Below are 72,089 nucleotides of genomic sequence, written 5' to 3' on the forward strand. Positions count from 1 at the left end.
AGGTCTATTAGCTATGTTGACTAGGATGTTACTTTAGCTAATATGGTAACAACGATGTAGGCTGTGGGTAGCGGTTACAATTTGAAGGTTTGACTTGGAAAGTTTTTTTTGCCTGGTCACACACAGCTGATGTGTTGTGCATTGAAGTCCACAAGTGAAGGGAAAAGGTGAGAGGAGGAGACAGTGTTGCCAACTCCTCAGTAAGGAAAGTAGCTACTGGCTGTCCTAAAAGTAGCTAGACATCGCTAAATGACGTCATCACCTAATTTGCATAATTGGCCATGTGCATGTAATTGTGATGGATGCTGTATGAGAGAGGAATAACGTCGTGGGAGAGACAAAAAGTGAGTAAAAAACACCCTACATTTACTGAATGTAAGCCAGGGCGGGATCAGCCAGCGGCGGCTTCCCGCATGCGCGATTCATTTGCAGTCTGGACGCAGAGGGGTGAACATCTCCTGCTCTGACTGCAGCTGGGAGGGACTGCTGCGCGAGGACTGGGCCGCCTGTGAGTGCTTTGGGACGGGGGTAGCAAAGCACCCGCTGCTCGTTGAGAAGAGTAAGAACGATACGTGCTTTCACATCAGTCTCCAAAAGTCTCCAATAACACCAGAAAAAGCCGCTAGATTTGTCGCTAGTCGCTTTTTTGAAAATGTGTGGCTAGAGGGGTCTGAAAACTCTCTAAATATAGCGACAAAGTTGCTAAGTTGGCAACACTGGGAGGAGAGTGCATATATGCGAGAAGGAATACAACAAGCTGTTTGTATGTGGCTATTAAAGTGAACTGTTTGTGTGTGACCAGGGGTGTATTCATTCCGCCAATTCTGTTGAAAAACGTTTCTTAAACGGAAGCAAACAGATCAAAACGAGGATAAACATACCTGAATTTATCCAATAGAAACTCTCGTTTGCAACTGTTGGACTAATGATTACACCCTAGATAAGCTAGATGCAGGCAAGAGTGTGCACGGTGGTATTGAATGTGTCTCGGTCTGTCCATGTGCCACTGTCTGTCACCTCAAATCTTTCTCTCGACCTGTGTGCACCTACGTTGTAAACTTTCATTCATAGGCTAGGTTGTAGCAACCTCATGATGCGTATAGAGAAAATGTGAGTATCATGTAGTAGCCTTAACATATCGATGTTACATTAAGCTGGGTGAATGGAATATGAATGACAGTCATCCAATATGCTGTAATAGAAATAAGGCCATGCTCATAAAAAAATAATTGTCCTCCCTTTTCTTAAATGACACCGACCGCCACTGGTCAAAAGGGTATTCACCATTCATCTGTTGACCCATTGTCCATGTATCATACATTAGTTAAGCACTGCACGCGTTGGCTGACTCAAACAAGGTAACATGCTGGAGGCCCCCCTTAAACAAGATGGACATCCCGCAGTGTGGCAGGCCAGCGGGATAAGGCTTATTTGGGTTAAGGGCCAGCAGCCTCAGTGCTAAGTCAAGCCTGATCTGTGTCTCTCTCACCCTCACCATATGACTAAATCAGACGCCCTTCCATGTCTTGCCAGTAATGTGACATTAACAACCCCCAACATGGAGCAATACCAGCCTGGATGATTCGGACACAAGCAGTGTGTGTCTCACGGACCTGCCAATTAGAACAACTCCACAGGCCTGTTCTTGATGTGGGCGGCATATTCAAATGACACTTCACCCAACAGATACATATTCACACACACCCTAACCGTCTCTCCCTGTGTCAGTCCCTGTCTGTCACTGATCTGAACGCCACTTTTAAAGAAACTTTCAAAATGGCGTCGAGGGCCGGCTCTAGCTTTTTGTGGGCCCTAAGCGAGATTTGGTTGTTATTGAACCCCCTCTTGATGGCAGAGAGAAAAATTTACATTTTAAAGTTAGTTTCCTGCAATTCTACACATTTTGCTATGGGGCGTAGAGAACATTTAGCAATTTTCTAACACATTTCATGCAATTGTACTAATATTTTCATAGGGCAGAGAGAAATGTTTGCAGTTTTAAAGCTCATTTCCTGCAATTCTACACATTTTGTCATGACTTATGCTATGTTAATGATATCTGAGTGAAAATGACTAACAAAATCAATGGGGGCGCCCTGGAGGTCAGGACCCCTGGGCACAAGATAACTGGCTAGACTAACTTACCAATCTAAAAATTGTTAGCTGACATGGCTAATTGAGTGACTGTCAGTGACTGACAAAACAAGAGAAAAACTGCTGATGCACAACCAAATTTCGAACTAACACCTTGTGTTCTAACTCTCAACAATAAGTTGAGACCCCGACTGAGTACAAAAAAAGCAACCTCTTATGTCGCTTATGCCTGGACCCAGCCCTGATGGCATCCATTACGTTAAACAATGAGAGTGTAAATGTCACGGTTCTCTAAGACCGAACCCAGAAGCAGACCAGGACAAGGTGAGTTGAACGAATGTGAGTGTTTATTTACAGATAAAAAGATGCAGAATAGTCCAGGAGACGGAGCGGGTGGCGGAGATGAGTAGGTGGTGGTGAAGTGGCAGATGAACTGATGGCACGGCAGGGGTTGGGTGAAGGTTCCGGGAGAATGACTGTAGACAGAAAAAACGGAGGTAAGTACAAGGCAGGTCAACAAGGTGCAAAAAACAACAAAACTAACGCTAGTACTCAGAGGCTGATACGCTGGCAAAACATACTGTTTATGGCTAACGATCCGGCAGGGAATGGATGTCAGGTCAGAGCTTATGAAGGGGTGATGATCAGGACCAGGTGTGCCGAAGCTGATGAGAAGCAGGTGCGGGTAATCGAGAGATCACCCGCCTAGCAACGTCGCCCGGCAACCGGACAGGGTGCGTTCAGGCACCTTCGGGAAACAGGAGATTTAGAGCAGAAAAACGGCAACACAGGCAGGAACAGACTCAGGACGCAGGGTTCATGACAGTAAATATAAATAAAGCAGGTCGTTCATCTATCATGACCAGTCATTTCCTGTCTGTGACTGGATGCTAATAGACCTGGTCAATGGTGCTGTCTGCTTCTGATGTCCCTCTGAGGGAGACAGACAGACAGTGTTGCTGAACTCTCTCTCTCCTCTCCGCTCATTTACTGTCCGTATCCTCCAATCAACCAGACAGACACACACACACACACACACGCACACACGCACACACACGCACACACGACCTGGAGCACACACTGACCCCAGTGCTAATCTCAGCCATGCAGGGCACCTCTGTCCTCTCCAACATCCCTTCCAGTGGCTAGAGAGATCATATCATAAGGGAAAGAGAGAGGAGGGCGGGTGAGGACAGTGAGAGACATGCAGCAGAATGTGTCCTGAGTCACAGCCTGTAGCCCCAGGCACTCCAGATCCCCCCAGTCACCACGACCACATGGCTCTCTGTGCCTGTGAGTGTGTGTAGATATCTGCAGGGCTGTGGTTGTCTGATAACATGTGAACATGAGTGTGCATGTACAGCATGTGTGAGTTTATTGTGCGGTTAGTTCTTCAGGCCACCTACTCAGCTCCTTGATAAGTGCTAGCTAGCACACCATCCTCTGCTTGGCTGAACCACACACTCACACAGATTGATCAACCGTCAACACTCCCCTATTGACGGCAGGGAGATATATGCCAGGACACTTAAAAACAATCACTTTCCTCTCACTCCTTGAGGAGCAGTGAGATAGTGGAGCACATGGCGAGTAGGACTGACCAGCTGTTGGTATGCTGGTGATGCTGGTAGGCTGGTGACCACCATCAAAGTGCTTAATTATTTAATATAGTACATTACATATTTTATGAGGCCTTACTTTGAGGGTGTAGTTTTTCCCTCATACAGTGGCTACATCAGGCCTGCAAGTCACATTATGTTGGCTTGCAAAGTTATGTTTAATTCCTATTGGAATCCAGCTGTAATGAATACTCGATCCCTTACACCAGCCAGAGTGGAGATATCCAACAATTGGACATTTTATACACCCACAATCTGCATTCAGAATGACTGCCAGAGTAAGAAAGATGAATAAACAAGACTATCTAAACCATCTAAACTGGAACAAACATTTCCGTAATGGGTGCAATAAGTCCAACTAACAGATTGGATGAGTTTATCTTTGTGTGGCATAAGATGGTAACACTTTATTTGGATAGTTCATTTGTAGATGCATGGCGCTTGCAACACCAGTGTTGTGGGTTCGATTCCCACGGGGGGCCAGTATGAAAACAAAAATGTATGCACTCACTAACTGTAAGTCGCTCTGGATAAGAGGGTCTGCTAAATGACTAAAATGTAAAAATGTAATGTCAACTGCATGTCTGTTGACTTTTAACAAGAACGTGTCTGTAGTCCATCTACAGATGTTCAACAAACTATCAGTAGACTATCAGTAGCATTTCAACTGCATATCCCCTCACTTGTACAAATGCCAAGCCCATCTATAAATGATCAACAAACAATCAGGAGACTATCAGCAGCATCTCAACTGCAGTAACAACTTATCAGCATATTTGTTGTCATTCTAGTAACTATCTGTAGATATGCTTTGGGACTATCCAAATAAAGTGAAACACAAGTTGAGCTTAGTGGACAGTTGACAGACTATCTACTTAACATTCAAAAATGTATCAACTGATGAGCATGTTCAGTGCATTCACTAACTGATATGATGTTTTTATGGTATAATGATGTCATGCCATAGTGTTGTGAGGACAGAGGAAGAGTTAAGAGATGAGTGGTTTGGGGCCATGAAGTCTACATTCCATTATGTCAAGGTAGATTAGTGATATTTAGGATGGCATGAGTGATGTTTAGGATACTGACTTGGGGTAAAAAGTGATGAACATCAAAGACAGGGAGTGCCCATGGAGACTTGTCAGATGTATGTGAAAGGAAGATGGTAATAAAGGCTATATAAGATAGTGTCTTCTTTGTCAAGTTAGTTCAACTGACGAAGGGCAAAGCCATGTCCGTTTGTTAGATGAACCCACGAGCTCGTGATTCAATAAATACTTGGTATGAAATCTCCACAGAATGTCTAAGTATATCCTTGCATCCTTGATTCTTTGATACCTGAGAAACTCATCATAACACTAACACTCTAGTAACCCTCTATAGATATGCAGAGGATTATCTAAATAAAGTGAAAGACTGTTTAATTAACTTAATGTGCAATAGTCACTCAACAAATCAAAATGTGCAACCGTTGTTGAGATGACTGAAATTACATTTTGACACTGGACACCTGGATAAATAATACATATAATAATAACTCTAATAATAATGAAGCTGCTCACCAGCATACCAGCTCACCAGCATACCAGCATCACCAGCATACCAGCATAAACTGGTCACCAGCATACCAACATCAACAGCATACCAGCATGAGCTGGTCACCAGCATACCAGCATCACCAGCATACCAGCATGAGCTGGTCAACAGCATCACCAGCTTGACTAGCTGGTTGGCCAGCCTAACCAGCTAGACCTTGCAGGAGAGGAGACAGCTGAGTGAAGGTGCTGGTCAGTACCCTGTTGAAAAAAACAGCATAGACCAGCCTAAATTTCAAGCTGGTCCATGCTGGTCTATGCTGGTCCATGCTGAAATTTAGGCTGGTCTATGATGTTTTTTTCAGCAGGGTAGTGACCAGCACCTTCGCTCAGCTGTCTCCTCTCCTGCAAGTACGATAGGCCACAGATTTTTACAAATCACACAAATATAACTGCAGCCAGGCAGTAACTTTATAACTGGAAAATAAACAAGATACATTTTCAACTGCTTGCTATAGATGGGTGGGTTGTTTTGCGTGTACAACTTTGGTGCAAAACAACTGTCAACTGCAAAGAATTATTGACAACATGTGAACTATACTGAACAAAAATATAAACGCAACATGTAAAGTGTGGGTCCCATGTTTCGTGAGCTGAAATAAAAGATCCCAGAAATTTTCCGTACACACAAAAAGCTTATTTCTCTCAAATTCTGTGCAGAAATTTGTTTACATCCATGTAGTGAGCATTTCTCCTTTGCCAAGATAATCCATCCACATGACAGTTGTGACATATCAAGAAGCTGATTAAACAGCATGATCATTAAACAGGTGCACCTTATGCTGGGACAAAAAAAGGTGAAAAATGATGCCACAGATGTCTCAAGTTTTGAGGGAGCGTGCAATTTGCATGCTGACTGCAGGAATGTCCACCAGAGCTGTTGCCAGATAATTTAATGTTAATTTCTCAACCGTAAGCCGCCTCCAACGTCGTTTAAGATAATTTGTCAGTATGTCCAACTGGCCTCACAACCGCAGACCACGTGTAACCACGCCAGCCCATGACCTCCACATCCGGCTTCTTCAGCTGTGGGATCGTCTGAGAACAGCCACCTGGAGTATTTCTGTCTGTAATAAAGCCCTTTTGTGGGGAAAAACTCATTCTGATTGGCTGGGCCTGGCTCCCCTGCCCAGTCATGTGAAATCCATAGATTAGGGTCTAATTAATTTATTTCAATTGACTGATTTCCTTATATGAACTATAACTCAGTAAAATCATTGAAATTGTTGCATGTTGCATTTATATTTTGTTCAGTATACATCTCTAAATGTTTATTAAAAACATAAATACATTTTCACAATAAGCACTTGTTGTCTCTCGACTACATTGTTACAATTGTTGGTTAGCTAGCTAGCTAATTTTAGCCATATTAGCATAGACGTGACATACGTCAAAACACCTCAAAACAAGACATGGTACCAATAACAAGATACAACTAGCTGAAACAAGCCACCTAGCTCCCACATGGCTGCTTTTTGTCATTGTTGCTAGCCGTCTGACCGTTCAGTATCCTAACAACACATAGCCTTCTGCCCCATCGATGCGTGCGCATCATTTCCGTGACGTATATAGCCATACCAAACTGTATGGGTTTGTTAGGAGATGCCCCCCCCCCCCCCCCCCCCCCCCCCCCCCCCGTCCTGTGGAAGTGAAGTTAGCATGGTTTGTGAAAGATACTGAAGCAGAACAATAATTACACCAGCATATCAATACGTTTCCAGAAGCTCTGTTGCTTGGAACTCTAAAAACGTATATAACTAAAGAAAATCCATTTATGATAACCTATTTCCCCATGAGTTACAATATGTAAAATTAGTTTTTATTCACAAGGGCCAAAAGCTAACGTGTGAAAGAAGGACAATCGTATATTATCAGAAGAGGGTGAGAGTGATTGCTATTCCAAATCAATCAGATATGGTGCGTTACACGAATAGAGTACATTTTGGGTAGTGTAACTTGGTAAGAAAAATGGTAACACTTTACTGTAGGTGTCCTTATGCATGCATTCATAAAGCCTTTATAACAGCTATATATCACATAACAATAGTCATAAACTGTCATAAGTAGTTTGAAATTGTTATGAGTCACGGCATGAGATGTTATAAAACCCATTATAATGGGTGTTAAAAATGGCTGTTCATCCTGTTGTCAGATGCGCTAATGTCAACTGTTAATAACAACTGCTATTACACAGTCTGCATGACAACTTATATAATATGTTATTACATGACACATAAGAGTCAACATACAAGATTTTATAACAGGGTGTTATGTCATTTAAAAACATCTGTGTTACAATATTACATTTATTTAAAAAAGGACACAATAATATACCAACTTGTCAAAAACAAACAAACGTGAAACGAAATTACAACAAAATCAACGTTGCATGGGGTATAACAGGATTTGTGACAGCTGTGAAAACAGGAAGATGTGCAGACTACAGTAACAATTACAGCTATATATATATATATATATATTTTATTTTTTTTATTTTTTAAATGCTAGTTAATAAGGTAACTGAGCAGCTAGTTGATGATGCAATTGCAACATGTCGTTGACCCACTGCTAGTGCTAGCTAACTTCACTAGCTACAGGTGCAATTAAAAAACTTAATCTGTAGCACATTGCACATTAACATCCTCTTTCACTTACAGTGGGGAAAAAAAGTATTTAGTCAGCCACCAATTGTGCAAGTTCTCCCACTTAAAAAGATGAGAGAGGCCTGTAATTTTCATCATAGGTACACGTCAACTATGACAGACAAAATGAGAAGAAAAAATCCAGAAAATCACATTGTAGGATTTTTAATGAATTTATTGGCATATGATGGTGGAAAATAAGTATTTGGTCAATAACAAAAGTTTCTCAATACTTTGTTATATACCCTTTGTTGGCAATGACACAGGTCAAACGTTTTCTGTAAGTCTTCACAAGGTTTTCACACACTGTTGCTGGTATTTTGGCCCATTCCTCCATGCAGATCTCCTCTAGAGCAGTGATGTTTTGGGGCTGTCGCTGGGCAACACAGACTTTCAACTCCCTCCAAAGATTTTCTATGGGGTTGAGATCTGGAGACTGGCTAGGCCACTCCAGGACCTTGAAATGCTTCCTACGAAGCCACTCCTTCGTTGCCCGGGCGGTGTGTTTGGGATCATTGTCATGCTGAAAGACCCAGCCACGTTTCATCTTCAATGCCCTTGCTGATGGAAGGAGGGTTTCACTCAAAATCTCACGATACATGGCCCCATTCATTCTTTCCTTTACACGGATCAGTCGTCCTGGTCCCTTTGCAGAAAAACAGCCCCAAAGCATGATGTTTCCACCCCCATGCTTCACAGTAGGTATGGTGTTCTTTGGATGCAACTCAGCATTCTTTGTCCTCCAAACATGACGAGTTGAGTTTTTACCAAAAAGTTATATTTTGGTTTCATCTGACCATATGACATTTTCCCAATCCTCTTCTGGATCATCCAAATGCACTTCAGACGGGCCTGGACATGTACTGGCTTAAGCAGGGGGACACGTCTCGCACTGCAGGATTTGAGTCCCTGGCGGCGTAGTGTGTTACTGATGGTTGGCTTTGTTACTTTGGTCCCAGCTCTCTGCAGGTCATTCACTAGGTCCCCCCGTGTGGTTCTGGGATTTTTGCTCACCGTTCTTGTGATCATTTTGACCCCACGGGGTGAGATCTTGCGTGGAGCCCCAGATCGAGGGAGATTATCAGTGGTCTTGTATGTCTTCCATTTCCTAATAATTGCTCCCACAGTTGATTTCTTCAAACCAAGCTGCTTACCTATTGCAGATTCAGTCTTCCCAGCCTGGTGCAGGTCTACAATTTTGTTTTTGGTGTCCTTTGACAGCTCTTTGGTCTTGGCCATAGTGGAGTTTGGAGTGTGACTGTTTGAGGTTGTGGACAGGTGTATTTTATACTGATAACAAGTTCAATCAGGTGCCATTAATACAGGTAACGAGTGGAGGACAGAGGAGCCTCTTAAAGAAGAAGTTACAGGTCTGTGAGAGCCAGAAATCTTGCTTGTTTGTAGGTGACCAAATACTTATTTTCCACCATAATTTGCAAATAAATTCATTAAAAATCCTACAATGGGAATTTCTGGAATTTCTTTTCTCAATTTGTCTGTCATAGTTGACGTGTACCTATGATGAAAATTACAGGCCTCTCTCATCTTTTTAAGTGGGAGAACTTGCACAATTGGTGGCTGACTAAATACTTTTTTCCCCCACTGTACACTTTGAATGCAATTACCGTTTCATGTTAATGCACGTTATTTAACTCAAGCTAACTAATGTTATATTCATTCATGTTATTTGCTGTACCTACAGTGGCTTGCGAAAGTATTCACCCCCCTTGGCATTTTTCCTATTTTGTTGCCTTACAACCTGGAATTAAAATTGATTTTTTGGGGGGGGTTGTATCATTTGATTTACACAACATGCCAACCACTTTGAAGATGCAAAATATTTTTGGGGGTGAAACAAACAAGAAATAAAACTCACTGTTCAAAAAAACCTACCATTAAAATTATAGACTGATTATGTCTTTGTCAGTGGGCAAACATACAAAATCAGCAGGGGATCAAATACTTTTTTCCCTCACTGTATATATACTGAGATCATGAGACAGATCTTGTGACACTTAGATTGCACACAGGTGGACTTTATTTAACTAATTATGTGACTTCTGGAGGTAATTGGTTGCACCAGATCTTATTTAGGGGCTTCATAGCAAAGGGGGTGAATACATATGCACATACCACTTTTCCGTTATTTATTTTGTATAATATTTTGAAACAAGTAATTTTTTTCATTTCTCTTCACCAATTTAGACTATTTTGTGTATGTCCATTACATGAAATCCAAATAAAAATACATTTAAGTTACAGGTTGTAATGCAACAAAATAGTAAAAACGCCAAGGGGGATGAATACTTTTGCAAGGCACTGTAGCTAGCTAGGTTTGCCACATAAGTCGATATCTCTTCTTCCATTTATTTTAATCCCATCATTCTTCCATTTTCAGCGATATGATTCGCTGGCACAAGAGCTCTCAATAACATTTCATTGGATCTCCAAACTGTACATAACATTTCAGCTATTTGATTCGCTGACACAAATGGACAGTTTGCAGATCCAATGAAAAGTTACTGAGAGCTTGTGTCAGCTAATCATATCGCTGAAATTGGAAGAAGGGAGGGACTTACCAACATAACAAGTCCAGCTCCGGTCAGCGGCTCCACTCCGGAGTCAGAGCAGTCCGCTCCACCGGTGCCCAGTCCAGTTCCGGTCAGCGGCTCCACTCCGGAGTCAGAGCATTCCGCTCCACCGGTGCCCAGTCCAGCTCCGGTCAGCGGCTCCACTCCGGAGTCAGAGCAGTCCGCTCCACCGGTGCCCAGTCCAGCTCAGGTCAGCGGCTCCACTCCGGAGTCAGAGCAGTCCGCTCCACCGGTGCCCAGTCCAGCTCAGGTCAGCGACTCCACTCCAGAGTCAGAGCAGTCCGCTCCACCGGTGCCGAGTCCAGTTCCGGTCAGCGGCTCCACTCCGGAGTCAGAGCATTCCGCTCCACCGGTGTCCAGTCCAGCTCCGGTCAGCGGCTCCACTCCGGAGCCAGAGTAGTCCGCTCTACCGGGATCCGGTTCAGCTCCGGTCAGCGGCTCCAATCCGGGTCCAGACGTCAGCCCCTCTCCAGGTTCGGGGTCTCCAACACCAGGGTCCAGACAGGGATCGGTGCATCGTGGGAGGACTGAGAGGGGAAGCTCCGCGTTGAGGTCCAGACCGGTCCAGGGGTGCAACACGGAGGCAGTAAGGGAGAAGGCGTCACGCCCGGAGCCGGAGCCGCCACCGAGTCTGGAAGCGCACCCGGTCCCTCCCCTGTTAAGTCAGGTTTGTGCGGCCGGAGTCCGCACCTTTGGGAGGGGGGGTACTGTCAGGCCCTGACCTATAGAACTCTAGTTAGTTTGGTCAGGGTGTGCATGTTTAGTTCTATGTTGTTGTATATCTATGTTTAGAGTCTAGTTGTTATACGTCTATGTTTGGCCGGGTATGATTCCCAATCAGAGGCAGCTGTCGCTCGTTGTCTCTGATTAGGGATCATACTTAGGCAGCCAGTTTTCCTGCCTGGGTTGTGGGATCTTGTTCGTACTCTGGTTTGGCTTGTATGTGTTTTAGCCATAGTGAGTGTCACATTACGTTGCCTTTTGTTGTTTTGGTCGAGTGTTTATCCAGTTTAAATAAACATGTTCGCATACCACGCTGCACCTTGGTCTGACCCGTTCCTCAACGTTCGTGACAAATTCCTAGTTAAAAGGGATGCAAAATGTCCTCTAGACACACACAACATGGCAGCCAACACATCTCAAAGCCAAAAAAAGAACACAGGAAATGTGTCAGTGTATCTGTGAAAATACTTTCCATTTCGGAAAATTGCATTTTTACGACAGGAAAATTTCAATAATGTTCTAAGGACTAAGTGTGGTAATTTGTAACACAGCATAAATTACTTTGTATAATCCATTATCTTTGTATGTCTAATATTGATGAGTGTTTTGGACATTTGTCTGAAAATAATGAGCATATTAAACTGAAGGTTGTCTATTGACTTCCAAATCTCCACGCCTGTATATTACCTTGTACAAATTGTTCAATTGCAAAGAAATAATTAGAAAGGTAATGTACTTTTGAGCTGACCGTCCTACCCACAGATAACTATTCTAGGAGCTATATTTAAGCCCAGCTAATGTTGGGGCTTTTAGCTTTCCAATTCACACTTCAGACTGGTGAGACAGTAAGTTAATAGAAATACAAGCCAGCAGACCTCCATATGACAACCCCAGGTGTGTGGTGTGTAGGTGCATCCGTGCGTGCGTCTGTGCCTGTGTGCGTGTCCAGGGTGCCATCATTGGGAGGATGAAGAGCACGTGGTGTTCGTCCACGCCAATCCAACACCAACATGTCCAGCACACCCTGGAACCTCAGGGACTTCACTCGTCTGTGAAGGAGGTGACACTGTTCTGAAAGAGGTGACACTGAGCCAGAGGAACTGACACTGTCATTGTGCCTAGCTACAGAGGTGCCACAGCTTTAGGCTTTCAGGCCACAGGCTGGGCTGGGCTGGGTTGGGTTGATCAGGGCTGGACTGGGCTGGGTTGGGTTGGTCAGGGCTGGGCTGGGCTTGGCTGGCAGGAGAGGTTGAGCTTGATTGGGCTGGTCTGGACTGGCCTGGGCTGGATTGGGCTGGTCAGGGCTGTGCTGGATTGGGCTGGACTGGGCTGGATTGGGTTAGGCTGGCCTGGGCTGGGATGGGCTGGGTTGGACTGGATTGGACTGAGCTGGGCTGGATTGGGCTAGACTGGCCTGGGCTGGATTGGGCTGGGCAGGGCTGGATTGGGCTAGGCTGGGATGGCCTGGGCTAGGCTACTTGGGCTGGGCTGGCCTAAGATAGTCTGGCTGCAGCTGGCTACAGAGTCTACCCTTAATTAGCAGTTAAAGGTCATTTTAGCACATTTCAGTCAGGCAAGCTGCGGGTCACCCTGAGAGACCATGGGCCATGATATTAAGATGGTGCCAAGTTGCCCGGGTGACTGTTGGCTTGGGAACACTAAGGAGCTGCTCATTAGAACAATAACAGTTAATATTCAAAGCCATGCATGGCAATATTCAACCAATCTGACCAGTGGAAAACTCCACGTCTCTAGGGGGTTATGGGGGAGTTAATGCAAAGAGTGTAATGCAAAGTGTGACCATGTTTTCTTCTTCCTACTGTATTCCTATTCCAGGGCAGTGTACGTACACTCTCAGAAAAATGGTACAGTTACGGTACAGTATTGTTCCCGGGGGTACAATAATATCTAAATACACATAATGTACCTTCAGCGGTGGGCATACACTGAGTATACAAAACATTAGTAACACCTTCCTAACATTGGGTTGCACCTCCCTTTTGCCCTCAGAACAGCCTCAATTCATCGGGGCATGGACTCTACAAGATGTTGAAAGCATTCCACAGGGATGCTGGCCCATGTTGACTCCAATGTTTTCCATAGTTGTGTCAAATTGGCTGGATGTTCTTTGGGCGGTGGACCATTCTTGATAGACACGGGAAACTGCTGTGTGTGAAAAACCCAGCAGCGTTGCAGTTCTTGACACACTCAAACCGGAGCGCCTGACACCTACTGCCATACCCTGTTCAAAGGCACTTCAATCTTTTGTCTTGCCCATTCACCCTCTGAATGGCACACATACACAATCCATGTCTCAATTGTCTGAAGGCTTAAAAATCCTTCTTTAACCTGTCTCCTCCTCTTCATCTACACTGAATGAAGTGGATTTAAAAAGTGACATCAATAAGGGATCATAGCTTTCACCTGGATTCACATGGCAAATCTATGTCATGGAAAAAAGCAGGTGTACCTAATGTTTTGTACACTCAGTGTATAATCTCACATTGCACGGTTCGGTTCCTTTTAGGGTACATGCGCGGATAATCTAGTATAATAGTAAATTTTTGTACCCAATATTTTGAATATAAAGGTACAATCATCACACAATCTCGAAAACCACGCCTGTTATAATCATATTTCCCAGCAGCTAGATTTTTAGAATTGTTTGTTTCAATAGGTGTGTTTTTGCATATTGATTGATTAATTGATCTTATGCTACTCAAAATATAAAAAACATACATTTTTCTAAACTATTCCAATCTGTTAGTAGTGGGACTTACTGCATCCGTTACTGAGATGGTTGTTGACGTTTGAATGGTTTAGATCAGGGATAGGCAACTGGCCCGCGGCCCACCTTATGTAGGCCCGCAGATATTTATAATAACTAGATGTTAATTGTACATGAAGAACAATTGGTGGGACTTGCTTTAACTCTTTAAAAGTATTTTTGTGGTAGTGGTAGAAGATTAAAAAGTTGTACTTTATCATTTAAAGCGAAGCAGTTACATATAGACAAAGTTAAATTTGGTAAAGTAATTGGTCTGATTACTTTGATAGACTACTATATCAACCTTATTACTTTGGATTGTGCAGAAGTTGGATCACAAAAAAATTCTAAACTAAACTGTTGCGTGTGAAAACTAAGAGGAAAGACAAGACAAAGTGATCCTCTGTCAGAAGATGGAATAAAAAGCAGGATCATGTGGACAACACTCTTAGGAAAGCAAAGTAACTCTGAATCATTCATGCTGTGGGTTTCAGATAAATAGATGAATGATTTACTTTTGTAATCTGTTCAGTGTGAATGAAGTTTGATTTTAGTTGAATGATGATGTAATGATTAGAAAGTTTTAGGCTATTATTTGGGGAGAGAAATATGATGGTGCATCTAGCCGGTGACAGCTCTTGAAAATTATTTTTATGGTAGTTGAAAAACTATGTAGAATAGGTTTTTATGTCGACCTATTGATAGCTAGCTGTAGTTCTATCTAATAAATAAACTATTTAGGCCACAGGTGTCAAACTCACTCCACGGAGGGCCGAGTGTCTGCAGGTTTTCGTTCCTCCCTTGTATTTGATTGATGAATTAAGGTCACTAATTAGTAAGGAACTCCCCACACCTGGTTGTCTTAATTGAAGGGAAAAAACTAAAACCTGCAGACACTAGGCCCTCCATGGAATGAGTTGACACCCCTGCTTTAGGCTAACATTGATGACTGAAAAGTACATTTATTGAAGAAAATGTGGTGTGTTTCCTAGTTTATTTTAAAGTATGTATGGTTTTGAAATACGTTATAGTAGTGGTAGTGTCTGCAGTAGTAATGGTGGTGACTGGTTATAGTTGAAAAAGTAGATAGATTAAAAGTTAGGATATACTGAACATGTGAAAGTTGGTTCGATGTCTTTAGCTTACGTGGTTCAAATTAATCTTGGTGACTTATTTTATGCAAATGTGTATAGTTATGGTTGATAAAATGTTGTAAAGAAGATTACATTAGGATAGCCTGAGCATGTGAAAGTTGGTTTGGTGTCTGGCTTAAACGGTTCAAGAGTTACTGTTGGAGGGTTTTTTAATGAAAATGTATGCACATTTACAGTGCATTCAGAAAGTATTCAGATCTCTAGATTTTTTCCACATTTTGTTACGTTACAGCCTTATTCTAAAATTGATAAAATTAATGATTTTCCTCATCAATCTACACACAATATCCCATAATGACAAAGCGAGAACAGGTTTTTAGAAATGTTTGCAAATGTATTAAAAATCAAAAACAGAAATACCTTATTTACATAAGTATTCAGACCCTTTGCTATGAGACTCGAAATTGAGCTCAGGTGCATCCTGTTTCCATTGATACTCCTTGAGATGTTTCTACAACTTGATTGGAGTCCACCTGTGGTAAATTCAATTGATTGGACATTATTTGGAAAGGCACACACCTGTCTACATAAGGTCCCACAGTTGGCAGTGCATGTCAGAGCAAAAACCAAGCCATGAGGTCGAAGGAATTGTCCGTAGAGCTCCACAACAGGATTGTGTCGAGGCACAGATCTGGGGAAGGGTACCAAAACATTTCTGGAGTATTGAAGGTCCCCAAGAACACAGTGAACTCCATCATTCTTAAATGGAAGAAGTTTGGAACCACCAAGACTCTTCCTAGAGCTGACCCCCCGGCCAAACTGAGCAATCGGGGGAGAAGGGCCTTGGTCAGGGAGGTGACCAAGAACCCGATGGTCACTCTGATAGAGCTCCATAGTTCCTCTGTGGAGATGGGAGAACCTTCCAGAAGGACAACTCTCTCTGCAGCACTACATCAATCAGGCCTTTATGGTAGAGTGGCCAGATGGAAGCCACTCCTCAGTAAAAGACACATGAGAGCCCACTTGCAGTTTGCCAAAAGGCAACTACAGTGAGGGAAAAAAGTATTTGATCCCCTGCTGATTTTGTACATTTGCCCACTGACAAAAAAATGATCAGTCTATAATTTTCATGGTAGGTTTATTTGAACAGTGAGAGACAAAATAACAACAACAAAATCTAGAAAAACACATGTCAAAAATGTTAAATTGATTTGCATTTTAATGAGGGAAATAAGTATTTGACCCCCTCTCAATCAGAAAGATTTCTGTCTCCCAGGTGTCTTTTATACAGATAACGAGCTGAGATTAGGAGCACACTCTTAAAGGGAGTGCTCCTAATCTCAGCTTGTTACCTGTATAAAAGACACCTGTCCACAGAAGCAATCAATCAATCAGATTCCAAACTCTCCACCATGGCCAAGACCAAAGAGCTCTCCAAGGATGTCAGGGACAAGATTGTAGACCTACACAAGGTTGGAATGGGCTACAAGACCATCGCCAAGCAGCTTGGTGAGAAGGTGACAACAGTTGGTGTGATTATTCGCAAATGGAAGAAACACAAAATAACAGTCAATCTCCCTCGGCCTGGGGCTCCATGCAAGATCTCACCTCGTGGAGTTGCAATGATCATGAGAACGGTGAGGAATCAGCCCAGAACTACACGGGAGGATCTTGTCAATGATCTCAAGGCAGCTGGGACCATAGTCACCAAGAAAACAATTGGTAACACACTACGCCGTGAAGGACTGAAATCCTGCAGCGCCTGCAAGGTCCCCCTGCTCAAGAAAGCACATATACAGGGCCGTCTGAAGTTTGCCAATGAACATCTGAATGATTCAGAGGATAACTTGGTGAAAGTATTGTGGTCAGATGAGACCAAAATTGAGCTCTTTGGCATCAACTCAACTCGCCGTGTTTGGAGGAGGAGGAATGCTGCCTATGACCCCAAGAACACCATCCCCACCGTCAAACATGGAGGTGGAAACATACTTTGGGGGTGTTTTTCTGCTAAGGGGACAGGACAACTACACCGCATCAAAGGGATGATGGACGGGGCCATGTACCGTTAAATCTTGGGTGAGAACCTCCTTCCCTCAGCCAGGGCATTGAAAATGGGTCGTGGATGGGTATTCCAGCATGACAATGACCCAAAACACACGGCCAAGGCAACAAATGAGTGGCTCAAGAAGAAGCACATTAAGGTCCTGGAGTGGCCTAGCCAGTTTCCAGACCTTAATCCCATAGAAAATCTGGGGAGGGAGCTGAAGGTTTGAGTTTCCAAACGTCAGCCTCGAAACCTTAATGACTTGGAGAAGATCTGCAAAGAGGAGTGGAACAAAATCCCTCCTGAGATGTGTGCAAACCTGGTGGCCAACTACAAGAAACGTCTGACCTCTGTGATTGCCAACAAGGGTTTTGCCACCAAGTACTAAGTCATGTTTTGCAGAGGGGTCAAATACTAATTTCCCTCATTAAAATGCAAATCAATTTATAACATTTTTGACATGCGTTTTTCTGGATTTTTGTTGTTGTTGCTATTCTGTCTCTCACTGTTCAAATAAACCTACCATTAAAATTACAGACTGATCATGTCTTTGTCAGTGGGAAAACGTACAAAATCAGCAGGGGATCAAATAATTTTTTCCCTCACTGTAAAGAACTGGGGTGACGATTCTCTGGTTTGACGAAACCAAGATTGAACTCTTTGGCCTGAATGCCAAGCGTCACGTCTGGAGGAAACCTGGCACCATCCCTACGGTGAAGCATGGTGGTGGCAGCATCATGCTGTGGGGATGTTTTTCAGCGGCAGGGACTGGGAGACTAGTCAGGGTCGAGGGAAAGATGAACAGAGCAAAGTACAAAGAGATCCTGCCCCAGAGCGCTCAGGACCTCAGACTGGGGTGAAGGTGCACCTTCCAAAGGAAAACAACCCTAAGCACAAAGTCAAGACAAAGCAGGAGTTGAATGTATTCTGGAGAGACCTGAAAATAGCTGTGCAGCGACGCTCCCCATCCAACCTGACAGAGCTTAAGAGGATCTGCAGAGAAGAATGGGAAAACTCCTCAAATACAGGTGTGCCAAGCTTGTAGCATCATACCCAAGAAGACTCAAGGCTGTAATCACTGCCAAAGGTGCTTCAACAAAGTACTGAGTAAAGGGTCTGAATACTTATGTAAATATGATATTTCTGTTTTTCATTTTTTATAAATGTGCAAAAATTCTAAAAAATTGTTTTTGCTTTGTCATTATGGGGTATTGTGTGTAGATTGATGAGGGGGGAAAATGATTTAATCCATTTTAGAATAAGGCTGTAACGTAACAAAATGTGGGAAAAGTCAAGGGGTCTGAATACTTTACGAATTTACTGTATATAATTATAGTTGATAAAAGTTTGAAAGAATTTGAAGTTAGGATAGCCTGAACATGTGAAAGTTGGTTTGGTGTATCTAGCTTGAACGGTTCAAGAGTTACTGTTGGTGAGTTATAATATGCTAATTCATAGTTATATATAGTTATAGTCAATAAAAATGGTTAAGAAGTTGAAGTCTATTCGCTCTATTCAATTAGAGCAGCAGGATCAACGTACAGCCCGCCCTTCTATTTAGAGACAGGCAAACTAGCCAGTTGAGTTATCTTGAGCACGGTCCTGAGAAGGACGATGAAGCTAGTGAGCATTAGATATATTCTCTGTATCATTCCAGGTCGTCCAAACCAGGGACGCGTTAGAAATCTTAGCGCTAGCTGTTCAGTCTGAAACAGATTCACAAATCATGGGATTTTTCACGCTATGAAGACGTGTGTCTCCCTCCAAGGCAGGTGTTGCTAGGCAACAGTTTCCTTGACACGCCTGCTCCCTCCATGGCTAAAGCCAGTGTAAGAAATATGCTAACAAAAGTTTTTGCTACGAAACTAAATAAATACTGAACTCCAACAAAACTTCTTTGCTAGATTTATGATAATGATGTTAGCCAAATTTGCAGCTGTAATTAATGAATCTACTAGCTTCTGACATAACTTACTGCATCTATAATGAAAGCACAGTTGATGGGTTACTAAAACAGCTCTATCTATTGATTGGTAGAATATATTCCTAATCTGTTTTCAGATTTGAAAAGCATGGAGTAGAGGAAGATTTCATACACTCTACGTTTTTGTCTGACTTGTTGGGGGAGTGGTCAAAACGGCAGTTGTTTGGAAAAGATTGGAACAAATGTGTTAATGTAGTTACTAAAACATCTGTATTGTTAGATCCATAGCGGATATTTGCTGATTTGAATAGCAGATAAGTAGACGAAGATGTCATACTTTCTACGTTTTTGTCAACTTTTTCGGAAAGTGGTCAAAATTTCAGTTGTGCATAAAGAGTTACAGAAAATATTTTTAATGCGGCTACTAAAACAGTGGTAACTTTTTATTGGAATAAGATATTTTTGTTCCGCGTACAGATTTTAAAAGCAGGGAAGTAGACCAAGATGTCATATCCTCTCACTTTTTGTCTAAGTGTTTGGAAAAGTGGTCAAAGTGTAAGGTTCTGTATTTATTTTCTTAGTTCACCTTATGTTCTTGAACGTAGCCCTGTTTCTTTGTGTTCTTGAATGTAGCCCTGTCTTTCATTTCTGTTCATTGATTTCACCTGTGTTAGTTACTCACCTGGTCTCATCAGCTCCTTATTTAATTCAGTTCATTCTGGTTGTGCCTTGTGAGGTATTGTTCGTCTTGACTCTACTAAGCCTTTTCCTAGCTCGTTTATGTGAACCAGTTATAGCCTTCAGTCCTAGTTTCGATTCACCTTCCTGTTTGCCTACCTGTGTATGACCAGGCGAAATAAACACCTGCCGCGCTCTGTGCGTGAATCTACTCCTTCTTCTCCCTGAGTATTCATTACACAAAGTAGCTGATTTGTGTCAAAAGTTGCATTGTTGCATTTACAGTGAATGGAAGTTGGAAGTGATGATGACACAATGGGGAGCTTTAGAATGTTAATAGTATCAATAATATTAAAAAGTTGTATGCAAGCACACTTCTCCAGACCAGTCTGCACATTTTAAAGTTTGAATGGCGTTTCTAGCTTAAACGATGTAAGAGGAGTATTGTTTTAAAGTCAGGACTTTTACTTCGCAAGTCCCACCTAATCATAATTTTGGAACTGAATCTGGGCTTACTGTTACGAGTTAGAATAGTAGAATACACCAAGTGCAATTTCGAAATTTGGTTGTGCATCCGCAGTTTTTCTCTTGTTATGTCAGTTACTGACAGTCACTCAATTAGCCCATGCTAGCTAAAATAGTTTTGATTGATAAGTTAGTCTTGCGGCCAGCTATCAAAAGCAATAATTATCTCCGCCCCATGGCAAAATGTGTAGAATTGCATGAAATGTGTTATAAAATTGCAACGACTTCTCTCTTCCCCATGGCAAAATGTGTAGAATTGCAGCAAACTTGCTTTAAACTGCAACATTTTCTAAACTGCAACATTTTCCATAAGCCCCATGGAAAAATGTGTAGAATAGAGGGAAATTAACTGTAAAAGTGGGGGGGCCGCTAAAATATTTTGGTTGCAAGGTGGGGGACGTTGTCGCATAGAGATCTCTATACATCTCTATGTCACGAATTCCGCCGAGACTGCTCCTCCTCCTTGCTCGGGCAGGCTTCGGCGTTCGTCGTCCCCGGAGTACTAGCTACTACCGCTTGATGTATCGATGTTTGTTTGGTCTTGTCTTGTTAGTGCACCTGTTTCGTGTTATGTATTGATTAGGTCACCTATAAGTTTCCTTTAGTTTTGTTTGCAGTTGTGTGTGATTGTCCGCCTGTCCTTTGATGTAAGATATTTGTTCTCATGTTGATAGTGTCTTTACGCACTGTATGCGTAATCGCTCACCTCCAGTGTTTGAGGCCCGTTTATTTTGTATTGTATTTGTGGACTAGTAAAGTTTTTTTTGACTGAGCTTCTGTGTCCTGCGCCTGACTCCAACACCGCATCCACATCAGCTTGTGACAGAATCACACACCAATACTATGGAGTCAGCAGGAGCAGCGGCGCCGACTGAGTCGCTGGAGGATCGGGTCAGCTGTTAGGACGCCAGGATCCAGCAACTCGGCTCCGCCATGCAGGAGGTGATGAACACCCTGCGCCGATGGGAAAGGGGAGGCGTCCCCACACCTCCTCCTACATTACCACCACCATCGGCCAGCCCCACCAGACCAGCTCCGGAATCCAGTGGGATTCGGCTCTCGCTCCCGAGGGCGTATGATGGCACCGCAGCCGGGTGTCAGGGGTTCCTCCTTCAGGTGGAACTCTAACTGGCCACCATACACCCGGCGCCCTCGGGATACGAGAGCGTTTCCGCCCTCATCTCCTGTCTCTCCGGCAAGGCGTTGGAGTGGGCCAACGCCGAATGGAGGGGAATAGACACCGCCATCATCAGCTACGCGGAGTTCTCCCGCCGCTTCAGGGCTGTATTCGATCACCCTCCTGAGGGTAAAGCAGTGGGGGAGCATCTGTTCCACCTCCGACAGGGGAAGAGGAGCGCACAGGAGTTCGCCCTGGATTTCCGGACTCTAGCGGCGGATGCGGGGTGGAATGAGAGGGCCCTCATCAACCACTATCGGTGTAGCCTGCGTGAGGACGTTCGTCGAGAGCTGGCCTGCAGGGACACCAATCTGTCCTTCGACCAGCTGGTGGACATGTCCATCCGTCTGGATACCCTGCTGGCCACCCGCGGACGTCCCGAGTTGGGGCCGTCCATTCCATCCCCCAGCACCTCCGAGCCGAGCCCTATGGAGCTCGGGGGTGCTGGCGCTAGAGAGAGAAGGAGAGAGAACCCGAGGGGGCCGTCCCCTGCACCAACTGTGGCCGTGGAGGACACACTGCGGCTAGGTGCTGGGGAGGGTCTCCAAGGAAACGGGGCAACAGGTCGCACACTGGGGAGTCATTTCAGGTGAGTAGGCGCCCCACTCACCCAGAGCTCTCTGTTGTTCAATTGTGTATACCTGTGGTATTTCCTCAGGTTGCATCTCATTCCCAGTATAAGGCGCTAGTCAATTCAGGCGCAGCTGGGAATTTTATTGATCGGAAATGTTGTACTAAGTTAGGGATTCCCCTCCTGCACGTTGATGCACCCTTCCCTGTCCATGCCCTAGATAGCCGCCCGTTGGGATCTGGGTTGATTAGGGAGATCACAGCGCCACTAAAGATGAAGACGCAGGGGGGTCATGAGGAGATCATTCAGTTGTACCTGATTGACTCTCCTGCGTATCCCGTGGTGCTGGGGCTTCCTTGGTTAATCACCCATGACCCCACCATTTCGTGGCAACAGAGGGCTCTCAAGGAATGGTCTGACCAGTGTGTTGGGCGATGTTTAGGTGTTTCCGTTGGGGCGACCACGGTGGAGAGTCCGAACCAAGTGCCCACAATGCACATTCCCCCTGAGTATGAGGATTTGGCACTCGTGTTCAGCAAGACGAGGGTGACGCGATTGCCACCTCATAGACAGGGAGATTGTGCGATAAACATCCAGACAGGTGCGGCACTCCCGCGGAGCCATGTGTATCCTCTGTCTCAAGAGGAGACGGCGACTATGGAGACATACATAGCTGAGTCCCTGAGACAAGGATACATACGGTCCTCCACTTCCCCTGCGTCCTCGAGTTTCTTTTTTGTGAAGAAGAAGGATGGAGGGTTGCGCCCGTGTATTGATTACCGTAGTCTCAATCAGATCACTGTTAAATACAGTTACCCTCTTCCTCTGATTGCGAGTATGACTGAATCATTGCACGGAGCGCGTTTCTTCACAAAACTGGATCTCAGGAGCGCCTATAACTTGGTGCGCATTAGGGAGGGAGATGAATGGAAGACGGCATTTAGTACCACCTCAGGTCATTATGAGTATCTCATCATGCCATACGGGTTAATGAATGCTCCTTCAGTCTTCCAATCATTTGTGGACGAGATCTTCCGGGACCTGCATGGGCAGGGTGTGGTAGTGTACATTGACGACATCCTAGTGTACTCTTCTACACGAGCCGAGCATGTAGCCCTGATGCGCCGAGTGTTGGGTAGGCTGTTGGAGCATGACTTGTATGTCAAGGCAGAGAAATGTCTGTTTTTCCAGGAGTCCATCTCCTTCTTGGGTCATCGGTTGTCCGCGTCAGGGGTGAAGATTGACCGTGTGTCAGCCGTGCGTAACTGGCAAACCCCAACCACTGTTAAAGAGGTGCAGCAGTTTTTGGGGTTTGCCAATTACTACCGGAGGTTTATCCGGGGTTTTGGACAGGTAGCAGCTCCCATTACTTCCCTGCTGAAGGGGGGCCCGGTGCGTTTGCAGTGGTCGGCTGAAGCGGACAGGGCGTTTGGTAAACTGAAGGTCCTGTTCACTTTGGCTCCGGTGCTGGCGCACCCGGACCCCGCTTTAGCGTTCCAGGTAGAGGTGGACGCGTCAGAAGCCGGGCTTGGGGCAGTACTGTCGCAACGCTCAGGCACGCCTCCTAAGCTCCGCCCCTGCGCTTTTTATTCTAAAAAGCTCAGCCCGGCGGAACGTAATTATGACTTAGAGGACAGGGAGCTGTCAGCCGTGGTTCAAGCTCTAAAGGTGTGGGGGGGCTCAACACCCTTTTCTCATTCTGACTGATCACCGTAACCTGGAGTACATCCGGGCAGCTAGGAGATTGAACCCTCGTCAGGCTAGGTGGAACATGTTTCTGACCCGGTTCGTGTTTAAGACAACCTACATCCCAGGGTCCCAGAACGGTAAGGCAGACGCCCTGTCCAGGCGGTATGACACAGAGGAGAGGTCCGTTGAGCCCACTCCCATACTGCCGGAGTCTTGTCTGGTGGCACCGGTGGTATGGGAGGTCGATACGGAAATTGAGCGGGCGTTACGCACCGACCCTACTCCCCCAGAGTGTCCAGTGGGTCGGACGTACGTGCCGCTCGAGGTCCGTGATCGTCTCATTTATTGGGCTCATACGTCACCCTCCTCTGGACATCCAGGTATTGGCCGGACAGTGCACTGCCTTAGTGTGAAGTACTGGTGGCCAACATTGGCTAGGGACGTGAGGGTTTATGTCTCCTCCTGCTCGGTGTGCGCTCAGTGTAAGGCGCCTAGACACCTGCCCAGGGGGAAGTTACAACCCCTGCCCGTTCCACAACGGCCGTGGTCTCACCTCTCGGTAGACTTTGTCACGGACCTTCCCCCCTCCCAGGGGAATACCACCATTCTGGTCGTTGTGGATCGGTTCTCTAAAGCCTGTCGTCTCATCCCAATGCCGGGTCTCCCTACTGCCCTACAGACTGCTGAGGCTTTGTTTACCCACGTCTTCCGGCACTACGGGGTACCCGAGGATATAGTGTCTGATCGGGGTCCCCAATTCACCTCTAGAGTCTGGAGGGCGTTCATGGAACACTTGGGGGTCTCGGTTAGCCTTACCTCGGGGTTCCACCCTGAGAGTAATGGGCAGGTGGAGAGAGTGAACCAGGATGTGGGTAGGTTTCTGAGATCATATTGACAGGGCCGGCAGGAGGAGTGGTCGGGGTATATCCACTGGGCAGAGATAGCTCAGAACTCTCTTCGCCACTCCTTACTAACCTGACCCCTTTCCAGTGTGTGTTAGGGTATCAGCCGGTTCTGGCACCATGGCATCAGAGCCAGATCGAGGCTCCTGCGGTGGATGAGTGGTTTCGGCGCTCGGAGGAGACGTGGAACGCTGCACACGTCCATCTGCAGCGGGCCATCCGTCGGCAGAAGGCGAGCGCCGATCTCCACCGCAGTGAGGGTCCAGTATACGCCCCTGGAGATCGAGTCTGGCTCTCGACTCGAAACCTGCCCCTTCGCCTGCCCTGCCGGAAGCTGGGACGGCGGTTTGTGGGGCCATTCAAAGTCCTGAGGAGATTGAACGAGGTTTGCTACAAGTTACAACTGCCTAATGATTATCACATTAACCCCTCGTTCCATGTGTCTCTCCTCAGGCCGGTGGTAGCTGGTCTACTCCAGGACTATGAGATAAGAGAGACTCCTCCGCCCCCACTGGACATCGAGGGGGCTCCGGCGTACTCGGTCCGGTCCATCGTGGATTCAAGACGTCGGATGGGAGGTCTACAATATCTCGTGGAGTGGGAGGGGTACGGCCCGGAGGAACGGTGCTGGGTGCCTAGGAGGGACATTTTAGATCCATCCCTCCTGACTGAGTTCCACCGTAGTCATTCCACGCGCCCTGCTCCGCGTCCTCCTGGCCGTCCCCGAGCCCGGGGTCAGCGCACGGCTGGAGCCGCGCGTCAAGGGGGGGGTACTGTCACGAATTCCGCCGAGACTGCTCCTCCTCCTTGCTCGGGCAGGCTTCGGCGTTCGTCGTCCCCGGAGTACTAGCTACTACCGCTTGATGTATCAATGTTTTTTTGGTCTTGTCTTGTTAGTGCACCTGTTTCGTGTTATATATTGATTAGGTCACCTATAAGTTTCCTTTAGTTTTGTTTGCAGTTGTGTGTGATTGTCCGCCTGTCCTTTGATGTAAGATATTTGTTCTCATGTTGATAGTGTCTTTACGCAATGTATGCGTAATCGCTCGCCTACAGTGTTTGAGGCCCGTTTATTTTGTATTGTATTTGTGGACTAGTAAAGTATTTTTTGACTGAGCTTCTGTGTCCTGCGCCTGACTCCAACACTGTATCCACATCAGCTTGTGACACTCTATGCAATAACAGGAAAGAGTGGATAGAATCTTGTTTCAATTAAATAATTTCTTAAATATTAATTACTATGTACAGTGAGGGAAAAAGGTATTTGATCCCCTGCTGATTTTGTAAATTTGCCCACTGACAAAGAAGTGATCAGTCTATAATTTTAATGGTAGGTATATTTGAACAGTGAGAGACAGAATAACAACAAAAAAATCCAGAAAAACGCATGTCAGAAATGTTATAAATTGATTTGCATTTTAATGAGGGAAATAAGTATTTGACCCCCTCTCAATCAGAAAGATTTCTGGCTCCCATGTGTCTTTTATACAGGTAACGAGCTGAGATTAGGAGCACACTCTTAAAGGGAGTGCTCATAATCTCAGTTTGTTACCTGTATAAAAGACACCTGTCCACAGAAGCAATCAATCAATCAGATTCCAAACTCTCCACCATGGCCAAGACCAAAGAGCTCTCCAAGGATGTCAGGGACAAGATTGTAGACCTACACAAGGTTGGAATGGGCTACAAGACAATCGCCAAGCAGCTTGGTGAGAAGGTGACAACAGTTGGTGCGATTATTCGCAAATGGAAGAAACACAAAATAACTGTCAATCTCCCTCGGCCTGGGGCTCCATGCAAGATCTCACCTCGTGGAGTTGCAATGATCATGAGAACGGTGAGGAATCAGCCCAGAACTACACAGGAGGATCTTGTCAATGATCTCAAGGTAGCTGGGACCATAGTCACAATTGGTAACACGCTACGCCGTGAAGGACTGAAATCCTGCAGCGCCCCCAAGGTCCCCCTGCTCAAGAAAGCACATATACAGGCCCGTCTGAAGTTTGTCAATGAACATCTGAATGATTCAGAGGAGAACTGGGTGAAAGTGTTGTGGTCAGATGAGACCAAAATTGAGCTCTTTGGCATCAACTCAACTCGTCGTGTTTGGAGGAGGAGGAATGCTGCCTATGATCCCAAGAACACCATCCCCACCGTCAAGCATGGAGGTGGAAACATTATGCTTTGGGGGTGATTTTCTGCAAAGGGGACAGGACAACTACACCGCATCAAAGGGACGATGGACGGGGCCATGTACCATCAAATCTTGGGTGTGAACCTCCTTCCCTCAGCCAGGGCATTGAAAATGGGTTGTGGATGGATATTCCAGCATGACAATGACCGAAAACACACGGCCAAGGCAACAAAAGAGTGGCTCAAGAAGAAGCACATTAAGGTCCTGGTGTGGCCTAGCCAGTCTCCAGACCTTAATCCCATAGAAAATATGTGGAGGGAGCTGAAGGTTCGAGTTGCCAAACATCAGCCTCGAAACCTTAATGACTTGGAGAAGATCTGCAAAGAGGAGTGGGACAAAATCCCTCCTGAGATGTGTGCAAACCTGGTGGCCAACTACAAGAAACGTCTGACCTCTGTGATTGCCAACAAGGGTTTTGCCACCAAGTACTAAATCATGTTTTGCAGAGGGGTCAAATACTTATTTCCCTCATTAAAATGCAAATCAATTTATAACATTTTTGACATGCGTTTTTCTGGATTTTTTTTTTGTTATTCTGTCTCTCACTGTTCAAATAAACCTACCATTAAAATGATAGACTGATCATGTCTTTGTCAGTGGGCAAACGTACAAAATCAGCAGGGGATGAAATACTTTTTTCCCTCACTGTATATCTTTGTAAGACTATAAATGACCAACCACCTAGCTTTGGAGTAGTTAGAAGGTCTATTTCCCTGCTTTTGAGAGGAGCTGGCTAGTAGTTCGTGGAGACTTCCAGCAATTGCACTAAGCTAACGATGTGCTTGCTACCTTCAACTTCCTTTAAACTGCAAGCAGAGACATAAAAATGGTATCCATGAGTTCGTCTGAGTCTGGGTAAGTAGGACAAAAGGCTTAATTCCCCAAATCCCCAAGTATCCCTTTAATAAATGTATTTATATCCAAAATGGTTGCACGGTGGCTTCAAAACAGCGCCCCGTCAGTCATCCAGGATTTATACACATCATTGTTCAGACCACTGTGTGGGGGCAAAACTACACTGTCAATGTATGGCCTTATGATATATGTAATGTATTGTCATTAAGAGTTTAATTTCAATGATAAAATATTTAATTAGGCACTCACTTGGTGAAAGCTACAGGACTGAATGCCACTGAATGCAGCAACCATGTCTCTGTCACTAGCAAACACAGTCATGTGTGGTACTGCTAACTCTAAAATTCACTTGAAAGGCACCTCGGGAAATATGCAAATAACACCCTACAGTGTTAAAACAACATTTGATGTGTATGTTTTAATGTACTATGAGATAAAACTGGGTTAATCATGAACATAGAGTTAGAATTTTGTGTTACTGGGCCAGGAATTTCATTGGGTAATTTCATTGGGTGTGTGGGGGTAAAGAGGCAATCTGACCTAGGGTCAAATTGCTCGCTTTTACTTAAATCCATGGCTGTCCTATCTTATCAAAGACTGGAACTAGCCTGTGGCATTTTGTCTCTCTCGGCGCCAGAGATGAACAGAGTTTGGGCTAAACCTTGATAGATTATAGCATGTAGGGGGGTTTGTGTAGGTTTCAAGGATTTAGGGACCTGTCATGTCCAACAATCAGTCTTCAGGTCAAGCCCGGGAGAGCCGGGGTTGAACAGAGTTTAAACTAAACATGAGTGTTTTTGCAAGATAAGGGATTGATTGAGTGTATTACTATTGATTCTGAACTGAATGAAAGTCGAATGTAGCCGCCACCATAGACAAAGGGAGTGGGCGGAGCAATAAAAGAGCGGGAAACTGAGAAGGGAGGGATTTAAAACTAGGGTGTGTGGAGGCGACTATATAAGATGGAGGGAGAGAAGAACAGGGGGTGCCACTGTGCAGACTGGCATCGGCTTTGTTGAAACTCTAATAAAATCATATCTTGATGCAACAAAAACTCTGTAAGAACTTTGATTGTTAATAAAGTATAGTGATTTTCCACAACATAATTGGTGACCCCGACGTGATCTGTTTATAGAGATCCTTGAGTGCTTTGCCATCGGAGGAGGTTTTGACGAATCACACAGAATCAGTTGCAACTGTTTAAACAAAGGTAAGCGACGTTCTTACTTAAACTGTGTGTTTCGATCAAGCTGAATCTGAGGGTAGGGTACGGAAGTGTTCTCTCCAGAATTTAAGGACCAAATTTAGCAGAAGAACAGAGTTTTTGTTGGAATTAGAAATAAGCATGCATGCAATGTTATGGTTGATAAGTGTAAATAAGTTAAATCCTGTGGTAATGCTGTGGAGAGCTAGGATTAGCACTCCAGAGGGCTGAACGGGCAGGTGGCTAGCCAAAAGTTGTACATAAGACTGAGAGGGCCTACGGTACCGCTCTAACGTGGAGTTCATCGTTAGAGGACTGCTCGGGTAGGTATGCATTATCCTGGTTGAGGTGATGCACAAATTAGACAGCTAAATCGGGTAAAAAAAGTAGGTAATCCGCTGTAGGTGACTCCATAAATTGGAAGTCGCGCCGTTCATCTCAGGTAGGTGAGTGGTTGTGAACGCCACCAGGGCTTCAAAGTATAGAGAAAGAATTAGATAGAGTAGGTCTGCTCATCTCGTATGGGTGAATGGTTAGCTTGAGCGGCTGTGAGTCATTCAGTGATTCATTCTGTCTGATTCATTTAAGCATGAGTGGCTGCTTATCTGTGTGGGTGATCAGACAACAAAAATAAATCTTGTAAATAATAGCATTTTCTTTGTGGAGAAAGTGTAAGGAAAGGGATTATTTTAGGTCGTTTGAAGCTTCTAAGGCTGGTGGAGAAAGGGAAAGCCCAATCTTGCATTAGGGAGAGGAGAATTAATAGTATGTGGATATTCATTTACTAACGGAGGGGAGAGAGAAATCCTGTTGGAGGAACAGGTCACGTGTACAGGGGTGATCATATGACGTCAACACATTGAATTTCGGTCAAGCTTAGAGGGGATCATCACATTTGGGAAATATAAAAGTAAAATATATATATAAATATATAAAATTAACTTATAAATATAAAATTAACTTGTGGCAATAAGGAATCATTAGAAATACGAATGCGGGGGATGATATGAATAATATTGAAATATGATGAATGTTATCTGCGGATAATTGATTAGTAGAGGGTGAATAAAAGTGAAATAATATATAAGTGCTGGCTTGCGCGCCCAAACACGTAGACGTACGTGGGGGGTGGGAGACAGTATATAGATCATGTGATAGAGATCAAATTAAGCATTATAATAGCTATCTATCATTTCAGAAGCAGAGGTGATATGGTCAAGGAATTTTTGTATATTAAGGGGAAAATATAATTCATTTGAGTAAAGTTGTTAGATCTGTTTCCAAATCAAGGAATGTAGGTTTGACTCGTTGACTGCTAAGTTATTTACGTTGAGCTTGTGAGATCTGTGTCCTTCAAAGCTATTTTGTGATGAATGTGGTATGTACCAGATACTAAAACTACAGATCCTTATAATTTGAATAAAGGAGGATTTACTTGTCATTTCAATGAAGCATAGTTCTGCATTACTGACTAAAATCTAGATTTTCTGATTATAGTGTAAGACTGGGATTTAGGAGTTTGGGGGGGTTTGAAGTGAACGACTCCCATATTCAACAGGAATAGGGGGGAGAAAGATAGTTATTTTCTGTGGCGCCGAAAAGTTGATAATTTCAAAACTACTGAGAATATAGTTGTAATTTGGAATAGTGAATTGAATATGGATGTGAATTAAATGTATGCTTGTCAACGATTGCAAGTATTTGTTTCATTAATTAGAGCGTAATCATAAAGGACAGTTACAGGAATTGAATAGCAGACTGGCAATTGCGATAGAGCTGAGGCTGTGATTTGAATTGATAACAAAGGAAAGCAATTTAATAGGGAAGTTAAAATTTCAACAGTGAATTGTTTGGGTAGACAGAGGAAAGTAATGTATTTTAGTAATATGAATGCAAATATACTAGTAGTTATTGGGGGTTTGGGAATAGACTTTACTAATGCCATGTTTTAGTTCGCAGGTAAAAGAGAGACAGACCAGCGAGTACGAATCGAGCTGTAAGGGAGATTAATAATAGAAATCTAGATTTTAGGATAGGGATTAGCAGTCCAGATATAAACAAGGAAAAGGGAGAGTTGAAAGCCAAGGTTTGGGAATAAATGCTGAGATGAAGATTAGAAAGAGAACCACAGGAAAACAGATACAAAAGTTCAGATACGGGAAAATAGAGTACGTTAATACAATGGGAGGGTTTTTGAAAAGTAGAGTAAGGAGGATATTGATTGGGGAAAGTAGCGTGTGGTCTAGCGACCTAGAACGAATAGGGTACTGGGAAAATACCTACGGACAGGAAAAAAGGGAGGCTATTTTATAGGTTTGGGATAAGATAAGGGAACAAAGGAAAATAAGAGTATAGTTCGAAAGCACAGGGGAGTGAGTGTCTTATTTTAATGGGAGACGAGACAAGGGAACAAAGGATAAGAAGAATATTAAAAGAAAGGCAAGGGATAATCTCGTTTTTTGGAAAGAGAAAGAGAGAAATCTTGAAAATATTCTGTGAGGAAGGAAAGAGTTGGAGGGACAGCATAGCAAAGGCTAGAAGGATAATAATGGAGAGGGAGAGTGGACCAAAAAAGGCTGGCTTAACTACACCACCAGCATACACCGAAGGGGGGCGGTATTCTCAGGTCACAGGTTTAGTCTCAATAAAAGGAAATGTAGGGATAGATGAACAAGAGTATGATGGGAAACAGGATGGGGGGAATACAAGTGATGAGGAAGGTGAAGAACTTAGACAGTATGCTGACTCTGATCAAGGACTGAGTGAGACAGAAGGACTAACGTCAGAATCACGCAAGGAATTATGCGACCATATTATCCACGCAATGGAGAAATACAGGAGGGATGAACAGAAATTGGCAAAGCAGTGGAGAGATATTCTGAGAAAACTGGGACAGTTGCAGCTGGAAGAGCTGACCAGAAAGGACAAAAATAAAACACAAGCTACACCTGTTCTCCAACGAGGTCAACAGATACCGCCTCAGCAGCAAGGCCCAAGAGCTCCTGCCTTACCAGTAGTGAATGTGTACACACAACAATCCCCTGGAGAAATCCCCATGGAGAGTGGCAAAACAAGAATAATGAAAATGGACCCAAGAATGAATGGTACCAACCACAGCATCAAACACACCAGAATGGTGGACCAAGAAGACCAGGTGTCTGCTGGGGGTGCAATCAATCAGGACATATGAGAAGGGATTGTCCTACAAAGCCGTGGGTGCCTAGGCAACCACAACAGGAAAATTGGCAAAGAAATGGCACCAGCTAAGATGAATGGCAGCAGTCTTGGAACTCATGGGAAGGACCAAATCAGTGTAGCTAGAGAAGCATTTATTTTGGACTAGGGGACAGGACTAACTTTTTGTAGGTTCTGAATTGATTGCAAAACAATTTCTATTTTTACTAAAATCAATACAGCAGGTTGAAATGATTCAATTACTGGAAAGTGGTTATGGGTTTGTTATGTTATAGGTGTATATTCCACTTAATGAAACATTATAATGTCTGATGTGTCTTGATTGGGAGCCTTTTTTCTGGGATTGATGGAAATCCCCTACAGTGTGAATGATGAGGGAGATGTAGGAGACCACGTCTCAAACAACATTTTAATAGATACTTGGGATCAAGTATCACTGATTCCTTACACTGAGAAATTGACTGTATTTGTGACAGGGAAAAGTATTACATTCAGTGGGGTTAAAGAATCCTTCTGAGGGTCAAAGATAATGGATTCTGAAAGGTGAAATGTAAATTGACAGTATGTATGGGTGACAGCGCGAATGAGGGTTACAAATAGTCAAATGGTGTATCATGTTGCATTTAAACAATCGCTGGAGGGGTTGAATTTGAGTGTTGTGGATTGTAGTAAAGTGTTATGGGCGTCGAATGACGAGGACACTAATGGGCGAAACCATCATCACATTAGTAAACCATTTTTTTAGAAGGGGGGCCACAGGGCATGTGGGAAAGTACAACCAACGAGGCAAGAGATAGCATATTTGGGGATTTGAGTTTTCGACGTCACGAAGCATGTTGGGCGTGATCGAGTGGTAGCAGTGCGACTAGGGAAAAGCTTAGGGGTTTACATTTTATAGGATTTTATTTTGTTTTATGTGCACTGGATTGTGGAATTCACCGGGGAAGGAAGCAGTCACAAGTGATGTTCTTGGGGGTTGTCTGAAAGGGGGGATCAGGAGATGTGGCAATAGAGAGTAAGAATTTCGAATTTAAATTGTTTGGACTGATTAAGAGGTATCAAAATGGAAGCTAACTAAATGTGTACTTTTTCTTCCAGGAAAAAGGGGGGAGTGATTTTCTCTTTTCTTTGAAATATTTTCAGAGACTAGAAATAAGGCCTGGCTATTTTTTGTTTGTTTATTGTTTTACTATATGCTGTTCAAATAACCACAAACAACCTACTTAGTATGAAATGTTAGCTGTATAGGATTTTTATTTTTTATTTTTAGGGTTCTTTTCACGGGGTAGAAGTGGTATGTCTTAAGGGGGAAAACACATGTATTTTGGGCTTTTATTTACTTAATGATAAGTAACTAAGTGTGATTTCTTATGAAAAGAGCTGTACTAAGGACTTAATCAATCAATCAATTTTATTTTATATAGCCCTTCATACATTAGCTAATATCTCGAAGTGCTGTACAGACACCCAGCCTAAAACCCCAAACAGCTAGTAATGCAGGTGTAGAAGCACGGTGGCTAGGAAAAACTCCCTAGAAAGGCCAAAACCTAGGAAGAAACCTAGAGGAACCAGGCTATGAGGGGTGGCCAGTCCTCTTCTGGCTGTGCCGGGTGGAGATTATAACAGAACCATGCCAAGATGTTCAAAAATGTTCATAAGTGACAAGCATGGTCAAATAATAATCAGGAATAAATCTCAGTTGGCTTTTCATAGCCGATCATTAAGAGTTGAAAACAGCAGGTCTGGGACAGGTAGGGGTTCCATAACCGCAGGCAGAACAGTTAAAACTGGAATAGCAGCAAGGCCAGGCGGACTGGGGACAGCAAGGAGTCACCACGGCCGGTGGTCCCGACGTATGGTCCTAGGGCTCAGGTCTCTCAGTTGGCTTTTCATAGCCGATCATTAAGAGTTGAAAACAGCAGGTCTGGGACAGGTAGGGGTTTCGTAACCGCAGGCAGAACAGTTGAAACTGGAATAGCAGCAAGGCCAGGCGGACTGGGGACAGCAAGGTGTCAGCATGCCCGGTAGTCCTGACGTATGGTCCTAGGGCTCAGGTTCTCAGAGAGAAAGAGAGAACGAGAGAATTAGAGAGAGCATACTTAAATTCACACAGGACACTGGATAAGACAGGAGAAGTACTCCAGGTATAACCAACTAACCCCAGCCCCCCGACACATAAACTACTGCAGCATAAATACTGGAGGCTGAGACAGGAGCGGTCCGGAGACACTGTGGCCCCATCCGAAGACTCCTGGGCCAGACTACACTCAATCATATGACCTACTGAAGAGATAAGTCTTCAGTAAAGACTTAAAGGTTGAGACCGAGTCTGCGTCTCTCACATGGGTAGGCAAACTGTTCCATAAAAATGGAGATCTATAGGAGAAAGCCCTGCCTCCCGCTGTTTGCTTAGAAATTCTAGGGACAATTAGGAGGCCTGCGTCTTGTGACCGTAGCGTACGTATTGGTATGTACGGCAGGACCAACTCGGAAAGATAGGTAGGAGCAAGCCCATGTAACGCTTTATAGGTTAACAGTAAAACCTTGAAATCAGCCCTTGCCTTAACAGGAAGCCAGTGTAGGGAAGCTAGCACTGGAGTAATATGATCAAATTTCTTGGTTCTAGTCAGGATTCTAGCAGCCGTATTTAGCACTAACTGAAGTTTATTTAGTGCTTTATCCGGGTAGCCGGAAAGTAGAGCATTGCAGTAGTCTAACCTAGAAGTAACAAATGCATGGATTAATTTTTCTGCATCATTTTTGGACAGAAAATTTCTGATTTTTGCAATGTTACGTAGATGGAAAAAAGCTGTCCTTGAAACAGTCTTGATATGTTCGTCAAAAGAGAGATCAGGGTCAAGAGTAACGCCGAGGTCCTTCACAGTTTTATTTGAGACGACTTTACAACCATCAAGATGAATTGTCAGATTTAACAGAAGATCTCTTTGTTTCTTGGGACCTAGAACAAGCATCTCTGTTTTGTCCGAGTTTAAAAGTAGAAAGTTTTCAGCCATCCACTTCCTTATGTCTGAAACACAGGCTTCTAGCGAGGGCAATTTTGGGGCTTCACCATGTTTCATTGAAATGTACAGCTGTGTGTCATCCGCATAGCAGTGAAAGTTAACATTATGTTTTCGAATAACATCCCCAAGAGGTAAAATATATAGTGAAAACAATAGTGGTCCTAAAACAGAACCTTGAGGAACACCGAAATGTACAGTTGATTTGTCGGAGGACAGACCATTCACAGAGACAAACTGATATCTTTCCAACAGGTAAGATCTAAACCAGGCCAGAACTTGTCCGTGTAGACCAATTTGGGTTTCCAGTCTCTCCAAAAGAATGTGGTGATCGATGGTGTCAAAGGCAGCACTAAGGTCTAGTAGCACGAGGACAGATGCAGAGCCTCGGTCTGACGCCATTAAAAGGTCATTTACCACCTTCACAAGTGCAGTCTCAGTGCTATGATGGGGTCTAAAACCAGACTGAAGCATTTCATATACATTGTTTGTCTTCAGAAAGGCAGTGAGTTGCTGCGCAACAGCTTTTTCTAAAATTTTTGAGAGGAATGGAAGATTCGATATAGGCCGATAGTTTTTTATATTTTCCGGGTCAAGGTTTGGCTTTTTCAAGAGAGGCTTTATCACTGCCACTTTTAGTGAGTTTGGTACACATCCGGTGGATAGAGAGCTGTTTATTATGTTCAACATAGGAGGGCCAAGCACAGGAAGCAGCTCCTTCAGCAGTTTAGTAGGAATAGGATCCAGTATGCAGCTTGAAGGTTTAGAGGCCATGATTATTTTCATCATTGTGTCAAGAGATATAGTATTAAAACACTTAAGTGTCTCTCCTGATCCCAGGCCCTCGCAGAGCTGTGCAGATCCAGGACAGCTAAGCCCTGGATTCAAAGAGGAGTCCGTAATTTGCTTTCTAATGGTCATGATCTTTTCCTCAAAGAAGTTCATGAATTTATTACTGCTGAAGTGAAAGCCATCCTCTCTTGGGGAATGCTGCTTTTTAGTTAGCTTTGCAACAGTATCAAAAAGAAATTTTGGATTGTTCTTATTTTCCTCGATTAAGTTGGAAAAGTAGGATGATCGAGCAGCAGTGAGGGCTCTTCGGTACTGCACGGTACTGTCTTTCCAAGCTAGTCAGAAGACTTCCAGTTTGGTGTGGCGCCATTTCCGTTCCAATTTCCTGGAAGCTTGCTTCAAAGCTCGGGTATTTTCTGTATACCAGGGAGCTAGTTTCTTATGACAAATGTTTTTTGTTTTTAGGGGTGCAACTGCATCTAGGGTATTGCGCAAGGTTAAATTGAGTTCCTCAGTTAAGTGGTTAACTGATTTTTGTCCTCTGACGTCCTTGGGTAGGCAGAAGGAGTCTGGAAGGGCATCAAGGAATTTTTGTGTTGTCTGAGAATTTATAGCACGACTTTTGATGCTCCTTGGTTGGGGTCTGAGCAGATTATTTGTTGCGATTGCAAACGTAATAAAATGGTGGTCCGATAGTCCAGGATTTTGTGGAAAAACATTAAGATCTACAACATTTATTCCATGGGACAAAACTAGGTCCAGAGTATGACTGTGGCAGTGAGTAGGTCCAGAGACATGTTGGACAAAACCCACTGAGTCGATAATGGCTCCGAAAGACTTTTGGAGTGGGTTGTGGACTTCTCCATGTGAATATTAAAATCACCAAAAATTAGAATATGATCTGCTATGACTACAAGGTCTGATAGGAATTCAGGAAACTCAGAGAGGAACGCTGTATATGGCCCAGGAGGCCTGTAAACAGTAGCTATAAAAAGTGATTGAGTAGGCTGCATAGATTTCATGACTAGAAGCTCAAAAGACGAAAACGCCATTTTTTTTTTTGTAAATTGAAATTTGCTATCGTGTATACTTTGTATACACAACATTTATGAGATGTTTTGAATGTTGGTAAGGTTGACTATACTATTGGATGGAACAATGCATTGAATGATTTCGATGACCTCTGCAATCTTTCCTGGCTTTATAGTGTGACTTGATCACCCGCACTGTAAATCCTAGAGGCATGCTGAATTGGGGGTTGGTTATAATAAGGAATTGTGAAGAAGTATATAATTTGGCATTAATCCTATATATCATTCCAAACAGGACAAGGATGAAGTGAGAGAGTTAGTCCGGAAAGAGAGATATTCCTTGAAAAATGTTATGGAATGCAAGTAGGTTAAGATATTATCAAAGGTTGTCATTTTAAGTTCAGTTATTGTTTTTGGTTTAACAGGCAATATTGTTGTTGTTTTGTTTTTTGAACACATGAATCACGATGTGATGCATGTGTCCAAAGGGGGGAAGTTGGACTTACAGGGGTTTTAACGGTTTTAATGTTTTTTTGTTTTTTGGGGGGCTTCCAGGGGTTTTAATGGTTTTAATGTTTTTGGGCTTACCGGGGTTGTAATGGTTTTAATGTTTTTGTGGTGAAATATGCAAGTTGTATTAAGGATATGAGCAGTAGTAATAATGTGTTATGGGTTAGGTTAAATGTTTTTTGTTTTTGTGATAGGAGGCAGGGTGTAGAGGTGGTCTGTCTATGAAACGGGTGGACTGCAACAAGCTGCAAGTAGGTGCGCTTCATAATCTCAAGGCTTCTCCTGACAGAGGAGAGGACAGAAGTAGCATACTGTGTCTCACCTAACCCAACAATGGTCTTAAGACTTTCTTCCCATGGGTGAAGGTAACTGCCTAACTGAGTAGGAGAATCTGAGTATTTTCTGCGCCCTGGAGACTATGTGATGGTAAAAGACTACAGAAGAAAGAGCTGGAAAGACCCTATGTGGAGGGGCCCGTACCAGGTGTTGTTGGCTACCTCAATGATGGTAAAAGTGGCAGAGACTTAGATCCATGTTTCCCACTATAGGAGTGTTCCAACCCCAGGAGAGGAAGATGGCCCCGCCATTGGGTAGCATTGTTTTCTGTTGTGTCTGTCTGTGTTTGTGTGTCTTTGCAGCAGTAACTCCGAGCTTCACTATGGGTAGGCTGGTAGAAGGACACTCTTCGCAGACCGATGTCGATGGGTTGAGAGAGACTTTGGCTGATCTGGAGACTCTAGTGACGGAAGAAGGTTAAGAGCCAAGAGGGTACCATAAGGAAATCAACGATCTAGAGATGAAGGACATGGAGCTGGCGAGAATCAGGAGATGGAGGAGGATAGCAATAGGAATGCTAATGATGAGCCATGTGCTCTTGCTGATTCCCCTCGGGGGAGGGCCAGACCTTCAAGACATCCCAGACCTTCAAGACCTCCAAGACCTTCAAGACCTCCAAGACTTCCAAGAAATCCTAGACCTCCAAGATATTCCAGACATCCAAGGCGCACCAGATATCCTCATCATTGATTTCTCTACCCTTGATTATGTCCCCTACACTAAGGGGAACAGCATACTGACAGTAGTGAAGAGCAAAATATCAAGACATAGAGATATAGACAGGATTAAAATGTATATTCCTGCGCAAGCAGGAACCATAACTAGAATACAGAATGGGATCGCTATTAAGGTACAAGGGTTAAACTGGTTATTGGTGTGGGAGGAACCAGCACAAGGAGTATGGGGAAATCACATGGGGTAACTGTGACTGTAAGATAATAAAAGAAAAAGACAGGTGGATCATAGACATAAGGGTAGAAGCTCAAGACTTAGATAAACAATTTGATGTAGTACTTAGTGCTACATTTCCAGGGGGAAGTGTTGGTGAAGTAGTTATTCCTTGGGAAAGTGCACTAAACCTTGTACATGTTAGAGCCATACCAAATGCAGAAGAAAGGGAATGGAAGGAGCCGTTAAACAATAGTTGGTATAAATGAGCACAATATAGTACATTAAAATTAAATAAAGAAAATAGTCTAATATGCACCACATCTCCGGTAAAAGAATGAACAGTAATTCCAAATCCTCACAGTTGCCAGGACTGTGCTATGTTCAACCACAACTTCTGTCATTTAAGGGACTCGGAAAGACCATATTGCCCAGCAGAATGTTTGTTATATTTAGGAGATCCTAAATATGACCAATTTTATAATCAACCAGGATGAGGAGAGAAGTGTAAGCAATTGTTAGAATAGGAACAAGGAAAAGGGAAACACCAGAGTAATATCAAAATAGACTATGAGCAAATATAAGAGTGTTACAATAAAACATTTGGGTTATATAATTTGGGAGAATTCAAGGGAGAATGTGGAACTATGTGGCATTTATACAGATAGCCTTTGGAATGCAGACACCCCTCAAATAAATATCTATCAGGCAGCAGGATCAAGTATTAGAAATTGGTATTAAGAATGAGTGGTGAAACATAGTAATTTGTCATATAGTCAATGCTTATAGGGATGTGTTGGATTAGAAATGAACTCAACTAAACTGTTATGATTTGTCCTTTCTCAAGGTTACTGCGGATGTTGTCTTAATGCATAGCAGAGATAATTCGGTCCAGAACGGTGTGAACCTCAATAAAAACCAAAAACCCTCTACCCGGCTGAAGAGGAGCAACAAAGCCGTTGAAGACGTTCCTGGCCAGCACCACCTCTACCAGGAGACTTGAATCAGAACCAGCATCAAATCAAAGCAATCAATTGCCTTTTCTTTTCTGCCTTTTCTCTCAAGAATGTGACAGGAGTCCATGTGGAGTGAGCAGGAAGAGAGATCTATTCTAATACAACATTTCTCATAGTTTGGGTATACTGGTTGGCAAAATGGACAAAACAGAATGGAGGTAGTGGTAGGGCGGCTCAGGTGTGACATTGGAATTGGGACATTGCCATGGGCAATCCAAGATGAATTATGAAGCTATCTGAAGAACATAATGAAGACGCCAGAAGATTGAGTGCCGGTGGAGGAAGGGATTGTTATTTGAGGTAGTATGTTGATTAAGAGGTATTATACACTGCTAAATGTATAGTAATTTAGACTAGGAATCCATTGAGATACTGATCTGTTGTAATTCTCTTTATGAGGAAGCAAATGCTAGAATTATGTTAGTGTCAGTATGTGCCAAGGTGAGAGTTTTAACTTTGAACGATGGAACCAAAGTGACTAACTAAGAATTATCATTCTAAATTTGGTTTGGGTAATTCATTTGATTATGAATTGTAAGCTGACTGATTGATCTGAATGAAGTTATGTGAGTTAAAGATGTTGACACTATTCTTAAACATGTCCTAGGTAATATGGCTAAAACAACGCTACGTTCGTTTTAATGTGTTAGGATACTAACACTTATAGTGGAATTATTTTGAGTAGAAATAGTGATATTTTTATTTTGAGTATAACCTTAAATGCAAAGATTCTGATTGATAGCATAAACATAATATACTTTTGTAAATGTATGGGATTAGTAATCCCATTAGGAGGGATATGATGTGTATTTTTTAATGGACTATGAGATAAAACTGGGTTAATCATGAACATAGAGTTAGAATTTTGTGTTACTGGGCCAGGAATTTCATTGGGTAATTTCATTGGGTGTGTGGGGGTAAAGAGGCAATCTGACCTAGGGTCAAATTGCTCGCTTTTACTTAAATCCATGGCTGTCCTATCTTATCAAAGACTGGAACTAGCCTGTGGCATTTTGTCTCTCTCGGCGCCAGAGATGAACAGAGTTTGGGCTAAACCTTTGTCTCTCCTTGGCTATCTTCTTGATAGATTATATCATGTAGGGGGGTTTGTGTAGGTTTCAAGGATTTAGGGACCTGTCATGTCCAACAATCGGTCTTCAGGTCAAGCCCGGGAGAGCCGGGGTTGAACAGAGTTTAAACTAAACATGAGTGTTTTTGCAAGATAAGGGATTAATTGAGTGTATTGCTATTGATTCTGAACTGAATGAAAGTCGAATGTAGCTGCCACCAAAGACAAAGGGCACGGGCGGAGCAATAAAGGAGCGGGAAACTGAGGAGGGAGGGATTTAAAGCTAGGGTGTGTGGAGGCGACTATATAAGATGGAGGGAGAGAAGAAGAGGCATCGGCTTTGTTGAAACTCTAATAAAGTCATATCTTGATGCAACAAAAACTCTGTAAGAACTTTGATTGTTAATAAAGTACAGTGATTTTCCACAACACATTCAAAAACCTTTTTAGAGGTACATTTTTGACACTTAAAAGGAACAAAAGGCTTTGTCACTGTGGTGGCACCCTAAAAAGTCAAATCTGTAGCTTTTTCAACGGTTTGCTTTTGTACATGTACTATCTTGTCCCCTAAGGTACACTATTGGCTCTTTTAAGGTACGGACTGCAAGGCTGCAATTATGTGCCCATAACTAAAGGTACAAAGGACGTAGCTTACAGGGTACCACTACAGTGACAAGCGTTTGTACCCCTTTAAGAACTAATCGAAACCTTTATTTCTGAAAGTGAATGTAGTGAGAGGGGATCAACCTCTGGCAGCCACACTGGATTAGTCTACAATACCACACTAAATAAACCCATTACAGTTTTTTTTGATTGCTTAAGCACGATTTTCAAAACAGGGCCCGTGTTTTCAAAACACTACACACAATTAGCACAACCACACACCCAATTAGCAAAACACTACAGATCCTTTGCAAAATTAAACACTCTTGTAAAAACTATACACTTCTTTTTAAAAACCACACTTTGTTACCATATGAAACACACACGTTTCACATTACTATACTCTGTTTGCACGAGTTACACTCTGCTGTGATAAACCTAAAACACTTTTAGCACTTCTACTTCCCTATGATTAGAGTAGGCTACTCTCAACAAAGTACAAATATAATGTAAAATCACCAAACACTACACAAGACCAATGTTACAGACTGAAGAAACTCATTTATTTCTCAACACGCCCAAAATGTTGACATGGAGATTCATAATACTGTAACCAAACGTCACTTTACGTACTGTAAGTTAAAAAAAAATAAAAAAAAATAACTAGACATTGTCTCTTCGCCTAGCTGGATCTGGCCAGAGAATTTCATCAACATCGCAGGCAATGTTGTCATTAGCAAGACACCTTGGAAAGAAACGTCTTGAATGACGAATCCATCCTTGCATTGCTGCTACCTCCATCTGGTCACAGGCCTCCTCCATGGCTTGGATGAGGGGTACCTCAGCCTGGAGACGGAGATCATATACCTTCCACCGCCATGCCGAGAAAAACTATTCTATAGGGTTGAGGAATGGAGAGTATGGTGGAAGATATAGGACGGTGAAATGTGGATGTTGCTGAAACCAGTTCTGAACCAGAGCAGAGCGGGGGAAAGACACATTGTCCCAGACAACAATGTATTGCATATGATCGATTTGATTTGCTGCTGTTATGTTGTGCAATTGGTCCAAGAATGTAAGTATGAGTGCTGTGTTGTAAGGGCCCATATGGGCATGGTGGTGGAGGACCCCATTCTGTGTAATGGCTGCACAGAGTGTTATATTACCCCCACGTTGCCCTGGGACATTGACTATAGCCCTGTGGCCAATGATGTTTCTTCCCCTCCTTCGTGTTCTCGTCAGGTTGAACCCAGCCTCATCTACGTAAATGAACTCATGCTGGATCTCCTCTCCATCCATTCGTAAAACTCTCTGAAAAACAGTGTCAGGCAAAATTGTGTAGTTCAGTGTAGATCTAGTATACATATTACAGTACAGTAAAAGATTATGAGACAGTATGCAAGATCACACTGCTAAAGTGAATACATACCTCTGCATAATCATGCCGCAGTCGTTTCACCCTTTCGGAATTGCGCTCGAAAGGCACTCGATAAATTTGCTTCATTTGAATATGTTTTTTTTTTAGGATGCGTGCCAGTGTTGATGTTGAGACCTGATGGATATCGTTGAAAATGGCGTGGTTATTGACAATGTTAGCTTGGTGCTGCTTGAGTGTTATAGCATTGTTGGCCAAAACCATGTTTACTATCTCCCTCTCTTGCTGTTCTGTGAGCATAGGAGGCCTTCCCCCTTGTCGTCCCTGACCCTCAATCCTATGTAGAAAAAAAACAGTATACAATAGTACAGTAATTTCACAGGAAAAGGTAACAGAAGTGCTGATAGTGCATAGAATATAGTACTGTAAGCAGTTACTGAAACCGTGCAGATGTTTTTGATATGATGATATTTTTACAATACCTATTTTCCAGTCGAAATGTTCTCATCACACTTGCCACTGTATATCGGCTTAGATTTGGCTGTACTCGCAGTCCAGCCTCCCTCAGCGTCAGGCCGTGGTTGACAATGTGGTCAACCAGTGTTGCGCGGATCTCATTTGTCAGATTCGGTCCTCTTTGAGCACCTTCTTGTCTTCCTCTTCCTCTTCCTCTTCCTCTTCCTCCCCTTCCTCCTCCTCCTCCTCCTCCTCCTCGTTCTCCTCCTCGTCCTCCTCGTTCTCCTCGTCCTTCTCGTTCTCCTCGTCCTCCTCCTCGTTCTCCTCGTCGTCGTCCTCCTCCTCCTCCTCCTCCTCCTCCTCCTCGTCTTACTCTTTCTCTGACTCTTTCCATTGTGCTTGAAGACCGATGAACTCACCTGCTGCTTTTTATAGTGCTTATACACCTGATTGGTGTGTCTACAATTAAGCAAACGAGTGTTTGCACACCTGATGACTGTGTTGAACCAATTGGTTGGACGGTGTGGTAATTTGACAATCAGTGCTTTGGTATTGCAAGGACGTGACTTCATGATAGATTTTTGTGTGTAATGTATGTTAAGTGTGTTTAGTGTTTTGCAAATCACTGTGTGTAGAGTTTTGCAACAAGTGTAAGGTTGACAATGTGCTTATAGTTGTGCAAATATGGGCTGATGTTTTGCTTCTTGAGTGTAAGGTTTTGCTAATAGTGTACTACTTTTAATTTTAGTGTGTAAGCAATCCAAAAAAACTGTAAGCAAACGAATGTTTGCACACCTGATGACTGTGTTGAACCAATTGGTTGGACGGTGTGGTAATTTGACAGTCAGTGCTTTGGTATTGCAAGGACGTGACTTCATGATAGATTTTTGTGTGTAATGTATGTTAAGTGTGTTTAGTGTTTTGCAAATCACTGTGTGTAGAGTTTTGCAACAAGTGTAAGGTTGACAATGTGCTTATAGTTGTGCAAATATTGGCTGATGTTTTGCTTCTTGAGTGTAAGGTTTTGCTAATAGTGTACTACTTTTAATTTTAGTGTGTAAGCAATCCAAAAAAACTGTAAAATGTGACATCCATTTCCACCCTCCACCTTCTTTCTCTCTCTGTTCCCCTCTCTCTTCCTTCCCCTTTCTCTTCTCTCCCCTCTCTTTGTTCCCTCTCTCTCTGTTCCCTCTCTCTCCCTTTCTCTTTCTCTCTCTCAATCTGCCCCCTCTCTTCCTTCCCCTCTCTCCCCTCTCCCTTCAGAACTAGCTATCTCTGACACTCAGGGAGACCTCAGAAGTGAAGCCATGGAGACTACCATGACCTGGCTAGCCTAGCATCCCTGGGCACCGTGTCACAGTCCAAGCAGGAGAGGATCAGGGCCGCAAAATCAATTTCCTCCACTGCCTGACTGGGACTGCCTAGTGCCGACTCCCCCGAACCAAAATAGATTCAATTCAGCCAATCATGACCCCTCAATTAAAAAAAGACTCACAAAGTATATTGCTCTGTGAATTTTCTCCATCCATTTCAAAAACAGATTAGCCACGGAAATGACATTTCTCTCAGCAATAATAGAAATGTATTAAAAATCGCAGAAAAAGAGGCTGACCATTTCTCTTTTTCCCTGCTCTCAATAGGGTAGCTGCCTGCTCTTGACAGATAGGTACAATGGATGTAGTTGCCGCTGTGATCCACCATCCTGTGCAATGACTTAACCACAATACTCCATGCAAAGGTGGTGCTCCAAACTTACTGTTATTATTACATTGTTATAACATATGTAGATGTAACATGGGGCAAAGTATTTAACAACAATATAACACAATGATACAATTCTAAACCCTTTATTTCCAAGGATGAAAAATATACATTTTAGAAGACAGAGAGTAGAATAATCTGACTGTGCCCCCAGTTTCCTCTGGGGAAGACAGTAGTAATATAGAAAAGTCGAGCAGTGAGAGAAAAGTTCAAATGAAAGACTGTCAGTGGCCTGTGATTGCGCCATCTCCTCAGCATGCCCCAGACTACTCTGTGACCCCTGACCCCTCCCCAGAGAACCAGTGAGAGAAAGCCCAGTGAGAGGTAATGAGAGAGTACAGACACTAGGCTCTGATCTATTACACTGTCACACAACTCACTGGCAGATGGAGAGGAGGAAAATAAGGTTGAAATGAAGGAGAGGGGAGTGAAAAGGGAGGGGGATGTAAAGAGGAGAGGATGAAAGAGGGGAGATGAGATAGTGGAAGGTGGGAACGGGTAGAGGGAGAGAAAGGAGGGATATTTTTGAAAATCTGTGCTGATTACTGTTAGAGATGGACATTTGAAATTATTTCATTATTGGAATAATATCCTGAATTCTTTTCAGATATCCAGATAGTCAAAACAAAATGAAAGAGGTATATTTAAAAAAAAAAAAACATTTGCTCTAGTCTCTTGACCAATCAGAATGATGCAAAATACCACAACAGCAGACAGTGCGCAGTTCTTTTTAAGGTGCTATTCCGGTAGCTTTTGGCTAACAGTAGCCTAGGCTAACAGCAACAGTGAAAGAGAACTGATTCTATTTCAAAAAAAGTTTTCTGGTGAGGGATTTGCATTGATTTGTGTCAGGTCTTGTGGACCCTCTGTTGGTGTGCTCCTGTAGGCTAATCGCTATTTAATGTGGGAAAATAGCATACCTTTGTCAGGGCTGACCTGCGGGCTAAATGCGCTATGATAGTAAAATACCTTTTACTGTAAAACGCAACCTGCAACCCATGAGAGAGAAAATGAGCTTGAAAAATAAAACAATCACTTTGTGCGCCCTCAGAACTGTAGGCTACATTTACAGTGTGCAACTGTAAACAATGTCAAAGCCACGCAACGTCTTTAGCATCAGTAGCGCAATGTGCCATAGGCTACATAAACACTACATTCTAAAGTTTGTTGTTTTAATAAATTAAGCATTTCAAATGTCATGTGTATCCTTGTGTGGAACAATGTAACATGGACAATTTAATTTAGATTAAGATTTTTCATTGTTAAAATGGGCCTAAAAATAGACACAAAAATGAATACTCTCACAAGTGTTCGAATACTACATCCGTTCGGATATATCCGAATATTCATATATTGCATCGATCTAATCGAAGGCCTTAAAGACAGTTTCAGTACATTCAGAGACAATTCTAAAGGTGATTTCGATAAAACCATTAAGCTTACAGATGATTTGATGGTCAAAAATGAAATCCACAAATGGGATATCAGCTACCAGTTCCCGAAACAGAAAACTGCAGGTTTGGGGAATAGCATGTTACATCTACAGTGGGAAAAAGCAGCCCCCGTTAGGAGCAACTCGGATTTACAGACATTATGGAACGAGATATTGGACAGACAATTTATGGAACTCAACAGTCGTTTTCAGAACGATTCATACGGGATAATGAAGGCCGCAGCTGCCTGCCTGCCCTGATCAGACTCATTTGGTCAAATGACAACGATACAGCAACCCAGCACCCATTATGGAATTTCTGTGGAGGACGCAGAACTAACTGTTTTTGTACAGCAGTTTAAACGAAAGATACAAGAGGGTCGGTCCTATCCATCCCTCATCGAGGTGCTTGACACCTGTCCCAAATACATTTTTCAGAACATGAACAGGCTTCTTCGAGCCATCATCACTCTGCCTATCACCAGCTGCACTGTATAACGTCTATTTTCTACTGTCAATCATCCATGCTCACAGGCCGCCTGAACAATTTCTTTACTGCTCTCCTTTGAATGAGAACTGACTGAGTCATTGGATTATGATGATATCATAAAAAATTTCAACACCAAGCCCTGTCGTCTTGTGCTGTGAGTCTGACAACAATGGTAGGCCATGTTATTGTTTTTATTTTTATTTTACTGAACTGTATATTGTACTGCTTTACTGTAGTGTACATTGTAGCCTACTGTTATTATTTACATTACATTTGTTTGGTGTAAGAGCATGTAGGCCTAATCTATTGCAAATACGTCTGATTGGCCTCCATATTGCTGTGCAGTCTTTGGAACAGTAAGCTCCAAATGTGCTATTCTGTTAAATTCAAATAAATAAAACATTCGCACCATAATGTTTCTTAAGACCTGCCTAACCATTTTTGTGATGGTGTATTAAATTGATTTATTACAGATTTATTAAGCATTGAGACAATTATGTCACTGTGCTATGGATATGCACCATCCCACTGCCTATTTAATTTGTTCATTTACTGAACAAGCCAGCTCATAATCCAGTGCCTTAATCACAGTCAACACACCTATTACTGAACAAAAATATAAACGCATTATGCAACAATTTCAATGATTTTACTGAGTTAAAGTTCATATAAGGAAATCAGTCAATTGAAATAAATTCATTAGGCCCTAATCTATGGATTTCACATGACTGGGCAGGGGCCCAGCGAAGGGTGGGCTTGGGAGGGCATAGGCCCACCCATTTGGGAGCCAGGCCCGCTCACTGGGGAGCCAGGCCCAGCCAATCAGAATGAGTTTTTCCCCACAAAAGGGCTTTATTACAGACAGAAATACTCAGTTTCATCAGCTGTCCAGGTGACTGGTCTCAGACGATCCCGCAGGTGAAGAAGCCGAATGTGGAGGTCCTGGGCTGGCCTGGTTACACGTGGTCTCTGGTTGTGAGGCCGGTTGGACAAACTGCCAAATTCTCTAATACGAAGTTGGAGGCAGCTTGTGGTAGAGAAATGAACATTAAATTATTTGGCAACAGCTCTGGTGGACATTCCTGCAGTCAGCATGCCAATTGCACGCTCCCGCAAAACTTGAGACATCTGTGGCATTGTGTTGTGTGACAAAACTTCACATTTTAGAGTGGCCTTTTAATGTCCCCAGAACAAGGTGCACCTGTGTAATGATCATGTTGTTTAATCAGCTTCTTGATATGCCACACCTAGCAGGTGGATGGATAATCTTGGCAAATGAGAAATGCTTACTAACAGGAATGTAAACAAATGTCTGCACAAAATTTGAGAGAAATACGCTTTTTGTGCGTATGGAACATTTCTTTGATATTTTATTTCAGCTCATGAAACATGGGACCAACACTTTACATCAATATAAACGTTTTTAGAAACATATTCTATTCTTATTTACAATAAAAGTGACTCCAAATCTACATTATTTACCATTAATTTCTATTGGACACAAAATTATCTGAAACACAACCAAAACAAACAGCAAATGCATCCAACAAATGTGTAGAGTCACAAGCTTGATGTAGTCATTGCGTGCTATGAATAACCAATATTTTTGGTACAAAAAGTTATGTAATTTCTAAACGGTTCACCCGATATGGATGAAGATACCCTCAAATTAAAGCTGACAGTCTCCACTTTATCATTTAAAAGTGCTGGAGTACAGAACCAAAATATGTCACTGTCCCAATACTTTTGGAGCTCACTGTATATGATGTGAAAATATATTTTAATAAAACTTCTTGTGAAAATTATAATTAAAAATTACCTTTCCTTAGAATTCTTCTCCATCTATTTCACATTGTTATGAATGTAGAACAGATGAAAGGAGTTGCTACTTCATTAAACATGTAATCTGTTTTCTGACTGTGTTTCTCCACAGTAGGCCTATTTCCATTCGGCCGAGCACCTTCCGAGCACGAAGGTGGTGTGTGAGGGGTCCAAAGTAGCAAACCTCACAAAATACGAACCTATCAAGCACAGTGAGTATCCACTTATTTCTGTAGATAGTTCTCTTTTGTATTGTGCATCCATGAAAGTAGCCTCTGACTAAATAGCTGCTCTTCTTCACTGGTTTAGGTGAGGGTTTGATTCCTAACAATACCATGTGGAAAGTTGCTTATGTTGTACAAAAGGTAATCTGGGCTGGTTTTGCTTGTAAATAAATAATAATAATAATATGCCATTTAGCAGACGCTTTTATCCAAAGCGACTTACAGTCATGCGTGCATACATTTTTGTGTATGGGTGGTCCCGGGGATCGAACCCACTACCTTAGCGTTACAAGCGCCGTGCTCTACCAGCTGAGCTACAGAGGACCACAAATACTTATATTTTAGTTTTATTACCAACATTTAAATATTTTTCTAGTGATTCAGGTGTTCAGGTTTCAGGCAACATGACCATAGTTCACTGACCGACCACTGCTACACTAATCTGGGTACCAATCTTTTTAGCTAACATTCCACTCCTTGCCACTCCTGTCATTTGCCAAAGAGACTGGCCTTTCGGCAATCTCAACGTTCAATATGCAGCCGGATTTACGGCGCAGTTGATGATTGGTAGTTGGAAACAACATTCATATTTTCTATGACAATGTTATGGAACATGGAGTGAGCGCAAATTTGGCGCAATATAGAATTTAAAGAATAACAGCAAACAATACTGTTACGACCTACTGCGGTCATTCCCTTGTGAGAAGGCAGTGTCAATGCAATATCATGTTGTTCAAAGTGGCTAGAGAGCACTCCATAATGAGAGGGATAAATAATTATATGGAAAATATTAGCCTACAAGATTCAATTGAACTACGTTTGCTTCAGTTGCATCCCATTAATGAGGAAAGAAACACAAAACTGGCACCTGTCGTCATTCCTTGCACATATGCTGATCATCATGACTTGCTTACATTTGTACAAAATGTGTTGTTACGGATACAGGTATCCTGTGTTTTTGTGTGTTTCTACTCTGTCTGCCCTAATCACAGGTGTCCTGTATGTTCCTGATTGGTGGTCGTGGAGGTGTCTGCTGATTGGACCAATCAGTGAACATTCCTGTGAATTGCACCACCTGTTACTCGTTTGTTCAATCACACATCCCATTTTATAAAAACCAGACTTGTGTTTGTTGCAAGAGAGAGAGACTTTTTCCATATGTGAGTATGGACACGGTGGTGTCCTGTGTGTTGTGTACTCACTAAGTTGTTGGTTACCCTGTTGGTAACTTTATTAGAAACTATTTCTTTACCTGAGTGTGGATACTGTTGTGTCCTGTGTGGTGTGTACTTATTTAATTGCTGATTACCCTGTTTGGTAGCTTTGTGTGTTTCTGGGAAAAGGGGAGTTTAAGCTAGTTGCCCTTGGGCGTACATTACCCGTAGGAAGAAAGCTGTCTAAAAACACTAGTTAGACCTGAGCGGACCACCCACTGTATTTTTGTATGGTAGCAGTAGCCTAGCGGTTCTTGAGGCAGGCAAGATCAGTTTAGGGGGTTTTACACTATTGTTTCATTTCTTGGGTCCTGCTCAGCCCTTTTTCCCAAACCTTTACCGTGTGTTTAGCAATAAACCATTTGTGTTTGACGGTAGTTCATGGTAGTTGTGTCATTTTTGTTCTCACTGTTCCATGCCACACTTATAATTTACATGAATTTATGTTACGGGTCTCATGTCCATCCACCCTAGATGTTTAGAGCCACGGGGTTCGTAACATGTGTTATGCTCATTTCAGTTAAATTATTTGTTCTTCAGAAATGAATAAAAAGCGAGAGAGAGAGAGAGAGAGAGAGGGAGAGAGAGATAGCTATATTTAATTTGTAGTATTTTTTTCACGTTCACTTTTACTTACTTAGCTAGAAAATGCAGCTATCTTGTTTAACCTACTCAAACACCCGGCTCAAACAGAGAAGGATGCTATGTTAGCTAGCTGGCTAAGGCTAACCAACACTTTAACTCTTCTAAGTCAAGGTAAGCTTTTGGTTTTATTTATTTATTGCCACCGGGGCCCGCCGGTGTAACTGCTAAACTGCTTGCTGACTGTACACTGTACTGCATGATTGTAGCAGGTTTACTAACGTGTTAGTTCTAACATTAGCAGCTATGTTGACTATGACGTTAGCTAATATGGTGACAACAATGTAAGCTGTGTGTAGCGGTTAGCGGCTATGATATGAAGGTTTGGCTTGGAAAGGTTATTTTGCCTGGTCACAGTGTCACGCCCTGACTCAGGGGACGCTTATATGTTGAGTCAGGGTGTGTATATTCCTTGTTGTGTTTGTTTTATGTTGTAGGATCTAGTATTCTAGATCTATGTTGGCCGGTGTGGTTCCCAATCAGAGGCAGCTGTCGCTCGTTGTCTCTGATTGATGACCATACTTAGTCAGCCTATTGGCACTAGTGGGTTGTGGGATCTTGTTCCGTGTTAGGTATGTTGTTTGTGTACCTTGGACTTCACGTTTCGTTTGTTGTTTTGTAGTTGTTAATTCGGTTCTAATAAACATGTATGCATATCACTCTGTGCCTTGGTCTGACCCGTTCATGAACGAACGTGACAGAAGATCCCACCAGACCTGGACCAAGCAGTGTGCCGAGGAGGAGCAGAGGCCCTGATCAGGGTGGAGAGGCAATCCCAAAAACATTTTTTGGGGGGGCACACGGTGTGGACGACGAGGCAGCAGGAGGCAGTGTCCCCAGCCCGGCCCGGCCTGTTCCTGTCCCTCGCACCAAGCAAGTGGTGCGTGTCGCCAGTCTGGTCCGGCCCGTTCCTGCTCCCCGCACTAAGCCAGTGGTGCGTGTTCCCAGTACGGCCCAGCCCATTCCTGCCCCTCGCACCAAGCCAGTGGTGCGTGTCCCCAGCCCGGCCCGGCCTGTTCCTGTCCCTCGCACCAAGCCAGCGGTGCGTGTTCCCAGTACGGCCCAGCCCGTTCCTGCCCCTCGCACCAAGCCAGTGTTGTGCGTCGCCAGCCCGGTCCGGCCTGTTCCTGTCCCTCGCACCAAGCCAGTGGTGCACGTCGCCAGCCCGGCCCGGCCTGTTCCTGCCCCTCGCACCAAGCCAGTGGTGCTTGTTGCCAGCCCGGTCCGGCCTGTTCCTGTCCCTCGCACCAAGCCAGTGGTGCGCGTTGCCAGCCCGGCCCGGCCTGTTCTTGCCCCTCGCACCAAGCCAGTGGTGCGCGTTGCCAGCCTGGTCCGGCCTGTTCCTGCTCCTCGCACCAAGCCAGTGGTGCGTGTGTCCAGTCCGGCACGGCCCGTGCCTGTTCCACCGGTGCCTGGTCCGACACCGGTCAGCTGCTCTACTCCGGAGCCAGAGCAGTCCGCTCCACCGGTGCCCAGTTCAGCTCCGGTCAGCTGCTCCACTCCAGAGCCAGAGCAATCCGCTTCACCGGGGTTCAGTCCAGCTCCGGTCAGCGGCTCCACTCCGGAGCCAGAGCAGTCCGCTCCACCGGTGCCTGACCCAGCTCCGGTCAGCGGCTCCAGTCCAGACCCAGACGTTAGCCCCTCTCCAGGTTCGGGGTCTCCCACACCAGGGTCCAGACAGGGCTTGGAATATAGTGGGAGGAAGGAGAGGGGAAGCAACGCGCCGAGGTCTAGACCAGACCAGGGGCGCAACAGGGAGGCAAAGAGTGAGAGGTCGTCACGCCCTGAGCCGGATCCGCCTCCGAGGCGGAATGCCCACCCGGCCCCTACCCTGTTATGTTTATGTAGTGCGGTCGGAGTCTGCACCTTTGGGGGGCGGTACTGTCACGCCCTGACTCAGGGGACGCTTATATGTTGAGTCAGGGTGTGTATATTCCTTGTTGTGTATGTTTTATGTTGTAGGATCTAGTATTCTAGATCTATGTTGGCCGGTGTGGTTCCCAATCAGAGGCAGCTGTCGCTCGTTGTCTCTGATTGGGGACCATACTTAGGCAGCCTATTGGCACTAATGGGTTGTGGGATCTTTTTCCGTGTTAGGTATGTTGTTTGTGTACCTTGGACTTCACGTTTCATTTGTTGTTTTGTAGTTGTTTATTCGGTTCTAATAAACATGTATGCATATCACGCTGTGCCTTGGTCTGACCCGTTCATGAACGAATGTGACACACAGACAGCTGATGTGTTGTCCACAAGCGAGGGGAAAAGGTGAGAGGAGGAGAGTGCATAGATGCGAGAAGGAATTATACAACGAACAAAGGGATCATACTGTTTGTATGTGGCTGCTATGAAAGTGAACTGTGTTTACGTATGATCAGGGGTGTATTCATTCCGCCGATTCTGTTGAAATAAAATCTTAAATGGAAAGAAACGGAGATAAACATACCTGAATTTGTCCAACAAAAGCTCTCATTTGCAACAGTTGGACTAATGATTACACCAGCTAGATGTCTGTCACCTTGACTACTCAAAATTCTCTCGACCTGTGCCCCTACGTTGTACATTTTCATTCATAGGCTAGGTTGTAGCAACCTCATGATGGGTATAGGGAAAATTTGAGTATCATGTAGTAGCCTAAACCTATTGATGTTACATTGAGCTGGGTGAATGGAATATGAATGACAGTCTTCCAATATTCTGTAATACAAATAAGGCCATGTTCATAAAAAAATGATCATCCTCCCTCGTCTTAAAAGGCACTGACCACCACTGTATTAGGCCTATAGTATAATGCTTAGATAATGTAGCATCTGAAATGAATTGACAAGGAAAGTTTGACGGGGGAGCGAGAGCGCTATAGTAGCCTGTTTCTAGAGACGTTGCTTATGTCATTATTATCCCAGCATGTGCCTTATACCGCAACTCAGCGCAAGAACTAATAGCCAAATAACGTTACATTGCCAGTTGCATTTGCAAAACAAAAAATGTTTTCTATAGTTCAATAGTTCAACACATAGGGTGACAGCGAGCAATTGACAGTGAACAAAATAATAATTAGGCCTACATTTGAAATAGACAGGAAGTTGGAAGTATCTTTTTAGTAGAGGGGTTTTGAGTTAAAGATTGTTGTAATTTCAGTAATATACAGTGCCTTCGGAAAGTATTCAGACCGATTGACTTTTTCCACATTTTGTTACGTTACAGCCTTATTCTAAAATGTTTCCTCAGCAATCTACACACAATACCCCATAATGACAAAGCAAAAATGTACCCCATAATGACAAATTTATTAAAAATAAAAAACATAAATAACTTATTTACATAAGTATTCAGCCCCTTTGCTATGAGACTCGAAATAGAGCTCAGGTGCATCCTGTTTCCATTGATCATCCTTGAGATCTTTCTACAACTTGATTGGAGTCCACCTTTGGTAAATTCAATTGATTGGACATGATTTGGAAAGGCACACACCTGTCTATATAAGGTCCCACAGTTGACAGCGCATGTCAGAGCAAAAACCAAGCCATGAGGTCGAAGGAATTGTCCGTAGGGAGGTGACCAAGAACCCAATGGTCACTCTGACAGAGCTCTAGTGTTCCTCTGTGGAGATGGGAGAACCTTCCAGAAGGACAACCATCTCTGCTGCACTCCACCAATCAGGCCTTTATGGTGGCCAGACGGAAGCCACTCCTCAGTAAAAGGCACATGACAGCCCGCTTGGAGTTTGCCAAAAGGCAACTAAAGACTCTCAGACCATGAGAAACAAGATTCTCTGGTCTGATGAAACCAAGATTGAACTCTTTGGCCTGAATGCCAAGCTTCACGTCTGGAGGAAAGCTGGCACCATCTCTATGGTGAAGCATGGTGGTGGCAGCATCATGTAGCCTCATGGTGGAGGAAGGAGTTCGCTTCTGCTGCAGTGTTCAGAGGTTGTGTTTTCTCTAGCAGGAGGTAAGCTTGGCTTCTTATATGGTGTTGAGTAAAGCTTAAACCATGTATTTAGATTGTAGGTAGGTATTGTAGTTAGGTATTATAGGTAGCTTACTTAGGTAGTTATTGTAGGTTATTGTAGGTTATTGTAGGTAATCATTGTAGGTAAATATTGTATTCGGCGGACCCCGGCGAAGCACGAGGCTAGCTAACCCACTACTTGGACCAACAAAGCTAGCTAGCTAGCGGGTAGCTACTGGTAACTTTTAGCAACTGTGGTTAGTTGTTTCCAATGTTATTTCACGCTTAAGAGTACCTGTGATTGAGCCAGCTAGCTGCCTACCATTCAGCTGTGTTTCTAACCTCATTATCCGAGGCATTAACGTTAGGTGGTTGGTAGCTGCTGTACTTAATTACAGCTACTGATTACAGTCTGCCACCCAGACAGCTAAGTTTGGCTTTATACATAGCTTGGGCTTTGTCGAGTAAGGCTTAAACTATGTATTTAGATTGTAGTTAGGTATTATATGTAGGCATCGTGGGCTGTATATTATTAGGTATTATAGGTAGGCATCGTGGGCTGTTGTGGGTAGTTGTTGTATGTAGTTATTGTAGGTTACTTTTGCATTCGGCGGTGCCGGGTGTAGCACGAAGCTAGCTAGCTAACTCACCTCCTGAACTAGCTGGCGAGTAGCTATTAGCAACGGTAGCTACTAAATACAATATCCTTTTAGCCAGCTACATTCGTTCGCAGCGACGCCGTTTTTCAAACAAAGTCAACACAGCAGCCATTGCTAGCTAGCCAACACTACCAGCTAGCTGTACTGTAGTAGCTAAATACAATATCTTTGTGCTAGCTAGCCAACGTTTAATTATTGCTGCGTTATGAAAGAACTAGACACGGACACGAATTATCTGTTTAGTGTGTTAACACACTATTGGTAGTTTGTTGTAACCAAGTATTGGTGCTAAACTGTGTGTTATTGGATGCTAGCATGCTAGTTAGCTATGGCGTCATAGTTAGCTAGCTGAATAAAGTAAGTTGAGTCCATTCCTTGAAACATTGAACCGCTGTAGTTTACAACAATTCTAATTTCTAAAGTGGAAGTTGGGAGAGTTGTATTCGGGTGGTTCAGTGAAACAATTATAGTTTCTGAGGTGGAAGTTGGGAGAGTTATATTTTTTTGGTGAGGGAGGCCCTGCTCTCTCCTTTCCCAGATGTTTAGTTCATTTCATTCCGATCTCCTCTGCATTATTGTAGCCATCTGCTACAGCCTGTCAACTATAACTCTGCCTATCCCTGTTCTCTCCTCTCCGCACAGGCTACACAAACGCCTCACACCGCGTGGCTGCTGCCTCTCTAACCTGGTGGTCCCTGCACGCACCACACACCTGGAGTTCCAGGTCTCAGGCAGCCTCTGGAACTGCCGTTCTGCTGCCATCAAGGCTGACTTCATCCCAGCCTATGCTACCCTCCAGTCCCTCGACTTCCTGGCGCTGACGGAAACATGGATTACCACTGAAAACACTGCTACTCCTACTGCTCTCTCCTCGTCTGACCATGTGTTCTCGCATACCCCGAGAGCATCTGGTCAGAGGGGTGGTGGCACAGGAATCCTCATCTCTCCCAAGTGGTCATTCTCAATTTTTCCCCTAACCCATCTGTCTATCTCCTCATTTGAATTCCACGCTGTCACAGTCACTAGCCCATTTAAGCGTAATATCTTTGTCATCTATCGCCCTCCAGGTTCCTTTGGAGAGTTCATCAATGAGCTTGACGCCTTGATAAGTTCCTTTCCTGAGGATGGCTCACCCTTCACAGTTTTGGGGGATTTCAACCTCCCTACGTCTACATTTGACTCATTTCTCTCTGCCTCCTTCTTTCCACTCCTCTCCTCTTTTGACCTCACCCTCTCACCGTCCCCCCCTACTCACAAGGCAGGCAATACGCTTGACTTCATCTTTACTAGATGTTGCTCTTCTACTAATCTCACTGCAACTCCCCTCCATGTCTCCGACCACTACTTTGTATCCTTTTCTCTCTCGCTCTCCTCCAACACTACTCACTCTGCCCCTACACAGATGGTAACACGCCGCCGCAACCTTCGCTCTCTCTCTCCCACTACTCTCTCCTCTTCCATCCTATCATCTCTTCCCTCTGCTCAATCCTTCTGCCTCCAATCTCCTGATTCTGCCTCCTCAACCCTCCTCTCCTCCCTTTCTGCATCCTTTGACTCCCTGTGTCCCCTATCCTCCCAGCCGGCTCGGTCCTCCCCTCCAGCTCCGTGGCTTGATGACTCATTGCGAGCTCACAGAACAGAGCTCCGGGCAGCGGAGCGGAAATGGAAGAAAACTAAACTCCCTGCCGACCTGGCATCTTTTCACTCCCTCCTCTCTACATTTTCTTCATCTGTTTCTGCTGCTAAGGCCACTTTCTACCACTCTAAATTCCAAGCATCTGCCTCTAACCCTAGGAAGCTCTTTGCCACATTCTCCTCACTGCTGAATCCTCCCCCCCACCCCCCCACCCTCCTCCCTCTCTGTGGATGACTCCGTCAACCACTTTGAAAAGAAGGTTGACGACATCCGATCCTCGTTTGTTAAGTCTAATGACACTGCTGGTCCTGCTCACACTGCCCTACCCTATGCTTTGACTTCTTTCTCCCCTCTCTCTCCAGATAAAATCTTGCGACTAGTGACTGCAGGCCGCCCAACAACCTGCCCGCTTGACCCCATCCCCTCCTCTCTTCTCCAGACCATCTCCGGTGACCTTCTCCCCTACCTCACCTCGCTGATCAACTCATCCTTGACCGCTGGCTATGTCCCTTCCGTCTTCAAGAGAGCGAGAGTTGCACCCCTTCTCAAAAAACCAACACTCGATCCCACTGATGTCAACAACTACAGACCAGTATCCCTTCTTTCTTTTCTTTCCAAAACTATTGAGCGTGCCGTCTTTAGCCAACTCTCTTGCTATCTCTCTCAGAATGACCTTCTTGATCCAAACCAGTCAGGTTTCAGGACAGGTCATTCAACTGAGACTGCTCTTCTCTGTGTCACGGAGGCTCTCCGCACTGCTAAAGCTAACTCTCTCTCCTCTGCTCTTGTCCTTCTAGACCTGTCTGCTGCCTCTGATACTGTGAACCATCAGTAATCCTTCTACCCCCCCCCCCGCCCAAAAAAATAATAATAATAATTGTAAAGTGGTTATCCCACTGGCTATAGGGTGGGTCGCTCTGGATAAGAGCGTCTGCTAAATGACGTAAATGTGCCCTTGAGCAAGGCACTTAACCCTAATTGCACCTGTAAGTCGCTCTGGATAAGAGCGTCTGCTAAATGACTAAATTGTAAAAATGGGATGTTTTTCAGTGGCAGGGACTGGGAGACTAGTCAGGATCTAGGCAAAGATGAACGGAGCAAAGTACTGAGAGATCCTGCATTAATCAGATCTAATGATTTACCGCCTGTAGGGCGGGGTGCCGCTAATTTCAATAGAATGTTGGTGATTTGTAGAATTTTCTATCGTTTCTACATTGAAAAGCTTGATAGTGAGATATCATTACTCTGCTGTACAAATATGTTGAAAAAATTCCCAAAACTGACAACAGTTTCATCCAGCATATGATCCAGAATGGTCTCCGACCACCATTCTTAGCCTCGGACAACCTGTTCCGGGGGCCAATTTAAGGCCACCATTAGTCATGGTTATAACCCAATCAGCCTGCGACGTCCACCGAACACCCCACAGCGTCTGAACCTCTGTGGAGGATTTGAACTGCAGGGACAAAGTCAACCAGGACCATTGATACACTCTGCAAGTGGCACTGGGCAGTTCAAGGTTGTAAATGCCAGCCCAGACTGTCACGATGAAGACGATTTTATGGAGTGGATTGAAGGGCCCAAGATCCTGCAAGGTACAATCTGCTATATATTCAGCTGTTCAATGCCCATTTATTTTTGAAGAATATAGGCTACAGATGTAGGATCTTAATTTGAGCTTATTTGCTACAGCAGGAAAATAATTTAGAAGCCTTTTTAAACCTCAAATACACTAGAAGTTTTAGGTCTTGGCTGATTTCTTTTGATTTTCCCATGATGTCAAGCAAAGAGGCACTGTGTTTGAAGGTAGGCCTTGAAATACATCCAAAGGTACACCTCCAATTGACTCAAATGATGTCAATTAGCATATCAGAAGCTTCTAAAGCCATGACATCATTTTTTGGAATTTTCCAAGCTGTTTAAAGGCACAGTCAACTTAGTGTATGTAAACTTCTGACCCACTGGAATTGTGATAGAGTGAATTATAAGTGAAATAATCTGTCTGTAAACAACTGTTGGAAATATTACTTGTGTCATGCACAAGGTAGATGTCCTAACCGACTTGCCAAAACTATCGTTTGTTAACAAGACATTTGTGGAGTGGTTGAAAAACAAGTTTTAATGACTCCAATCTAAGTGTATGTAAACTTCCAACTTCAACTGTACATATCTACCTCAATTACCTCGCACCCCTGCACATCGACTCAGTACTGGTAACACGTGTATATAGCCAAGTTATAGTTACTCTTGTGTATTTATTCCTCATGTGATTATTCATTTTGTCTATTTTTATTCAATTTTTTTCTCTGCATTGTTGCCGGTAAGTAAGAATTTCACTGTTAGTCTACACCTGTTGTTTACGAAGCCTGTGACAAATACAATTTGATTTGATTTTATAGAGAGAGAAAAAGTAGAACAGGAGGACATTTCAGAGGAAATCCATCCTCCCTGACAACCCAATAATGTATCTTCCTATAAACTATATCCATCTATTTTTGCATACATTGCGTAAGATATAGACCTTGAACAATTTTGCTACCATCTTGTATTGTACTGTAGCTACTATACATCTTAGATAAAACAATTTGCTGTGTGGAGGGAACTGCAGAATTCATCTCTTTGATCATTCACATTAGTGTGACGAGGTGTTAATGAAGGAGTCAGGCGCAGGAGGTAAAATACCGAAGTCCAGAGTTTAATCTGTTTACATAAATCAAACGCTCCAAGCGTCAAACGAAACTATTACAAGGGAAAACATCCACCTTGGCATAAACACAGTGAATAGTAGCTCAACCGAGCTACACACTCTCACAACAAACAATCACTCACAAAGACAAGGGGAACAGAGGGAACACTTATACACATACTAATTAGGGGAATGAGCACCAGGTGTGTGTGATTGACAAGACATGACAAGTGGAGTGATGAGAATGGGATCGGCAGTAGCTAATACTCCAGTGACGACGAACGCCGAAGCCTGCCCGAACCAGGAGGGGGGGCAGTCTCGGCGGAAGTTGTGACAATTAGAGGTTACCTGAATAATACATAAACAGCAATTACCAGTCACAATGTAATGACTAACAAATTAGCTTGATGATTAGTCAGGTGGATAACTGAGTTGTGTTTTGGTGATGTAGTTATAGTTTACCTGTCACGCTCGTCTAGAACAGGAGACCAAGGCGCAGCGTTGCGAGTGAACATAGTATATTTATTAAATGCTCAACACGAGCAAAACAAATAAACAACGAATCCGTGACGTCTGTGGTACAACACACGCACACACACGAACAAAATCCCACAACCCGAAAGGAAAACAGATAGATTAAATATGGCTCCCAATCAGAGACAAACAGCCGACAGCTGACACTCGTTTGCCTCTGATTGGGAGTCACACCGGCAAACATAGAAAATAACCCACCTAGAACACCCACCAGAGAAACCGAAAACATAGAATGAACACACCCTGGTTCAACATAATGAGTCCCCGAACCAGGGTGTGACAGTACCCCCCCCTAAAGGCGCGGACTGTGACCGCGCCTAAATACGAGCAAAACAGGGGAGGGCTGGGTGGGCATTCTTCCTCGGCGGCGGCTCCGGCTCCGGGCCTGATCCCCACTCCCTCTCCAACCCCCCAAAGTACCCCCGGTCCCGTCTAGCCCCGCTGGCCGGAGCCGGACTGACGACACGCGCCCCTGGCTTGGTGCGTGGAGCAGGAATGGACCGGAATGGGCTGGCGACGCACACCACCGACTTGGTGCGGAGAGCAGGAACGAGCCGGACAGGGCTGACGAGACGCACCACAGACTTGGTGCGGGAAGCTTGGATGGGCCGGACTGGGCTGGCGACGCGCACCACAGACTCGGTGCGGAGAGCAGGAACGGACCGTGCCGGACTGACGACGCACCCCACTGGCTTGGTGTGGACAGCAGGAACGGGCCGATCCGGGCGGCCGAAACGCACCACAGACTTGGTGCGGGGAGCTTGGATGGGCCGGACTGGGCTGGCGACGCGCACCACAGACTCGGTGCGGAGAGCAGGAACGGGCCGTGCCGGACTGACGACGCACCCTACTGGCTTGGTGTGGACAGCAGGAACGGGCCGATCCGGGCGGCCGAAACGCACCACAGACTTGGTGCGGGGAGCAGGAATGGGCCGGACCGGGCTGGCGACGCGCACCACAGGCTTAGTGCGGGAAGCAGGAACAGGCCGGGCCGGGCTGGCGACGCGCACCACAGACTTGGTGCGGAGAGCAGGAACGGGCCGGACCGGGCTGGCGACGCGCACCACCGGCACGATGCGAGGAACAGGACCAGGCCGGCCCGTACTGGAGACACACACCACTGGCCCCACGCAGAGATCAGGAACGGGCCGGACCGGACTGGACACACACCCCAGTACCTCTCGCCGTGCCTCCACACTATCCCTCTCCTCTGTGACCAGTGGCCCCCTCAACCTGGCGGCCTCCTCTTCACACCCGCTGGACCGCTCCATCGCGGCCTCCTGCTGTCCCGTCGTCCACGTCGTGAGCCCCCCCCTAAAAATTTTCTGGGGTTCTCTCCTCCCCGTGGACCAGGCCTCCCTCGCTCTCGTCAGACTCTCGATCCATTGCTTCATCGACCAGCCTCTCTCCTCTTCATTTAGCGTGGCCCAGCCGAAACTCCTACTCCCCTGATCCCAGGTCCTTCCTTTCTCCTCCTCACGCTGCTTGGTCTGGTACTGGTGGGATTTTCTGTCACGCTTGTCTAGAACAGGAGACCAAGGCGCAGCGTTGCGAGTGAACATAGTATATTTATTAAATGCTCAACACGAGCAAAACAAATAAACAACGAATCCGTGACGTCTGTGGTATAACACACGCACACACACGAACAAAATCCCACAACCCGAAAGGAAAACAGACAGATTAAATATGGCTCCCAATCAGAGACAAACAGCCGACAGCTGACACTCGTTTGCCTCTGATTGGGAGTCACACCGGCAAACATAGAAAATAACCCACCTAGAACACCCACCAGAGAAACCGAAAACATAGAATGAACACACCCTGGTTCAACATAATGAGTCCCCGAACCAGGGTGTGACATTACCCTTTAAAATTAGCTCAAATGTATAGCAAATGAAGCTGGTTGAGCGAATGCCAAGAGTGTCGAAAGCTGTCATCAAGGCAAAGGGTGGCTAATTTGAAGAATCTCAAATATAAAACATATTTTGATTTGTTTAACACTTTTTTGGTTACTACATTATTCCATATGTGTTATTTCATGGTTTTGACATCTTCACTATTATTATACAATGTAGAAAAACCCTTGAATGAGTAGGTTTGTCCAAACTTTTGACTGGTACTGTACATATATTACTGTTTTTCAGGACTTCCAAAAAGCCAGTATGTGAAGATTCCACACAAACAAATATGTGGTTATAAAAGGATGGGACCAGTGGTTGGGTTTTTCCACAATGGTCCTACAGTGGTTCTGTGTTTGGGATCTGGGCAGAGCTGCCTGGAAGGCAGGCAGGCCCTGCTGCTGCTGTGTGAATGTGTAATCCCCTCCTCGACCTTACAACATCTCTTCTTGTTTGAACAGCCCTGCCTCCCAGCCACTGGTAAATGTTTCCATTAGCATTTTGGCATTTCCACTGTTTGTGCCTTTGTGTGTCCCCGTGTGCGTCATGATGTGCGCGTACTGTTGCATCATGTGCATTAGTGTTGCAGTGATTGTGTGGCATTTTGTTTCTATTCACTGACCCAAAAACAACGGAATAATCACCAATAATTCAGAACAGAACAGTGAGAAGCACACTCTGCACTTGGTTTCAGAACTACTACCCTCACTAGAAATTATCCACATGAAGCCAGCCTTTCTAAGGGTCAAAAGCTCACTTTCCACTGATCTTATTACAGACACTGGCATTTCATTATCTCAGGAGCCATCATAAAGGACCATTATCTCCCTATCTGATGGAGTCTGCAGGATGCAGCCTCTACAGTCTCCCAGTCCAGCTGTAAATTAAAATCAAATTCAGAAACCTAGTGAGAGACAGAGAGAGAGAGAGAGAGCTAGAGAGGGAGAAAGCGTGGGGGGGGAGAGGGAGAGAGAAGGAGGAAGAGAGAGAGAGCCAGAGAGAACGAGAGAGCGTGAGCGAGCGAGAGAGAGAGAAAGAGAGAGAGAGAGAGAGAGAGAGAGGGAGGAAAGCTTTGACTATGTACAGACTCAGTGAGCATGGCCTTGCTATTGAGAGAGGCCGCCATAGGCAGACCTGGCTCTCAAGAGAAGACAGACAGGCTATGTGCACACTGCGATGTAAACATATGTTTCCCATGCCAACGAATCCCTTTGAATTTAATTGAATATAATTGAGAGGAGGAGAGAGATCATGTAAATAATTTGTTATCCACATACAGTACATGACAAATCGTAAACTGTAAAACATTATTCTGGGATGAATTAAACTGGACAAAAAAACAACCAACATATACTTCATAACAATTAGTTTAAGTCGTTTCAATGATTTGTTAATTTCATTTGACCAAAATATATATATTTTATGAGATAATAATAATAATATTTCTCTCAATTTAATAATTTTAAGTTCTTGCAATAACTTGTCCTTTTTTAGAGGATTGTGGGTAATTCAATAAAATAAAATAAACTTTTACACAATGTTGTGTGCATGTTTGAAGAAAGAAAAGTATATTTCTGTATTACTATTAAGCAACTTGTTGCACCATGAGGTGTAATGGATCATGATGAACGGATATCAAAACCGTCAGGCAAATTGACTTTTGTTGATCATACCACCCATTCTTACCACCCACTGTCACCATTCTTAATGACAAAGGCAAATTCAACATCATGCATTGCTTGCAGTTATACCTTCAGGTAGGCTACTGCTGGTAGATTGAGCACTGTTTTCAACAAAGCCTGCCAAAGTGGGTTAAAATGGCAAATGATCGAATACATAAAAACTTTTTTAAACATTAAGTGTTTTTGAGACCCTAATATGTTGGGTACTGAATATTTGTGTAACAACAACACATATTTAATCATATTATCAGTAAATCCCAATTTTTTATGACTATTATTTATTCCCTGGACATACCTTATTTGTGTAAATCCAAACTATTTATTCAACCTTTTTTACTCTAAAACATTGGGAGTTAATCTACTACTACTACTAATAATATTAGTACTTTTTTTAAAGTGGATTCAACACTTAATTTTTTACAGTGTAGCCTGTATGTCTCCATAAACTATGGAGAATGAGGCAGGCAACTTCCTGGGAATTTGAAAGCCTCAAACATTCCAATAGTTTTTGTGCTTAGTGAACCGTAATGCACCACAGTATCCCCCTCCATCCAGGGGGAAGCATGTACAGTATTATAATAATATATAAATAATAAATACGTACATAGAGTATAATAAATATGATAATGTTTATTAGAATGCAGTAGAAATAACACATATGACAATAAATACACTATAAATACAAAAGTATTAGTGGATTCGGCTATTTCAGACACACCCGTCCCGTTGCTGACAAGTGTATAAAATCCAGCACACAGCCATGCAATCTCCATAGACAAACATTGACAGTAGAATGGCCATACTGAAGAGCTCAGTAACTTTCAATGTGGCACCGTCATAGGATGACACCTTTCCAACAAGTCAGTTCGTCAAATTTCTGCCCTGCTAGAGCTGCCCCAGTCAACTGTAAGTGCTGTTATTGTGAAGCGGAAGCATCTAGGAACAACAACGGCTCAGCTGCGAAGTGGTAGGCCACACAAGCTCACAGAACGGGACCGCCGAGTGCTGAAGCACGTAGCACGTAAAAATAGTCTGTCCTCGTTTGCAACACTCACTATCGAGTTCCAAACTGCCTCTGGGAGCAACGTCAGCACAAGAACTGTTCGTCGGGAGCTTCGTGAAATGGGTTTCCATGGCCAAGCAGTCGCACACAAGCCTAAGATCACCATGTGCAATGCCAAGCGTTGGCTGGAGTGGTGTGAAGCTCGCTGCCATTGAACTCTGGAACAGTGGAAACGCGTTCTCTGGAGTGATTAATCACGATTCATCATCTGGCAGTCCGACGGACGAATCTGGGTTTGGCGGATGCCAGGAGGACGCTGTGCATAGTGCCAACTGTAAAGTTTGGTGGAGGAGGAATAATGGTCTGGGGCTGTTTTTCAGGGTTCGGGCTAGGCCCCTTAGTTCCAGTGAAGGGAAATCTTAACGCTACAGCATTCAATGACATTCTAGACGATTCTGTGCTTCCAACTTTGTGCCAACAGTTTGGGAAAGGCCCTCTCCTATTTCAGCATGGCAATGCCCCAGTGCATAAAGCGAGGTCCATACAGAAAGGGTTTGTCGAGATCTGTGTGTAAGAACTTGACTGGCCCGCACAGAGCCTTGACCTCAACCCCATCGAACACCTTTGGGATGAATTGGAGCGCCAACATTAGTACCCGACCTCACTAATGCTCTTGTGGCTAAATGGAAGCAAGTCCCCGCAGCAATGTCCTAACATCTAGTGGAAAGCCTTCCCAGAAGCGTAGAGGCTGTTATAGCAGCAAAGGGGGGACCAACTCCATATTAATGCCCATGATTTTGGAATGAGATGTTGGACGAGCAGGTGTCCACATACATTTGGTAATGTGGTGTATGATAAGAGTAAATAATACAGGAGTGGGGAAATACATTAGTGTTCCATTTTATTCTTAATTCTTTAATATATATATTGTCCTTAAAGACCACCAGTGAGTGTTCAGGACCATCAATGAATGTTTAGTCACAGGGCTCTATATAAGCCTGTGTGCTGCTGCCACTGTGAGTGGGTGTGACTCCTGACACTCTTCATGTGTGTGGGAAGCTGGTGAACAGAGGAGACTACCCAAGTAATTAACTAGATTACATAGAACCCTGTCATAATTACATAGAACCCTGTCAATATTATTAGGTCAGTTTGATTATCTGGTGAACAATACCCTGCTCTTATGATTTTTGAGCACATAACACAATACAGGCCAGAGATTGAACACAATTTTCAGAATACTTCAGCATCTGCAACAGATTGGAACAGAAGTGAAGCTCTCGTTTGGAATACTTTCAAACCACCACTGTAGTCAACTAACTTCCACGTCCATATATACCTCTTCCAACAACAGAACTCAACTGCTTTTTTTAGCTGGCAAAGGCATTCTGTAGAATAGATTGTGTGTAAGTGAATAACATAGTGCTCTGCTTTGACTCTGCTGCTTGTTTTGGATAATTAGTATGAAATCCTGTCTGAGCTGTAGAATCTGTTTCTCAGGATATGTTCCAAATGGCACCCTATTCCCTATGTAGTGTACTACTTTTGACCAGGGTCCTGGTTAAATGTAGTGCACTATATAGGGAATAGGGTGCCACTTGGGCCCAGCCTAGGGAGTCATCCTATAGTCTGTCATGTACGAGTCCCAACAATGTTCATCTGGAAGCTGCTGGCCACCCGACCGTATGACAGCCAATCTCCACACAGAGCTTTTGAAGTGTGAAATGCCACTCTCTGCCATGTTCAATTACTCTACGGCTCAAAGAAACGTCTCTGTGCTTCACTGGGCCAATCTGGAGCTGCCTCACTCCTCCCTGCTTTACATCTCAAAGACACAAAGAACCATGTTCTCTGATATTGGCTATGTACACACAGAGAGAGAGAGAGAGAGAGAGAGAGAGAGAGAGAGAGAGAGAGAGAGAGAGAGAGAGAGAGAGAGAGAGAGAGAGAGAGAGAGAGAGAGAGAGAGAGAGAGAGAGAGAGAGAGAGAGAGAGAGAGAGAGAGAGAGAGAGAGAGAGAGAGAGAGAGAGAGAGAGAGAGAGAGAGAGAGAGAGAGAGAGAGAGAGAGAGAGAGAGAGAGAGAGAGAGAGAGAGAGAGAGAGCCTACCATCAGTAACACACTACGCCGCCAGGGACTCAAATCCTGCAGTGCCAGACGTGTCCCCCTGCTTAAGCCAGTACATGTCCAGGCCCGTCTGAAGTTTGCTAGAGTGCATTTGGATGATCCAGAAGAGGATTGGGAGAATGTCATATGGTCAGATGAAACCAAAATAGAACTTTTTGGTAAAAACCCAACTCGTCGTGTTTGGAGGACAAAGAATGCTGAGTTGCATCCAAAGATCACCATACCTACTGTGAAGCATGTGGGTGGAAACATCATGCTTTGGGGCTGTATTTCTGCAAAGGGACCAGGACGACTGATCTGTGTAAAGGAAAGAATGAATGGGGCCATGTATCGTGAGATTTTGAGTGAAAACCTCCTTCCATCAGCAAGGGCATTGAAGATGAAACCTGGCTGGGTCTTTCAGCATGACAATGATCCCAAACACACCGCCCGGGCAACGAAGGAGTGGCTTCGTAAGAAGCATTTCAAAGTCCTGGAGTGGCCTAGCCAGTCTCCAAATCTCAACCCCATAGAAAATCTTTGGAGGGAGTTGAAAGTCCGTGTTGCCCAGCGACAGCCCCAAAACATCACTGCTCTGGAGGAGATCTGCATGGAGGAATGGGCCAAAATACCAGCAACAGTGTGTGAAAACCTTGTGAAGACTTACAGAAAACGTTTGACCTGTGTCATTGCCAACAAAGGGTATATAACAAAGTATTGAGAAACTTTTGTTATCGACCAAATACTTATTTTCCACCATAATTTGAAAATAAATTCATTAAAAATCCTACAATGTGATTTTCAGGATTTTTTTTTCTCATTTTGTCTGTCATGAAAATTACAGACCTCTCTCATCTTTTTAAGTGGGAGAACTTGCACAATTGGTGGCTGACTAAATACTTTTTTTCCCCACTGTATAATGACAGATTCACTACATGGAACAACAGATAGTCCCGAAAGAAAATCAAAGGAAGTTTGTTCTGAAGTGTCTGTCATGTCTGAGTAATATAAGAAAGATCAGGAAACGTTTTTTATTTTCTTTTGTACATGTATTTATCCCCTTATTTTAGGCATTAAACTATCTCCATATATACTTCCATCATTTTTTAAAACTGGTACCAGGGACCTTCAGACGAGTCTTGTGAGGCTTGTGGGCATCATAGAGCAAAACAGAGAACGCCACCGTGTTCGTGAGAGTCTCACCTTTCAATAGAGTGGTCATAATACTTTGTTGTTTGTCTGAGAAGACCGATTTCTGGGTTGTCTCATGGTCTGACAAACACTGCTCTAGCTCTGCCACCTTTCACCACAGATGCAGAAGGGCGATATCGGTGGATGCTGTGGTTTGAGACTCAGCCCATGCAAAAAATTTGATATCTCTAGCTTAAACAGATGGATTTTGATGGGGATTTTTTTATTGTGTTAATTAGATTTCTGCGCGCGGAATTGTAGGCTAAGGGTCAGAGAAAGCATCAAGGTAATGAGTTCATGTTTTCATATGTTTTTGTGCCTTGGTGTCACGCCCTGGCTCTGGGGACTATGTTATGTTGAGCCAGGGTGTGTAAGTCTATGTTTATTTTTCTATGTTGGTCTGAGTGACTCCCAATCAGAGGCAACGAGTGTCAGCTGTTTGTCTCTGATTGGGAGCCATATTTAACTGTTTGTCTTGCACTTTGTGTTTTGTGGTTTCTTGTTCCTTTTGGTTTGTGTGTATCGAAGGACTTCACGTTTCGTTCGTTGTTTTGATCGGGTGATCTGTTTAATAAATAATATGTACGCATTCAACGCTGCGCATTGGTCCTCCTCCTTAAGCGAATTTGACAGAAGAAACCACCAAGACAGGACCAAGCAGCGTGAAGAGGAGAGAGGAAGGACCTTGGATCAGGGGAGTAGGAGTTTCGGCTGGGCCACGCTAAGTGAAGAGGAGAGAGGCTGGTCTATGAAGCAATGGATCGAGAGTCTGGCGAGAGCTAGGGAGGCCTGGTCCACGGGGAGGAGAGAACCCCAGAATTTTTTTAGGGGGGGGCTCACGACGTGGACGACGGGGCAGCAGGAGGCCGCGATGGAGCGGTCCAGCGGGTGTGAAGAGGAGGCCGCCAGGTTAAGGGGGCCACTGGTCACAGAGGAGAGGGAAAGTGTGGAGGCACGGCGAGAGGTACTGGGGTGTATTACCAGTCCGGTCCGGCCCGTTCCTGATCCCTGCATAGGGCCAGTGGCGTGTGTCCCCAGTACGGTTCGGCCTGTTCCTGCCTCTCGCACCGAGCCTGTGGTGCGCGTCGTCAGCCCTGTCCGGCCCGTTCCTGCTCTCCGTACCAAGTCGGTGGTGCGCGTCGCCAGCCCGGTCCGGCCCATTCCTGCTCTCCGCACCAAGTCTGTGGTGCGCGTCGCCAGCCCAGTCCGGCCCATCCAAGCTTCCCGCACCAAGCCAGTAGTGTGCGTCGTCAGTCCGGCACGGCCCGTGCCTGCTCTCCGCACCAAGTCTATGGTGCGTTTCGTCAGCCCTGTCCGGCCCGTTCCTGCTCTCCGCACCAAGTCTGTGGTGCGCGTCGCCAGCCCAGTCCGGCCCATCCAAGCTCCCCGCACCAGGTCAGTGGTGCGCGTCGTCAGCCCGGTCTGGCTAATTCCTGCCCCCCGCACCAAGTCAGGGGTGCGCTTCGTCAGCCCGGTCCGGCCCGTTCCTCCTCCACGCATCAAGCCAGGGGTGTGCGTCGTCAGTCCAGCACAACCCGTGCCTGGGTCATGTCCGGAGCCGGATCCGCCGCCGAGGCGGAGTGCCCACCCGGTCCCTCCCCTGTTGTGGTTGTTTGGCGCGGCCGGAGTCCGCGCCTTTGGGGGGGGGTACTGTCACGCCCTGGCTCTGGGGACTATGTTATGTTGAGCCAGGGTGTGTAAGTCTATGTTTATTTTTCTATGTTGGTCTGAGTGACTCCCAATCAGAGGCAACGAGTGTCAGCTGGGTGTCTCTGATTGGGAGCCATATTTAACTGTTTGTCTTGCACTTTGTGTTTTGTGGTTTCTTGTTCCTTTTGGTTTGTGTGTATCGAAGGACTTCACGTTTCGTTCGTTGTTTTGATCGGGTGATCTGTTTAATAAATAATATGTACGCATTCAACGCTGCGCATTGGTCCTCCTCCTTAAGCGAATTTGACAGAAGAAACCACCAAGACAGGACCAAGCAGCGTGAAGAGGAGAGAGGAAGGACCTTGGATCAGGGGAGTAGGAGTTTCGGCTGGGCCACGCTAAGTGAAGAGGAGAGAGGCTGGTCTATGAAGCAATGGATCGAGAGTCTGGCGAGAGCTAGGGAGGCCTGGTCCACGGGGAGGAGAGAACCCCAGAATTTTTTTAGGGGGGGGCTCACGACGTGGACGACGGGGCAGCAGGAGGCCGCGATGGAGCGGTCCAGCGGGTGTGAAGAGGAGGCCGCCAGGTTAAGGGGGCCACTGGTCACAGAGGAGAGGGAAAGTGTGGAGGCACGGCGAGAGGTACTGGGGTGTATTACCAGTCCGGTCCGGCCCGTTCCTGATCCCTGCATAGGGCCAGTGGCGTGTGTCCCCAGTACGGTTCGGCCTGTTCCTGCCTCTCGCACCGAGCCTGTGGTGCGCGTCGTCAGCCCTGTCCGGCCCGTTCCTGCTCTCCGTACCAAGTCGGTGGTGCGCGTCGCCAGCCCGGTCCGGCCCATTCCTGCTCTCCGCACCAAGTCTGTGGTGCGCGTCGCCAGCCCAGTCCGGCCCATCCAAGCTTCCCGCACCAAGCCAGTAGTGTGCGTCGTCAGTCCGGCACGGCCCGTGCCTGCTCTCCGCACCAAGTCTATGGTGCGTTTCGTCAGCCCTGTCCGGCCCGTTCCTGCTCTCCGCACCAAGTCTGTGGTGCGCGTCGCCAGCCCAGTCCGGCCCATCCAAGCTCCCCGCACCAGGTCAGTGGTGCGCGTCGTCAGCCCGGTCCGGCTCATTCCTGCCCCCCGCACCAAGTCAGGGGTGCGCTTCGTCAGCCCGGTCCGGCCCGTTCCTCCTCCACGCATCAAGCCAGGGGTGTGCGTCGTCAGTCCGGCACAACCCGTGCCTGGGTCATGTCCGGAGCCGGATCCACCGCCGAGGCGGAGTGCCCACCCGGTCCCTCCCCTGTTGTGGTTGTTTGGCGCGGCCGGAGTCCGCGCCTTTGGGGGGGGGTACTGTCACGCCCTGGCTCTGGGGACTATGTTATGTTGAGCCAGGGTGTGTAAGTCTATGTTTATTTTTCTATGTTGGTCTGAGTGACTCCCAATCAGAGGCAACGAGTGTCAGCTGGGTGTCTCTGATTGGGAGCCATATTTAACTGTTTGTCTTGCACTTTGTGTTTTGTGGTTTCTTGTTCCTTTTGGTTTGTGTGTATCGAAGGACTTCACGTTTCGTTCGTTGTTTTGATCGGGTGATCTGTTTAATAAATAATATGTACGCATTCAACGCTGCGCATTGGTCCTCCTCCTTAAGCGAATTTGACAGAAGAAACCACCAAGACAGGACCAAGCAGCGTGAAGAGGAGAGAGGAAGGACCTTGGATCAGGGGAGTAGGAGTTTCGGCTGGGCCACGCTAAGTGAAGAGGAGAGAGGCTGGTCTATGAAGCAATGGATCGAGAGTCTGGCGAGAGCTAGGGAGGCCTGGTCCACGGGGAGGAGAGAACCCCAGAATTTTTTTAGGGGGGGGCTCACGACGTGGACGACGGGGCAGCAGGAGGCCGCGATGGAGCGGTCCAGCGGGTGTGAAGAGGAGGCCGCCAGGTTAAGGGGGCCACTGGTCACAGAGGAGAGGGAAAGTGTGGAGGCACGGCGAGAGGTACTGGGGTGTATTACCAGTCCGGTCCGGCCCGTTCCTGATCCCTGCATAGGGCCAGTGGCGTGTGTCCCCAGTACGGTTCGGCCTGTTCCTGCCTCTCGCACCGAGCCTGTGGTGCGCGTCGTCAGCCCTGTCCGGCCCGTTCCTGCTCTCCGTACCAAGTCGGTGGTGCGCGTCGCCAGCCCGGTCCGGCCCATTCCTGCTCTCCGCACCAAGTCTGTGGTGCGCGTCGCCAGCCCAGTCCGGCCCATCCAAGCTTCCCGCACCAAGCCAGTAGTGTGCGTCGTCAGTCCGGCACGGCCCGTGCCTGCTCTCCGCACCAAGTCTATGGTGCGTTTCGTCAGCCCTGTCCGGCCCGTTCCT

This window comes from Coregonus lavaretus (genome assembly GCF_964263955.1).
Source record: "Coregonus lavaretus genome assembly, chromosome: 2".
Classification (NCBI taxonomy): Eukaryota; Metazoa; Chordata; class Actinopteri; order Salmoniformes; family Salmonidae; genus Coregonus; species Coregonus lavaretus.